Genomic DNA, 69,927 nt, shown 5'->3' with positions numbered 1-69,927 from the left:
ACCCAGCTGCTCATTGACTCCCCTGACTCAACAGGGCAAAGGGAGAAAATAAGATGGAATAGCTCATGGGTGAAGGTAAAGTCAAGGCGATCAGTTACCAAGTACTGTCACTGTAACATCCCTGCCACTCCTTCCTCCTCACACTTCCCCTCTGCTCCCCCCTTCTCCCCCCTGGAGACCTTGCGTCCTCTCTATGGCATCCCACCATATTTGAAATCAAGGCCATGTGTTGTTCATTTCTTTCTGCCTCTCTTTTCTCCTTTATACTCCCAGAATCACAGAAATGTTGACCTCTGAGATCATTTAGTCTAACTCCCCAGCTGAGGCAGGGTCAGCTAGAGCAGGTTGCTCAGCACCTTGTCCAGGTGGGTTTTGAATATCTCCATGGATGGAGACTCCACAACCTCTCTGGGCAACCTGTTCCAGTGTTTGACAACCCTGATACTCAGAAAATGTTTTCTTGATTTCAGATGGAATTTCATGTGTTTTTATCTGTGTCCATCACTCCTTGTCTTGTCACTGGGAACTACTGAGAAGAGTTTGGCTCCCTGGTCTTCAAACTCTCCCATCAGGTGTCTATACACATTAATAAGATCCCTCCAAGCCTTTTCTTCTCCAGACTCAACAGTTCCACATCTCCCAGCCTTTCCTCCTGTGAAAGATGCTCCAGTCCCTTAAAGCAGCTTTGTGGCCCTTGGCTGGACTTGCTTTAGTAGGTCAACCACTGTCTTGCACTGGGCAGCCCAGCACTGGACACAGCACTGCAGATGGGGCCTCACCAGTGCTGAGGAGAGGGGAAGGGTCACCTCCCTCCACCTGACAGCAATGCTTCTCCTAATGCAGCCCAGGAGGCTGTTGGCCTTGGCCGCGGGGGTGCACTGCTGGCTCCTGCTCAGCTGCTTCTCCTCTGGGACCCCAAGATCCTTCTCTGCAGAGCTGCTGTCTAGCTGGTTGGCCCCCAGCATGATGTCCAGAGTGTGGCAGGATCACAGGCTGTCTTCCCCCAGGGACATTCTCAGAAGCACCTTGTCCTTCGTGGAGATCAGCTCCACCTCTGGCACAGGCCCCACGGTGCTGCAGAGTCACCTGGGACAGCAAACCCCTCTCCTGCCGGGGCTGCACAGCCCTCGCCTCTTTCTCTCTGGCCTTGGGCACTGCAGCTTTTGCTCTCGGGGTGGCAACCTCATCCACCATTCTGTTGCCACCTGCCACCCACTCCAGCATGCCTCTGCTGGGAAGCAAAGCCTTCCCACACACGGGGTCCCATCTCTGGGGACCAGGTTTGCATGGGACAAGTCTGCCCTTGGCCCTGCTGCCCCATCGGAGGGGCTGCAGCCCAAATGGGCACCAAAGCCCACAGCCTGGGCTACAGACAGCAGGAGCCGCAGGTGCCATCACAGAGCTGTGACTTCAGTGGAACAAGAGCTGAGGTGGGGAAGGACAGCTCCCACGGCTTTTGTGGTAATGGAGATAGAACATCTTTAGGAGAGACCGATGGGGAAGATGAGGAGTGGGGGCTGCCTTGTGTGGTGTCAGGGCAGCTCAGATATATGGAGGGTCTCTATGGGACACATAACAGGTTAGATGGTGGCTTGTGTGTGGGTCAGCTTCTAAATGGGCCACCCAGTCTTCTCCTCACCTGGGCCTGGTAGAGGAAAGAGCTGGTCAGGGATGTGAAGACCAGTGTCAGCCTTGGCCATAGTGACCATGAAATTATGGTCTGCCAGATGCCCAGGGACATGGGAAGGAGAGTAGTAGAGAGCAGACCCTGCACATCAGGGAATGAGAATTTGGGCTAGTGAGGGCACTGGCAGGTGGGGTCCAATATGGCAGTGTCAGGGCCCTGAGAGCATCCATAGGCCTTCATGGCCCTGAGCAGCATCACCTGGGGCCTCCACCTGCATCTCTGCCCATGGGCCCAGGAGACCACTGAAGTCCAGGCCTGAGGTTCAGCCCCAGCTTCATCTAAGCTGTAGGTGTTCGGGTCTCCAGACACAGCCAGAGACACAGCCTTGCCTGGCCATGGACCTTGTTGGTTCGGACTTGCAGAGGCACTCCCCAGCTTGAGTCTTTATGGGGTGTCCAATGAAATGACACCATCGCCCTCCAGGTGCCAGACCCTGGCTGATGCACAGAGGCCAAGGACCTTTCTGCTGCCTTTCCTCCCATCACTTGGTCAGGTTTTGGGAGGAGAGGAGGGAAAAGCAGGTGAGGTTTCTGGGTGCCAAGGAATGAGATGGGGGAGCAGAGCCCTCACATGTGAAACGATCTAAAGGCTATGCTAGTTCACAAGTGTTCTCTTCAGCTCCTTTCTCGGAGGCCTTAAATCTTCAGCAGGAACCTGGAAATGCTGAGATCCCTCCACCTCCCTCTCTTTTAGCAATTAAGTTGATAGTACCCAAGTCAGAGGCTTTGTTTCAATTCTGTTTAGAGCCTAAAGCACTGTCTTGGCAGGGCTCCTCTTTACACACTCCAGGACACTGCTGACCACCTTTGCCACCAACTCACACTACTGGGTTTTGTTTTGCCTTCTGTTCCCCAGCACCACCAGGGCCTTTCGGCAGAGCTGCTCCCCAGCCAGGCAGGCCCCTTCCCCTGCCACTGCAGGCTGTCAGTCTATCCCAGGCGCAGGACCTGGCCTTTGTCCTTTGTCTATCTCATGAAGTTCCTGACAGGACAGTCCTCCCACCCGTCAGGTTTCCCCTGAAAGGCATCCCTAAGGCACAGGAATGATCCTCCCAAGTTGGTATCATTGAAAAATGTGGTGAGAGTTGCCTCCTCCTCTGGGCCGTGGATGCAGGTGTTAAACTGCACAGGGCTCTGGAAAGTCCCCGGTGCCGCCTCTCCAAACCCCAGTACGTCCCCTGGCCTCCAGGTAGAGCATGGCCCCTTCACCACTGCTCTCTCAGCCTCATCATCCAACTGGTGTTTTGCTCATCTGTTTGTCTCCCTCTCCAGACTGGAATGCCCTAACTTGGGTACAAGAATATTGAGGAAGACCACGCCAAAAGTCTTGCTGAAATGGAGGTCAACGACATCAACTGTTGTCCCCTCATGCACAAATGCAGCTACTTCATCATGAAGGCAACCCGGTTGGCGAGGCATGATTTACCCTTGGTAAGTCCATGGCCATGCTCTTCTCTTTTAGGTGCCCAGAAGTGTCACCCAGGAGCACTCATTCAATGGCTCACCCCCCACCAAAGTGAGCTTGTGCAGCCTGTGGTTCTCTGGGTTGCACTTTTGGCCACTTTCAAAGATGAGTGCAACTCTTGCTTGTCCTCACTCACAACAGACCTCTACCAATCCAATGACCTTTCAAAAGGGATATTCCAAAGAAATATTGGTCTTGCCCCGTAACTTCATTACCACTGTTCTTCCTGTTATACGGTGTATTCAGTTTCTCTAATCTTTCATATAATTTCACCTGTCCTCATACAATGACCATTTCTGATGTCGCCTTTGCACATGCAGACTCTCTAAACAAAGGCCCATTCCATTAGTCTCTACTTTTCTCCGGACGTTATTCTTTGTTCATTCAGATAACTCTCACCTACTCAGTTGCTGCTTTGAGCTTCAGGGAGTTAAAAGCTTGCCTGTCTTTCAGTAGTCTCATTGGCTCTTTAGCCAATTCTTTAATTATGGTTATATCTAACTTTTTTGTATCTATCTCAAACATTTCTCATAAGATTATCCCTTGTAGAAAGGCAACTTCATTAGAGACAGCTTGTACTTAGCATATGGTTGAGGAGTGTGTTTTATTGTTTATGAAACTTTATCATGCTTGGCTTTTCTCTGTTTGCAAATAGAAAATATTCTTATGTGGCCTGTGTGCAGCCAGTTCTCTGAGGAGAGCAGGTGGGAGATGGTGCCATGGAGCTGTAACACCCAGCTGCAGAGATCAGTGGAGAAGTCTGATGCAAGGAAGAGTGATGTAAGTCCCAGATGGCCAATGAGAGAAATGATGAGGTTTGGGAGGTGAGGAGCAAAGTTCTCCATACAGAGTCAGACCTCAAGGGACTGCTTCTCCTGCCTGTCCAGACCTCCTGAGGAGACACCCTGGATCACTATCACTTGGAGAAGGCTTCTATCACCTCTTCTCTAAACCAAAGGATAATAAAATACAAACTTTAAATTAAAAAATAACTTTCATTTGGTGCACTTTGAAATCTTCCTCTTTCACTACACTATGAAATGACTCCAATTAGCTGTACAAGCCTGGAAGACCTTAAGAAAACTACAGGAAGAGAAAGAGCTCCTTAAGGCTTTCTGTATTTTAATGACACCCATGGTGTATTTGGTGCTGAGTCCTTGAAGCTCCCATGATGAGAGGAGAAAGAACAAACCTCTCAAGAAGTCAAAGTCAGAAGCAAAACTCAAAGTACCTTGAAGTATTAATGGGTCCCACTGAGGACCATTACTGACAAAGCCTCCCCATGGCCTCGTTAGAGCAGATCATTGGAGGCCATGCTTGCAGGTAGGCAAAGGCACTGTGCAGGTGGCTGTAATGCTGAGAAAACCCTTGGTTTGTTTTAGGAAGCAGAAAGGCCAAGCCCTCACCCCCAGGCCCTGGGAAGGCAGATCCTGTCCCTCACGCGTGGCTCAGGGCTCTTCTTGGGGGCAGTTGGATGTGAGGGTGAGCAATGCCAAGGGTAGGAAAATTCTATGGTACCTCCTGGCCTCCCAAAGAAGGGGCAAGGAGGAAATGAAGTCCAGAGCCTCAAAAGAAAGTTTCTCCTGGTAGGCCTCAGTGGCAGATGCAACTACCTTAGCCAAGGGGACAAAGCCCTTGGTCCTGTTGAGCCTTTTGGTCTTGACAGAGCCTTCAGCCATCTCTGCTGCAGGCTGTCCTACACTGTCCCATGCCTGCATCTCTTGCCCTTCAGGCTGTAGACACCCATCTTGCTTTCCCACCTAGCTCTCACCCCAGCATTTCTAGACCTTCACACATGTCTCTCCACGCTCACTGGCTTTTCCTTCAAACACAAAGGCATGGGCTGATCCAGACTCCCTCTGGGTGACCTCTTACACCACAAGGCTACCCTTTGAGTCAGAGTTCTTTCTCCTCCTCTCCAGTCTGAACCTTCCAAGCTGCACTTTGTGGAGGTTTCCTTCTCTTCCCACTACCAAGAAAACTCCATCATCTTGGAAACCACTCTTCAAGTAGTTGCAGGGTACTACTGCGGTGCCCTGAGCCTCTACTTCACCAGGCTAAAGAAGCCCAGGTCTCTCAGCCTCTCCACAGAGGCCTCAAACCCCATCCTGGCAGATCTCCTCTGGAACCTCTCCAATTCCGCCCATTCCTCCACACTGGGGAACCCCACACCTAGGCACACTAGTCCAGATGTGGCTGCAGCAGTGCTGAGTCAAGGGTGATGATAACTCCCTCGTCTGGGTGGCCACGCTCCTCCTAATGCAGCCCCATATGCAGGTGGCCTTACTAACCTTGAGCATGTGCCACTGGCTCTGATGGCATCCCTTGGAACGCCAGGCCCTTCTCCGCAGGGTCACTGCTGAGCTGTTCAGGTCCCAGCCTGCCCTCGTCTATGGGTTTGCTCCTCACACCTGCCGCTTCCATGGTGTGTGATGAGAGGGACAGGCCGGAAAGGCAGGGGAGGGGGATGCAGCAGACAGGGGCAGTTGCAATGAACCTGTCCAAAGGCAGGGAGATGAATGTAGCTGGGACGGTGGGGGGTGTTCCTGGAGTGGCACACGGAAACGTCAGGGCTCGCGGAGGTGTCCACGCCTGAGCTGGCCTCACGCACTCCTCACACACACAGGGCTGTTCAGAGACAGGAGCCCTTCCCTTGCACACGCACAGGCAGAGCACTGCAGCACTCACAGTGTCCCCCCGGCCTCCTGCTGCCATTCCCAGCGGCTGGCAGGCACCTCAGCCCTGCGCTGTGCCGCCCTGCTCCGCACTCCTCTGAGATGCCCCACAGCACGAGGCGTGGACACAGGGACCTGTTCAAGGAAGCACATCCCGGGGCTGCATTCGGGTGGTTTCCCAGGGGACGTCACTCTCAACGTGAAGTCCCCTCAAGACACTGTCTGTCCCACAGACCTCCATGGCACCCCCAGGGATAGATGATGGCATTTGGGCTCACTCGGATTCGTATTACAACACGCACACGATGTGCATGCTTACATCTCGTCTGTACAATGCAAAGGTGGACTTCTGACCTCGTCATTCGGTGTCCTCCATGGAGGGACAACCAACCTCTCTGAGCTGGGGTGAGAGGCCAGTGCTGGAAGTGGAGGTTGTTACTGGCTGGTGGGTGACAATTGCCCTGGGGCAGCTTCCGCGGGGTGCCCAGCGCACACGGGCACAGCCCCTGCTCTGCTGGTCCTTTATGTCTCTGCCAGGAGCCTGGCTGTGCAAGGACACTGTGGTGTCCCCCCGCCCTGCACCCTCACACACTTTCCAGGTTCAACTGGTGGTTCCCTCCCTGGGACTCTTTCCAGCCCAGCCCAGCTCTCCCCCAGCTCTCCCCACCTCCCCGCTCTCACTCCAGCCCAGCCCAGCGGAGAAGCCCGCTCTGGGCAGGCCCTGCAGAAGGAAATGGAGGAAAGGGCGGGCAGTGACAGTGTCTCTCTAGCGGGCATGCTCAGGATGTCCTGACGCCAGGCAGCCCGCAGCCCCCGGGCCAGGCCCGCTCCCAGCACAGCACAGAGTCCTGGCCCTGGGGCTCCCCAGGCAGCTCCTGCTGCCCCAGTGACAGGACAGCCTGCCCCAAGCTGGCACCTGCAGCAAAGGCTTTCTCTTTCTGTGCCTCCCTGCTCTTCTCCCGGGACATCCCGTCTCCCCACAGAGCCTTTCCCCAGGTGAACACGTCTGCGCTGGCCTGGCCGGCCATTCCTGCACCCTCTCCCCAGGCTCCCCACAGCCCCCGAGCTGGGGGTGCTGCTCTGCAGAGCACGTGGGCTCTGGTGCCCAGGGCCACGGGGGGACTCTGTTGGGCTCTGCTGGTCAAGCTGGGAGCAGACCCAGCTGATGGTGGTCACAGCCGCTGACCGCCTCCCACACAAGCTCTTATGTGGCCATGGAGGGTGCCCAGAGGTACCCTGCCTTATTCCAACGCTCTGAGATGTGTTTGGGTGCCGCACTGGATCCAGCCTATGAAAGTGCACTGAGGGTAAAACGAATCACTCACCAGACTCCTTCTCCCGTGCCTGCTGTGGCCCCTGGGGTGGCAGAGCTTTCGTTTGCTGGTTCACCCCCAAATTTAGGATATTATCTCTGGGTGGCACCACGATGGACAGGCTCGTGTTCAGTGGCCTCCAGTCACTGCTGACTCCCTGGCACACGCTGTCCCTGCAGATCCCCGTGCTCTCCTGGCAGCTCCCAAGTCCCTCCAGAAAAACATTCACCTGCCATCAGCCCTGTCACATGCTGTAGAGCCCCAGGAAGGTTAATTGGAGACCATTCGCCGTCTGCATGGGCGCTGGCCATTAACAAGCCAAACCTGAACCAGCCCTAAGTCCCTAGAAGGCCATACTGGGACCTTCACCTGATCACACTGAGCCCATGGAGATACAAGCAAAGCAATGAGTCTCTTCAGAGTCTATTCCTTGGGCAGGTTCTTGAGAGAAACTTTGGAAGAAGACCTGAGCCTTCAGGCACTGTACCAAGGAGATCCCTTTCATGGCTGAACTGCTGTTCTGGAGGCCAGCTCTGTCACAGAAGTGCCCATTGCCTGTCCCTGCCTGCGGTCACAGGACTGCCACACCACAGGGCTGTGACCAAGCTGCCAGAGCACTCAGGCCTTACACCAACACAAGAGCTCAGGAGGAGAGTGTGGAAATGGAAAAAGAGCAGCTCCAGAAAGACCAGGCGCTGGTGCTCCCTGGCAGTGCTGCTGTGCCGGGACTCTTTTCCCCTCCACCTCTGCACACAGGAACTGCCCTGCAGCTCCAGAGAAGGTCTCACGGGAAGGATCTCAGAGAAACAAGTGGCTACAGGGCCCTTAATTTTGTTTAAATGCACGGAGAGCACGGTTCTTCATCTACAAAGTCTGTAACAGCTAGACAGTGAATTAGAACTACGACAAATAATAACGGTTTGTTGTGCACAACATTATCAAAAGAAAAACTAAAAACCCTACACGCCCCCCACCAAAATCTTCCAAAGGCAGGCTGGGGCTGTAATGAGTTACGTTATCAATGCTATGCAGATGAAAACGGGCAGTTTGTTGCTTCTGAAAAAAATCCAGTCATCATTTTCCTCAGTGCGTCCTTGAGCTCCTGGTTCCTCATGCTGTAGATGAGGGGGTTCACTGCTGGAGGCACCACCGAGTACAGAAATGACACCATCAGGTCCAGGTATGGGGAGGAGATGGAGGGGGGCTTCAGGTTGGCAAATATGCCAGTGCTGACAAAGAGGGAGACCACAGCCAGGTGAGGGAGACACGTGGAAAAGGCTTTGTGCCGTCCCTGCTCAGAGGGGATCCTCAGCACGGCCCTGAAGATCTCCACGTAGGACACCACAATGAAAACAAAACATCCAAATGCTAAACAGACACTAACCACAAGAAGCCCAACCTCCCTGAGGTAGGAGTGTGAGCAGGAGAGCTTGAGGATCTGGGGGATTTCACAGAAGAACTGGTCCACAGCATTGCCGTGGCAGAGGGGTAGTGACAATGTATTGGCCGTGTGCAGGAGAGCATAGAGAAACCCACTGGCCCAGGCAGCTGCTGCCATGTGGACACAAGCTCTGCTGCCCAGGAGGGTCCCATAGTGCAGGGCTTGGCAGATGGCAACGTAGCGGTCGTAGGCCATGACAGTGAGAAGACACACTTCTGCTGAGATAAAAAAGACGAAGAAAAAGAGCTGTGCAGCACATCCTGCGTAGGAGATGACCCTGGTGTCCCAGAGGGAATTGGCCATGGCTTTGGGGACAGTGGTGGAGATGGAGCCCAGGTCGAGGAGGGAGAGGTTGAGGAGGAAGAAGTACATGGGGGTGTGGAGGCGGTGGTCGCAGGCTATGGCGGTGATGATGAGGCCGTTGCCCAGGAGGGCAGCCAGGTAGATGCCCAGGAAGAGCCAGAAGTGCAAGAGCTGCAGCTCCCGCGTGTCTGCGAAGGCCAGGAGGAGGAAGTGGGTGATGGAGCTGCCGTTGGACATTTGGTCCCTCTGGGCATGGGGACCTGTCCAAGGAGGAAAACACAAGAAGTTAGGGGAGACTTCTCTGAGCAAAATCCAAGCCATTTCCCACAGCCCCTGCCCCTGCTGCACACCCCCCTTTGCATTTTCCAGGAATCCTTCCTCAGCTGCGGGGCTGGAGCTCTGGTGGGTGCTGGCTGAATGTGGCGTGAGGAGCAGGGCCTCTGCCTGCTGGCTGCCGAGGAGTCAGCCCTGCTCTGCAGCAGTGGGTTCCTGGGAAGGGTGGGGGCAGGGGCCAGTGCTGGCGTTTGACTTGGTCAGATGGAACCGCTCCTAACGCAGAAGGGCCTGTCAGCACCTGCACTCCCCGTGCTGAGGAACTGAGGTGGCAGAAGGCACTTGGAGAGGCTTGGGGTTTTTGACAGCTCCCCCATCTCCCCTGGGGAGTGTTCTTGGATGTCAGGAACCCTCAGCATTTCTGCTGCACTCAGGAGAACAGAGTGAGTCCTGCGAGGCAAGAGGATTGCCTGTGGCTCAGAGCGCAGTGAGGGGAGCTGGTCTGTCCCCTGGTCTTGCTCAGCAGCAGAGGACCAGCCCAAGGCACCACTTGCTTTGCCCCCTTGGGGCTCCCTCCACGTGTCCCTGCGCCTCCAGGGAACCTGCTGGGAACAGCCTGAAGCCATCACTGATGGTCCCTCTCTCACCTCTGCAGACACGCTTCTTGCCAGCAGGGGCATTTCTCCTATTAGAAAAAGATTTGGGCATGAGAAATTTGGGCATTTCTTGTCCCATTACAAAGGACACCAGGAAAGTTACACCGAAGGATCTAAGTTCTCCAAGCTGGGGGAGATGTTTTCACTTGAGTGAATTTAGTCATTGCATTCTGGGTTTGTAGTCCTAGGCCTCCAAAGACATTCAGCAATCTTTTGTCCTTGCCACGTCTCTGCTCTGAAACAAAGCCTTTGCACACACGGGGTCGAGGACACTTGGTACCAGGACCCCTTATGGCAAGTCAGAGCTTGCCTGGTTCCACAGCGTATGTGCTTCAGCCCTGATGTGCAGCAATGCCCTCAGCCAGGGCCACAGACACGGTGAGCTGGAGCCGTTCATGTCAGAGACCGAGCTGTGACACTGATGGAATGAACTGCCAAGGCATGGTGGCAGAGCTCAGTGCAGCTGCTCTTCAAGGACAGCATCCTCCAGGCACAGCAATAGTCCCGATCGAAACTGAGTCTAGACCTGTAAGGCAACTCAAGGGCACCATAAGGAGTGTTGACTCCTTGAGGAAGAGTTAAAGAAGAAACAAAGACACTGTGTGGCCACTGCTGAATTTCATAGGGATAGAGGTGAGATTCTCCATGTCCTCTCATCCTCCGTCTTCACCAGCAAGGTCTCCCAGGCCTCAGTGACTCGAGGTAGGAATCTGGAGAAGAACAGCCAGCAGTGGATGGGGATCACGTCGGGGTCACTTGGACTAATGCAATCTTTACCAGTCTCTGGGACAGGAGGGGTGGCATCCCAGGGAGCTGAGCGAGCAGGCTGGTGGCACAGTGAGGCCACTCTCCATCATCTCTGAAAGGTCACGGAGACTGGGAGAACTCCTTGACGCCTGGCAGCACCCAAATGTGGTGTGCACTTTCCAGAAATGGCCAATGCATGAGCAGTGGAACTAAAGGCTGTGCCCCAGAGCACGTCCACTCAGATCCCACCTCTGGGTGTCTGGAAGAGAAGGTGACTGCATTTACCCAGGGTAGATTGTGCCTGGCCGGCCTCTTTGCCTTCTGTGATGAAAGGACAGGATTGCTGGACTTTGGGAGAGCGGTGGTGGTCTTTTCCCTGGAAGTCAGCAAGGCATTCAGCAACATCCCCCACGATATTCTTGTTGCCAGGAGAGAATATTATGGTCTGCATGGGTGTATGGGTAAAAGATGGGTAAAAAAGAAGTTGGATGGTTGGGCTTGGAAGGACGCTAGATAAAGGGAGAAACTTTTCAATCATGAGGATAGTCAAACTCTGGAAGCTGTTTCCCAGGGAGCGTGCACCAGCTCTATCCTGGAATGTGATCAAGATGTGTTTGGATAAAGGCCTGAGTAATCTGGTCTGACCCTGCTTGGAGCAGGAGGTTGGTGGAGACACCTCCTGAGGTCCCTTCCAGCCTGAAGGATGCTGTCCTTCCTTCCCCTTCATGGTTTCAAATTAGAGGAAGCTCTCAGGTGCTCCCTGACCCCAGAAATAATTCACGTCAGGTGCAGGGCTGTTTTACAAGTACCCCCAAACAGCCCTGACATCTTTGGCATCCCTTTTCATTTGCCCCAACCCACGTTCTTCCTTTTTACTCTCCTAATACCCTTCCAAAAAGAACAGCCTACCTTGGTAATCCTTTCAGAGCAGGTTTCGCAATAGGTGTCAGCAGCCATGTACAGAGTCTGCCCATCAGCCAGGCATCAAAGCCACCATCACAGAAATGGAGACGAGGCACTTGACCAGCTCCTTCAAACCAGGAATCGGTATGCCATGCCACCTGAGATTCCCTGGAACCCTAAGCTTTAAGTGCAGAGAAGTGTGAGTCCTCGTCAGGTATCCTGGCTTGTCTCCTGACCCATGTGGTGCTTCAGGCTGTGGAGAGAACCAAACCCAACTCTGTGACTAGGTTAGTTCCATTTCACATGCTGACATGCAGGGCAGATGAAGGGAGCTCACAACTCCAGGCTCTCTGCAGCACAGGTAGGACTTTGGGAACTGGAAGTGCAGGTACTGGTGGTGTACCACTAATTCAAAAACACCCTTGAGAGCTGCTCTATTTCTCCTTGGCTCCAAAGCTCACCCTGCTCAGATTTTGAAAGGACTACTTCAAACCTCTGCAACCCAAATCTCTACAGCCTTCTCTCATCGAGGGTCTTGTACCCCAGGAAGAGGAAAACTTCCAATTCAGGCATCAACCCATTGCCCCGCCTGCCTGGAGAGCCGGAACAGTTGTGCCACACAACAGCCAGCCTCAGAGGGAAGCTGGAGGTAGTGTGAACTGAAGGGGTTTTGACTCAGATGGAAGCTCAAATCCCGAGCTGGCAGGACAACGTTGGCTGCAGTTAGACATATGATAATTGTCATGACTGTGAGCTCAGACCTCGTTGGCAGAGTTTCTCACACGCCTCAGTGAGGAGGGCAGGGTGTCGGGGAGGTGGGAGCACGCTTCTCTTTCCCTGATCCCAGGGCAGTGCCCAAACCATCCATCCCTTGGCCTCTGGCATCCCATTACATGCAAAGCTGGTGGGCCTTTTGTCCATAATCATGTTAAAATGCATCAATAATCCTTCAAGTGCTTGTGTGATTTCCCGAAGGGTCTCAGTATTTTAGAAAAATAAATACCAATTTCAAAAGGGTTAATCTGCCTGAATATAAACACCTGCAACATAGCAGTCTGCATCTGTGGGTGCCCTTCTGGGCAGTGCCCATCAGATCGGTGTTTGCACTCTAAGGCATGATACCCCGTGCCCAAGTATATATCGAAGTGGTTCAGATGAAGGGCGGTCTTGCACAAGTCACCCTTTTTCTCCCCAGGTGGCATGGACGCTGCTGGTTTGCCTCTCCAGAGAGTGGCAGAGGCTGGATCCCCTTCTCAGGACAGACTCCTTGCCAGAAAGGCACAGCCGCGGGGGGAACTCAGCAGGTTTTTATGGCATTTCACGCAGCATCCGTTTTGATCTCTTTGGTGCTTTTCTGTGACGGCTCTTTCTGCACAGACGATCAGAAACAGAAAACGGTTTCATAAGAGATGGTCAAAAAGGCCCTGTTGTGGACAAGAAAGCTCACCATGAGCTCTGGAGCGAGCGAGGAAGTTTATAATGAGCACCAGGAAGAACCAAGAAGCTCAAGGCCTCTTCTGAAGAGTGAGAGGCCCTGGGCAGCAGTGATTGGCCATGGGTAGGTCTGGGAGAGAGGGTCGGGGCATGTCCGGGAGAAGCAAGGGGATGTCTGATGGCTTTAGCAAATCCTTACAACCATGCCTGAGCCCAGCAATGGACAGCAGTTGATGTCTGCAGGTGGGGGAGGAAGAATCATAGAATCATAGAGTCATAGAATCATAGAATCACAGAGGTTGGAAAAGACCTCTAAGATCATCGTGTCCAACCGTCAACCCAACACACCATGTCCACTAAACCATGTCCCTAAGTGCCTCATCTACACGTCTTTTAAATACTTCCCCGGATGGTGACTCCACCACTTCCCTGGGCAGCCTGTTCCAAGGCCTGATCACTCTTTCAGTAAAGAAATTTCTCCTCATGTCCAATCTAAACCTTCCTTGGTGCAACTTGAGGCCATTTCCTCTCGTCCTATCGCTAGTTACTTGGGAGAAGAGACCAACCCCCACCTCGCTACAACCTCCTTTCAGGTAGTTGTAGAGCGCGATGAGGTCTCCCCTCAGCCTCCTCTTCTCCAGACTAAACAACCCCAGTTCCCTCAGCCGCTCCCCATCAGACTTGTGCTCCAGGCCCTTCACCAGCTTCATTGCCTTCCTCTGGACACCCTCCAGCACCTCCATGTCCTTCTTGTAGTGAGGGGCCCAAAACTGAACACAGGATTCGAGGTGCGGCCTCACCAGTGCCCGGTACAGAGCTCTAGCGCAGCAGGGCACGTCACTGAGGACAGGACGCAGGGCAGGATGCAGGACACGAGGTGCTGCCCTGGAGGTGTTTCCATGCGACCAAGGTGCCCAAGCCCTCTCTGAATTTTCCAGCCTCGAGACACTGCACTCAGTGGCTGGGCAATGAGACCCTCAGCAGATGTCACCTGATGATGCTGGACAGGGAGTCCTGCGGGGCTGTGAGCATCACTCCAGAAGGGCAGAGCTCTCCTGTAGGACCTTTGTGATGTCCGAGAGTACCTCATCGGCCCATGCGAATCACCATCCTTGTCCTCTCCTCTTCATCATACTCTGCAGAGCTGTGCTGGAAAGGAGAGGTCTACCTGGACTTCAGTAAAGCCTTTGACACTGTCTCCCACGGCATTCTCCTAGAGAAGCTGGCGGCTCACGGCCTAGACAGGTGCACTCTTCGCTGGGTAAAAAACTGGCTGGACGGCCGAGCCCAGAGAGTTGTGGTCAACGGAGTTAAATCCAGTTGGCGGCCGGTCACGAGCGGTGTTCCCCAGGGCTCAGTGCTGGGGCCGGTCCTGTTCAATATCTTTATCAACGACCTGGATGAGGGGATCGAGTGCTCCCTCAGTAAGTTTGCAGACGACACCAAGCTGGGCGGGAGTGTTGATCTGCTGGAGGGTGGGAAGGCTCTGGAGAGGGACCTGGACAGGCTGGATCGATGGGCTGAGGCCAATGTATGAGGTTCAACAAGGCCAAGTGCCGGGTCCTGCACTTGGGCCACAACAACCCCAGGCAACGCTACAGGCTTGGGGAAGAGTGGCTGGAAAGCTGCCCGGAGGAAAAGGACCTGGGGATGCTGATTGACAGCTGGCTGAACATGAGCCGGCAGTGTGCTCAGGTGGCCAAGAAGGCCAACGGCATCCTGGCCTGTATTAGGAATAGTGTGGCCAGCAGGGCAACGAAGCTGGTGAAGGGCCTGGAGCACAAGCCTTATGAGGAGCGGCTGAGGGAACTGGGGTTGTTTAGTCTGGAGAAGAGGAGGCTGAGGGGAGACCTCATCGCTCTACAACTACCTGAAAGGAGGTTGTAGCGAGGTGGGGGTTGGTCTCTTCTCCCAAATAACTAGCGATAGGACGAGAGGAAATGGCCTCAAGTTGCGCCAAGGGAGTTTTAGATTGGACATGAGGAGAAATTTCCAAAAAAAGAGTGATCAGGCCTTGGACCAGGCTGCCCAGGGAAGTGGTGGAGTCCCCATCCTGGAGGTATTTAAAAGACGTGGAGATGAGGCCCTTAGGGACATGGCTTAGTGGGCATGGGGGGGTTGGGTTGGGTTGGACTCCATGATCTTCGAGGTCTTTTCCAACCTTAACGATTCCCTGGTTCCTGCCCTGGACCACACCACCTTGAGGGCAGAGGCTCTGCTGGGTGGGAGACGAGACCCGGGCTCTTGCTCAGAGGAAGGGGTCTGCATTGGAGGGGATGACAGGGAGCTTCCCAAATTCTCCCTCCCATGCCAGTTCTGGTTGGAGCTCCGTATAGCTCTCTGCCCATGTCTCTGCTGCCTGGAGCTATCCCTGCCGGGAACTGTTTCTCTGCCCTCAAATGGTTCCCGGTCAGGGATCACAGCCCCCATCACCGACTCCCCTCTGCTCAGCTCTGACCTGAAGAAACCTCCCACTTCCAGGCACTCTCTAGAGGTTCTCCTCGTTTGCAGGCAGTAAGGAGCAGGTCAGACAAACCCCGATGAGGACAACAAAGGTGATGCTGGTGCTCTCTGGAGCCAGAGGAGTGGATGAAAGCAGTTTACTTGGCTCCTACCAGACCTACTGATCTCTTGGTGGAGCAGCTCAGGACTCTCAGTCTCCCTCTCCAAAGGCAGCAGCACCTTTTCCCTTTTTCCTGAAACAGCAGGAACCTGAAAGCAGAGACTGAGGAAAGCTCTTTACCTTTAAGGTATTCCCTGCCTTGGTCTTCCTCTGGAAGAGTCCCCTCTGAAATGCCCTGGGCAGCTCTGGGTGCACAGCCTGGCTTCACCCCTTCACGCTTGTCTAACAGGAGCCCCTGGCCTGGGAGTCCTCCTGCCAGATCTTGCAGGCTGGAGGCTGTGGTAGCTTTAGGAGACCCCTGCAGGAACCGCAGCTGCATTGCCCTGCACCAAGAGACTTACCGTGTCAGGGGCTGTCAAGCTTTCCTCCCTTCGAGCTCTCCTCTGTCCTCCCACTGCAGACTGCCTGGAACCTCTCTCTGCCCTACTCCTTCTCCCAGAGCCCTGCTGCGCTTTGCAGAGGAGTCGTTCCTGGGCAGAGCTGTCTCTCTGCAGCGCTGCCTGCTCCCCGTGAGCTCCCTCCATCCCAGGAGCCTGTCTCAGCCCAGGAGTAGAGGACCCGCCCAAGACGTCACTTCCTCTGCCCCCCACCCCGCCCTGCGCTCCCTCCAGGTGTCCCTGGGGCTCTCCAGGGACCTGCTTGGAAAGAGACTGAAGTCATCCCCAGTGTTGCCTGTCTCACCTCTGCAGAGACATGTCTTTCCAGCTGCGGCCTTTCTCCTCTCAGAGACACAGCTGGGTCTGAGGGTCACCTTCCTTGTCCCACCATTGGTCAGGACCCCTGGACACCGGCAGGGAGGGATCTCCTTTACCTCCTTTGCTGAGGGAAGGGAATCGGCTGAGTCAATGGAGGCATCTCACCCTGGGTCTGTAGTCCTGGGGCTGGAAGGGACCTCAGCTCCCTCCCACACCTGCCACAAACCCACAGGAGGTGAGATTCCTCCTGCTTCAGGGGTGGTGTCTGTTAGAAATAGGCACCTGCACTCTTTTCCATGGTGCCGTGGTCATCGATGGAGATCATAGAATCATAGAATCATAGAATGGTTTGGGTTGGAAGGGACCTTTAAAGGTCATCTAGTCCAACCCCCCTGCCGTGGGCAGGGACATCTTCAACTAGATCAGGTTGCTCAGAGCCCTGTCCAACCGGACCTTGAATATTTGCAGGGATGGGTCATCTACCACCTCTCTGGGCAATCTGGTCCAGTGATTCACCACGCTCAGTGTAAAAAAGTTCTTCCTTAGATCTAGTCTAAATCTCCCCTCTTTTAGTTTAAAACCATTCCCCCTTGTTCTGTCGCAACAGGCCCTGCTAAAAAGTTTGCTGCCATCTTTTTTATAAGCCCCCTTTAAGTACTGAAAGGCCGCAAGAAGGTTTCCCAAAGCCTTCTCTTCTCCAGGCTGAAGAACCCCAACTCTCTCAGCCTTTCTTCATGGAAGAGAGTTCACACACAAACACCTGGTGACATTTGGGGTGCCAGATGTTGTCCACAATAATGGAGCAGAACTGAGAGACTGGGAAACATCTGGGGGCATCATCCTGCAGCCTGGTGAGGATGCCAGCTGAAATGACGGCAGATGCCCACGTTTAGGACATCACCACCTGCCCCTACTCATGCTGTTCAGGGCCACCTATAGAGGTGTTCAGCTGGCCAAAGGGAGTTATGTGCCAGAGGGAGAGCGAAGTCTGTCTCTTTCTCCCCTCCCGTACCTGTATTTCCTAGCTGTCCATTGGCTGTAACAATAGGTGTCTCACACGTCCCCACGTAGCCAAACCTCCTTCAGGGCAGCTGCTCATTTCATGGCCAAACACAGGCCTGTAGTGCCATGTGAGACGCCAAGGCTCTCCACCAAAACTGCACGTGGCTGGCAGGGACAGCCCAGGCCCTGCAGGAAAGCCATGTCCACTCAGAGTGGGTGCGTGGCAGACACCCCAGGCGGCATCTCAGAGTAATTGGGTGCTTGTGTGAAAGTGGCTGATTCCCATCTCTCTCCAGTAGATGCAAGGCACTGCATGAATAAGCAGCACATTGCGCTGGGGTCTCCACTTGTGGGCCTACGTTCTCAGCTTCTTCTGGTTCTCCCTCCCCATCCTTCACTCACCCTCTTGATGATACGGTCTTCAAAGAGTCCAATGACTTCAGAGTGTGCCTGGATCGCGGGATGTCCACCCCCAAGGACAATTTCAGCAGCACCTTGTCCTTCCAGGAGATCAGTGCCTCTCTCCACCAAAGGCCCTCCAGGGCTGCAGAGACGCCGCAGCCAGCAATGCCCTCTCCTGCCAGGGCTGCCCAGCCCAGCTCTCTTTCTCTCTGACCTTGGGGACAGCAGGGATTGCTCTCTTTCTGGGCACCTCATGTCTTTCTTACAACGCCATCTGCCATCCGCTCCAGCATGTCTCACGTACACGGGCTCTTGGGTGCTTGGTATCCCTGTTCACCATGACAGCTCTGAGCTTGGCCCTAGAGCCACAACTCAGGGGCTGCAGCCCAGATGTGCAACACTGTCCTCTGACTGGGAACGGACAGGAGGAGCTGGACCCCGTGGTCTGTCACAAGCTGTGACCCTGGTGGAATAACTTCCGAGGCACAGTGGGACACCTCACACAACTTGCTGCAATGGATGGATAAAGGTTCTTCACGAGAGACGGGCTCGGAGCATCAGAAGAGGAATACGTTCTGTGGGAAGGAGTTGCTGGGATGTATGGAGCTCCTTGCTGGGAGAGTCACCAGGTTGGGTGAGCCCTTGTGGGTGAGGATCGGAGGAGAGGCCAGCTAGGGCGACATCGTGGTGGGAGATAAAGAACCTGCAATCAAGGGGAGGAGGTGGCCAAGCTCTTACTTAAGCAACGCAAGGAAATCTCCAGATGAGCGACCTGGGGCTCCTTCTGGGGACTTTCATTACCCTGACATTCATTGGAGGGGGAACACAGCACTGTGAAAATAGACCAATAGGTTTCTGGAGGATGTTGGAGCAATTTCTTAGGAAACCCACCAGAGGACCAACATGGATGATGCTCACCTGGGTCAGGTCCTTGCAAACCATGAAGAGCTGGTCAGGGAGGTGAAAACCAGTGTCATCCTTGGCTGTAGTGACCATGAAATAGGGGGGTCCAGCTCTTGAGCAGACTGAGGAAGGAGAGGATCAGGGTGCAGGTGTCAGACCTCAGAGGGGAAGACTTTGGCCTATTCAGGGGGCTTCTAGTGGGCACAGCGAAGGGCAGCACAACTCAGTACAGCTTGTCTTTAACGACAGAATCGCCCACGAAGAGCAGGGGTGAGTACATAGCTCACAAGACCAGCTTGGGTGAAGAGGGAACTCATGAGGAAGCTCCATAGGTAATGGAAGCCTCCAGGAGGTGGATGCAGAGACCCACTTCAGATGGAGGGCTTTAGAAATAGGAACGGCTTTAGGAAACCCGTAGCTTCCCTAGAGATGACCCTTGCAAGGGAGTCCAAGGGGACCACAATGAGCTGCTACTACTTCAGTGACAGTTAAAGGATAAACACAGAAAACGCGGGGCCGCCTCTGACTTCAGGGAGAGTAGATGCAGAGAGCTCTGACATCCTCTGTGTCCTCTTTCTCTCAGTCTTTCCCAGCAAGGTCTTCAAGGCCTTTGGACCTCGCGGCAGAACCCAAGGACAACAACCAGCAGTGGATGGGGGATGGAGTCAGGGGTTACTTGGGCAAACTGAGCCCTTCACAGTCGAGGGCACCAGAGGGGCTGCCTCCGCGGGTGAGGAGAGAGCAGGCCGATGTCACAGTGGCATCACTCATCATCACCTTTGAAAGGTTAAGGAGGTCAGGGGAACTTCCTGAAGACTGACAAAAAGCAAATGTTGCGAGCATCTTTCAAAAAGGCCCAAAAGATGAGCTGGGGAGCTAAAGGCTGCTTAGCCTCCCTTTGGTTGAGGAGTGCGTCCCTTTGAGTGTCCTCTTGGATCACAAGTTAGGACGTTGCATTCTGCATGGTTGAATAAGTTGATGGGTAAAGAAATGATTGGCTGGTTGGGCCTGGAGGGACGTGGTGACCTGGAAACTGAGCACACAGAAAAAGAAAAGAAATATAAAAAAATAAAGCAAAATAATTGTATTATTGCACTTTACAGATTTTAGAACTCCTTATGCCCTTATCCTCCCTCTTTCCAAATATTTGTCCTGTGGTGGGGCAGGAGGGCTGGTTTGTTTTGGGGTTGGTTTGTTTTTTGTTTTTTTTTTTTTTTAAGAACAATTTTGGACATCAGGGTGGCTTGAGTTACAGGAGCGCAGAGGCCTGGTGTCGCCCTCCATCCGCAGTCTCAGTTGGAGGGTCCTTGTCTCCCACAGCCCCCTGTGGTCACTACCAGTCCCAGGTGAGTGTGTCAGGCACACCAGGACCTCCTCAATTGGCACTGGAGGCTTCTGGTCAAGATCGGAGCTCGGCTTGCAAAGATGAGGACATTTTCTCAACATTTACGTAGTACGGGAACATTTTCACTTTTGAATACTTTTAATGGAGAGAGAGTGTTTTCCTGTGTTGCCATCAAGAAGTTTTCCAGGATGTGTACTGCTCTCAGGAGAAGAAACCTTGATCTTCCCAGCACTTGCTTGACCACTGCTCTGCCCAGTACAGAATGTACGGAATCTCACTAATCTTTTTGGTATTGCCACATGTCCTGATTACACTGACCATTTCTCAAGTCATCTCCTCAGCGGACTGTCTGCACCTTTGCATTTTCGAGTGTCCATCCCCTTTTCCCCCTCCGATTACTCTCCATTCACTCAGACCCCTCCCAAATACCCAGGTGGGGATTGGGGGTGGGGGTGGGATGAAGAGCGTCTCTAGAGCGTCTGACAGAAAGGGTCTTGCTTTTCCTACGTACTCATACCTCCTCATGAGACACTCTGGATCAGTATGAATTGGAGATTTTTTATATTGTTTATTCTGTAAGCAGGAAAATAAAGAAAACTGGAAAAAGCATAAACCTTTATAAACCGTTATTTCTTTTTGAAATCTTCTCATTTAGACTATACTCCTGAAATCTCTCTAACGAACTACACAAGAATAGAGGAATTAAAGAAAACTGCGGAGAGCCCTGGCACGTTCGGGTCTTTGCATTTCAGTGAGCCCTCTGGTGCCAAGTTCCTGAACTGCAGATCCTGAAAGAAGATTGAACAAGCCGCTGAAGAAGTATTTAAAACCTGATTAAACTCTCCAAGGTTCTGAGGGTGTCAGTGGGCCCCCTGAGGACCATCACAGATGAAGCCATGAAGGGAAGCACGGGTGGAGGTACCCCTCCCTGGGGGCTGCCTTAAACTGGAAAGAGGTAAGCACTGGTTACAGGTGACAAAGGCAATGTGCAGGCAGCTCATTGCTGACAGGCCAGCTCTGATCCCGGGGAAGGGAGATTCTTTTCCTCCTGCGTTGCTCAGGGCTCGTCACGGAGCAGTGTGATGTGGGGGGGTGCGATGCCGAGTGCAGGACAACCCTAGGACTGCCTGAACTCCATGGAGGGATGAGGAGGCCACAAGGGCATGGGGCTGTAAGGAAATGGTGTCCCCTCATGGTTCTTGGTGGCAGTGACGATATCCATAGCTGAGAGGACAGAGATCTTGGTTGTGTTGGGGAAGTTCCAGCCCCACCAAGGCTCCCAGTCATCCCCACCACAGGCTCTCCCATGCTGTCCCATGCCTGCAGCAGTTCTCCTGCAGACTTTGGCCACCCCCCATTGCTTCCCCACCTCACTCTGAACCTAGGATCTCCCAGGCTTTACCAACGGCTTTTTGTCCTCCCTGCCTTTTCCTTCTAACACAAAGCTCTGGTTTGCTGGGGCTTTGCCAAACCTGTGAATCCCCAAGCAACACATCCAGCTTCTTTCAAAGCTAATGCTCCTCAATCACCTAAGATGTCCCAGCACCATACTTACTCATCATCGAATCATAGAATGGTTTGGGTTGGAAGGTGTCCTGGTTTTGGCTGGGATAGAGTTAATTTTCTTCCTAGCAGTTGGTAAATAGTGCTATGGTTTGGATTTAGTCTGAGAATAACGTTGACAACACACTGATGTTTGAGTTGTTGCTGAGTAGTGTTTACCCTGGTCAAGGACTTTTCAGCTTTCCACTCTCTGCCAGGTGCACAAGAAGCTGGAGGGGGCATAGCCAGGACAGCTGACCCAACCGGCCAACGGGGTATTCCATACCATATGACGTCATGCTCAGCATATAAGGCTGGGGAAAGAAGAAGAAAGAGGGGGATGTTTGGAGCGATGACGTTTGTCTTCCCCAGTAACCGCTATGCGTGATGGAGCCCTGCCTTCCTGGAGGTGGCTGCACACCTGCCTGCCGATGGGAAGTAGTGAATGAATTCCTTGTTTTGCTTTGCTTGTGCGCACAGCTTTTGCTTTACCTTTTGAACTGTCTTTATCTCAAACCGTGAGTTCTCCCACTTTTACCCTTCCGATTCTCTCCCCCATCCCACCAGGGTGAGTGAGCGAGCGGCTGTGTGGTGCTTAGTTGCTGGTTGGGTTTAAACCATGACAGAAGGGACCTTTAAATGTCATCTAGTCCAACCCCCCTGCAAGGAGCAGGGACATCTTCAACTAGATCAGGTCAGAGCCTGGTCCAACCTGACCTTGAATGTTTCCAGGGATGGGGCATCTACCACCTCTCTGGGCAACCTGTGCCAGTGTTTCACCACCCTCGGCATAAATAAGTTCTTCCTTGAATCTAGTCTGAATCTCCCCTCTTTTAGTACAAAACCGTTCCCCCTTGTCCTACCGCAACAGGCCCTGCTAAAAAGTCTGTCCCCATCTTTCTTACAAGCCCCCTTTAAGTACTGAAAGGCTGCAAGAAGGTCTCCCTGGAGCCTTCTCTTCTCTGGGCTGAACATTCCCAACTCCTTCAGCCTGTCCTCACAGCAGAGGCGTTCCAGCCCTCGGATTATTTCCGTGACCTCCTCTGGACCTGCTCCAACAGGTCCATGTCTGTCCTGTCCACAGTGGCAATGTGCAGCACAGCATGGAGAAACCCACTGCCCCAGGCAGCTGCTGCCAGGTGGACACAAGCTCCGCTGCCCAGGAGGGTCCCACAGAGCAGGGGTTTGCAGATGGCAACATAGTGGTCGTAGGCCATGACAATGACGAGACAATACTCTGCTGACATCAAGAAAAGAAAGAAAAAGACCGGGGCAGCACATCCTGCATAAGAGATGTCCCTGGTGTCCCAGAGTGAATTGGCCAAGGAGCTGGGAGCTCTGCTGGGGGCTCTGCAGGAGTCAGTCCTGCCCTCCAGCAATAGGCAAATAGGAAACAGGAGAGATCCCAGATTAAAACCACTCAGGGCATCAAAGAGCTTTGCAGCATTGTTGCTCCCAACTCACCTGACTGCAGAGCAGAGCTGGGGGGGGTTGTTGGGTTTGTTCTGTTCTAGTTGCCCCACCACACCTGAGGAGTGTTTTTAAGGCAGAAATTGTTGGCATTTCTGCTGCACTCCACGTGAAACATTGCGGGTGCTGAGAGGCAAAGGGACTGTCCCTTAGTGCCGAGCGAGGACGGCCAGTCTGCCCACCAGTCCTGGGCTCAGCTGCCCGGTGCTGGCAGCTCCTTCAGCTGGAGGACGATTGCACTCAGATGTGTCCCTGGGGGTGATGTGGAGCTGTGAGCAGTCCTGTATCACACAGCACCCTCCTGGCAGCAGAAGGACCCTGCCCTGCCCTGCCAGGGGTCACTCCTTCTACCCACAGCTTCCCCCACGCCCCCTAATTACCTGGTAGGCCAACCCGGGAAGAGGCGTTGGGTATGGGTTGTCACTTCCTTTCCACCTCAGTAACTGAGGGGACAGGGGCAGGCACAGGGCTTGGCCGGGTCAATCCCAGAAGCTGAAAGGCCAGCAGCAGGCACGCGGCTTGGGAGATCATGGTGAGGTCACTTCTGCTTAGTGGGCTGATAGGCCACAAGGAGGCTGGTGGGTTGGGATGTTATTATGTTATCAATTGTGTCTGAGGAGCTCATTGGCCAGCAGGAGGCACATGGCCATGAAGGGGAGTGTGAGGCCCCCTTAGTCTCCAATCTCCTTGAGTGATTGGCCATCAGCAGGCACAGGGCTGGGGTGTTGGCTCTGACATTCCCTTCTGCTGAGAACCTGAGAGCCAGCAGCAGGCACGTGACTTGGTGGCTGTTTTGTACCTGGAGGTTCTGGTTTGTTATGTCCCCACTAAGAAAGGCACGCAGACGCTGTGAGGTGGTGTTTAAAATGCCATTTGTTAGAGAAACACCATAAACAAAGAGCAGATCATGGAGGCAATATTAGGTTCCTTCAGATGCCAGAGCCTTTGGCAGTGGGGCAGAAAGTTGTGCAGCTTCCATCTGTGGAATCTGCTCCTGTGATCTCTTTCTGTGTTTTCTAACAGGGAAACAAACTCTAGTCGTCATTTCCCCTGCCCTAAGCAGTGATGTTCACATGCAAATTTGTTGCTGCAGTGTTTGGTAAAGGTAAGGACATGCAGTTGCCCTCATCACCAGTACCAGGTGGAGCTTCCTGCAGATTCCTCTGTTGCAGTCAAGTTTCTCCTGTGACCCAGGGATATGCTCAGCACAACACAGCCTGAAGACCAAGCTGTGCGTGGAGCACAGCACGGCGCGGCACATGCAGGCCAGGGTCTTTTCAGGTTTACTGTTAGGGGGATCACTAACTCCTCCATGTACAATGCTCTTATGGTCGGGATCACCGAACCGCCTGAGGAAGGTTAGGAAGAGGGTGAGGGCTCCTTTAGAAGCTGGAGGAAGGGACACAAAGGACTTGGTAGTCACTGGGGACTTTGAAGGCCGTGGACCTCTGCTAGAAGGCCTCAGTCAGAGGGAAGGTGGAAGGTGATCCCTGATCTGCCATGGGGGGATGCTCTCCTGGACTTGTTTCTCACAAGAAGCTGGTGGAAGATGTGGAGGGCAGCTTTGGCTGCAGTGGGAGTGAGGTGGGGATGTAGAAACCCTTGAGGGAAGTCAGCAAGACAACTTGTAGCAGGGCTGAGTGGAGAGGAAGGATCACCTCCAGCCACCTGCTGGCAGTGCTCTGCCTAATGCAGGCCAGGGTGCCGTTGTCTGCCTTTGCTGCCAAGGTGCAAAGGCAGGAGAGGAGAAGGCTTTGGGGAGACCTAATGACAGCCTTCCCATACCTTTGTGGCCGGAAGAAAATGGAATGGAATGGAACAGAATGGAATGGAAAGGAATGGAAAGGAATAGAAAAGAATAGGATAGAACAGAACAGAACAGAATTTCTTCTTAGAAAGAAGAAATGGAAAACCTGGGCCTCGCTAGAGGAATGGGGATGAGCTGGAGTGGCCCCAGAGGACACCTGCCAGGATGTGGTTTGTGGCCTCTGTGGAGGGACTGAGGGATCTGGGGTTCTTTAGCCTGGTGAAGTGGAGGCTCAAGGCTCTCTAGTAGTAGCCTGCAATGTCTTGACAGGTGGTTTCCGAGATAATGGAGCTTTTCTTGGTAGTTGGAAGACATGGCAACCTCCAGAAAGTGCAGCTTGGAAAGTTCAGACTTGACATGAGGAAGAAGAAATCTCACTCAAAGGGTAGCCTTGTGGTGTAAGAGGTTACCCAGAGGGAGTCTGGATCAGCCCAAGGCTTTGTGTTTCAAGGAAAAGCCAGCGATGGGTGCAGAGACATGAGTGAAGGTCTAGAAATGCTGGGGTGAGAGCTAGGTGGGAAAGCAAGATGGGTGTCTACAGCCTGAAGGGCAAGAGGTGCAGGCATGGGACAGTGTAGGACAGCCTGCAGTACAGATGGCCTAGGCCTCTGGCAATTCTGAAAGGCCCATCAAAACCGAGGTCTTTGTCCCCTTGGCTAAGGCAGTTGCCTCTGCCACCAAGGCCTACAAGAAGGAACTTTCTTTTGAGGCTCTACATTTCTTCCTTGCCCCTGCTTGGGGAGGCCAGGAAGTGTGGTACAATTGTTCTACCCTTGGCATTGCTCACCCCCACATCCAACTGACCCCAAGAAGAGCCCTGAGCCACGCATGAGGGACAGGATCTGCCTTCCCAGGGCTTGGGGGTGAGGGCTTGGCCTTTCTGCTTCACAAAATAAACCAAGGGTTTTCTCAGCATTACAGCCACCTGCACAGTGCCTTTGCCTACCTGCAATCATGGCCTCCAATGATCTGCTCTAACGAGGCCACGGGGAGGCTTTGTCAGTAATGGCCCTCGGTGGGACCCATTAATACTTCAAGGTACTGTGAGTTTTACTTCTGACTTTGACTTCTTGAGAGGTTTGTTCTTTCTCCTCTCATCATGGGAGCTTCAAGGACTCAGCACCAAAACCACCATGGGTCTCATTAAAATACAGAAAGCCTTAAGGAGCTCTTTCTCTTCTTGTAGTTTTCTTTAGGTCTTCCAGGCTTGTACAGGTAATTGGAGTCATTTCATAGTGTAGTTAAAGAGGAAGATTTCAAAGTGCACCTAATAAAAATATTTTTTTAATTAAAGTTTCTATTTTATTACTTTTCAGTTTAGAGAAGAGGTGATAGAAGCATTCTCCAAGTGGTAGTGATCCAGGGTGTCTCCTCAGGAGGTCTGGACAGGTAGGAGAAGCAGTCCCTTGAGGTCTGACTCTGTGCGCAGAACTTTGCTCCTCACCTCCCCAACCCCACCATTTTTCTTATTGGCCATCTGGGACTTTCATCACTCTTCCTTGCATCAGACTTCACTGAATTCTGGAGCTGAATGTTACAGCTCCATTGCACCATTCCCCACCTGCTTCCCTTAGAGACCTGGCTGCACAGAGACCACATAAGAAGTTTTCCTATTTGCAAGCAAAGAAAAGCCAAGCATGATAAAGTTTCATAAAGAATAAAACACACTCCTCAACCATATGCTAAGTACAAGCTGTCTCTAATGAAGTTGCCTTTCTACAAGGGATAATCTTATGAGGAATGTTTGAGATAGATACAAAAATGTTAGATATAACCATAATTAAAGAATTGGCTAAAGAGACGATGAAACTACTGAAAGACAGGCAAGCTTTTAACTCCCTTAGTAGGTGAGAGTTATCTGAATGAACAAAGGAGAAAATTCGCAAATAATGGAACGGGCCTTTGTCTAGAGGGTCTGCATCTGCAAAGGTGACATCAGAAATGGTCATTGTATGAGGACAGGTGAAATTATATGAAAGATTAGAGAAACTGAATACACCGTATAACAGGAAGAACAGTGGTAATGAAGTTACGGGGCAAGATCGATATTTCTTTGGAACATCCCTTTTGAAAGGTCATTGGATTGGTAGAGGTCTCTTGTGAGTGAGGACAAGCAAGAGTTGCACTCATCTTTGAAAGTGGCCAAAAGTGCAACCCAGGGAACCACAGGCTGCACAAGCTCACTTTGGTGGGGGGTGAGCCATTGCATGAGTGCTCTTGGGTGACATTTGTGGGCACCTAAAAGAGAAGAGCATGGCCATGGACTTACCAAGGGTAAATCTTGCCTCGCCAACCGGGTTGCCTTCATGATGAAGTAGCTGCATTTGTGCATGAGGGGACAACAGTTGATGTCATTGACCTCCACTTCAGCAAGACTTTTGGCGTGGTCTCCCTCAATATTCTTGTACCCAAGTTAGGCCATTCCAGTCTGGAGAGGGAGACAAACAGATGAGCAAAACACCAGTTGGATGATGAGGCTGAGAGAGCAGTGGGGAAGGGGCCATGCTCTACCTGGAGGCCAGGGGACGTACTGGGGTTTGGTGAGGCGGCACCGGGGACTTTCCAGAGCCCTGTGCAGTTTAACACCTGTATCCACGACCCGGAGGAGGCAACTCTCACCACATTTTTCAATGATACCAACTTGGGAGGACCATTCCTGTGCCTTAGGGACGCCTTTCAGGGGAAACCTGACAGGCAGGAGAACTGTCCTCTCAGGAACTTCATGAGATAAACAAAAAACAAAGGCCAGATCCTGCGCCTGGGATAGACTGACAGCCTGCAGTGGCAGGGGAAGGGGACTGCCTGGCTGGGGAGCAGCTCTGCAGAAAAGGCCCTGGTGGTGCTGGGGATAGAAGGCAAAACAAAACCCAGTAGTGTGAGCTGGTGGCAAAGGTGGCCAGCAGTGTCCTGGAGTGTGTAAAGAGGAGCCTTGCCAAGACAGTGCTTTAGGCTCTAAACAGAATTTAAACAAAGCCTCTGACTTGGGTTCTATCAAGTTAATTAATAAAAGAGAGGGAGGTGGAGGGACCTCAGCATTTCCAGGTTCCTGCTGAAGATTTAAGGCCTCCGAGAAAGGAGCTGAAGAGAACACTTGTGAACTAGCATAGCCTTTAGATCGTTTCACATGTGAGGGCTCTGCTCCCCCATCTCAATCCTTGGCACCCAGAAACCTCCCCTGCTTTTCCCCCCTCTCCTCCCAAAACCTGACCAAGTGATGGGAGGAAAGGCAGCAGAAAGGCCCCAGGCCTCTGTGAATCAGCCGGGGTCTGGCACCTGGAGGGCGATGGTGTCATTTCATTGGACACCCCATAAAGACTCAAGATGGGGAGTGCCTCTGCAAGTCCCAATCAACAAGGTCCATGGCCAGGCAAGGCTGTGTCTCTGGCTGTGTCTGGAGACCCAAACACCTACAGCTTAGATGGAGCTGGGGCTGAACCTCAAGCCTGGGCTTCAGTGGTCTCCTGGGCCCATGGGCAGAGATGCAGGTGGAGGCCCCAGGTGATGCTGCTCAGGGCCATGAAGGCCTATGGATGCTCTCAGGGCCCTGACCAGTGTCATATTGGACCCACCTGCCACTGCCCTCACTAGGCCAAATTCTCACTCCCTGATGTGCAGGGTCTGCTCTCTACTACTCTCCTTCCCCATGTCCTTGGGCATCTGGGAGGCCACAATTTCATGGTCACTATGGCCAAGGCTGACACTGGTCTTCACATCCCTGAGCAGCTCTTTCCTCTACCAGGTCCAGGTGAGCAGAAGACTGGGTTGCCCATTCAGAAGCTGACCCACACACAAGCCGCCACCTGACCTGTTACGGGTCCCATAGAGACCTTCCATATATCTGAGCTGCCCTGACACCACACAAGGCAGCCCCCACTCCTCATCTTCCCCATCGGTCTCTCCTAAAGATGTTCTATCTCCATTACCACAAAAGCCGTGGGAGCTGTCCTTCCCCACCCCAGCTCTTGTTCCACTGAAGTCACAGCTCTGTGATGGCACCCACGGCTCCTGCTCTCTGTGGCCCAGGCTGGGGGCTTTGGTGCCCATTTGGGCTGCAGCCCCTCCGATGGGGCACCAGGGCCAAGGGCAGACTTGTCCCATGCAAACCTGGTACCCAGAGATGGGACCCCGTGTGTGGAAAGGCTTTGCTTCCCAGCAGAGGCATGCTGGAGTGGGTGGCAGGTGGCAACAGAATGGTGGATGAGGTTACCACCCCGAGAGCAAAAGCTGCAGTGCCCAAGGCCAGAGAGAAAGAGGCGAGGGCTGTGCAGCCCCGTCAGGAGAGGGGTTTGCTGTCCCAGGTGACTCTGCAGCACCGTGGGGCCTGTGCCAGAGGTGGGGCTGATCTCCACGAAGGACAAGGTGCTGCTGAGAATGTCCCTGGGGAGGACAGCTTCTGATCCTGCCACCCTCTGGACATCATGCTGGGGGCCAACCAGCTGGACAGCAGCTCTGCAGAGAAGGACCTTGGGGTCCCAGAGGAGAAGCAGCCGAGCAGGAGCCAGCAGTGCACCCCCGCGGCCAAGGCCAACAGCCTCCTGGGCTGCATTAGGAGAAGCATTGCTGGCAGGTGGAGGGAGGTGACCCTTCCCCTCTCCTCAGCACTGGTGAGGCCCCATCTGCAGTGCTGTGTCCAGTGCTGGGCTGCCCAGTGCAAGACAGTTGTTGACCTACTAAAGCAAGTCCAGCCAAGGGCCACAAAGCTGCTTTAAGGGACTGCAGCAAAGGTCCCTCCTCAGGGCTGGGGTGTCCAACCAGAGATGGAAATGGCTGGTGTGTGGGACTTCTCTGGGATGGTTTTCCCAGGGGAGTGTCGCCCGGGTGTCCAGGCACCTTTGGCGCCTTGCTTCCTTCTCCATGACGCCTGACTCTGCACTGTGAGCACCCTGCTGTGGGCCCCCACCCTGCACACTCACACAGCTGAGCTCTACACTGCTGCTTTCCTCTCCCGGGCACTTCCCAGGCCAGCCCAGCCCCTCCCCACCTCTCCCCACCACCCCTGCCCTCTCCCCAGCCCAGCCCAGCAGAGCAGCCCAGCCTGGGCTGGTCCCACGGCAGTGCCCACCGCAGGGTGCTGCAGAGCTCTGGGCACTCACCCCACGGCCCCAGCCCCTCTGAGGGGCACAGCAGCTGCTGGGGGGCACACAGGGAGCTCAGCCTCCCCATCACCACCAGGGATGGTGCTGGCCCCAAGGCCACGAGGAAATGGAGGCTACTCACTCGCTGCCTCTCCTGAATTCATATTGCAGGTGATGCCCAGCCCTCACTGAATTTGCCCCCTCCTCTCTCCCACCAGCCCCACTCCCCACGACAGCACAACAGTCCTGGCCCTGGGCCTCCTCCGGCAGCTCCTGCATCTCTCCAGTCTCCCCTCCCTCTGCCTGCTGGCTCCCCACTCACTCCCATGGCACTGCAGAGTCCTTGTCCATGGATACGTAGATCTGGTGCTTTCCTTTTGGGGGACTTCACCTTGGAGGGTGTTTCACCTTCTGAGTCTCCATTCATTGCAACCCCAGGGCATCCTCTCCTGACCCCTCCAAATTTATTTCCAGAAACTCTGGTATGTGCCATTAATCTTGTCATCCATGAAGAAATGTGAGAAGATAATGGGAGGTCATGGACCATCTCCCCTGCCATTGGACACCAAGAGGAGAGCTCTTAAATCCAGACCGTTTGGTCCAGTGGAACCCAATAGTACCGTGAGCTTAACCCCAAAACACTGAGAATAAAAAGGAGAACAGACTTTTAAAAATATCAATTCCTTGGATATTTATTTGGAAGCAACTTTGGAGGAAGAGCCCAGCCTTCAGGTGCTGCACCTGGGAGATCCCCTTTTATTGAAGAGCTGCTATCGGGCATGCCACATCTGACACAGTGTTGGGCAAGAGTCACAGGATCAAGCCGCAAGACAAGTAGTATAACCCCAGAAAATTATATATAAGCAGGATTATCACAAGAGAAAAAAGCAGAGCCATGGCCTAAGATAAACTCTGGGGAATGTGCAGAGAAGGGGAGGCAGGTTATTGTCGGTGAAACAGCGTCCACTGGGCCAGTTTCCATAGGGCATCCTTGAGCTCCTGGTTCCTCATGCTGTAGATGAGGGGGTTCACTGCTGGAGGCACCACCGAGTACAGCACTGCCACCACCAGATCCAGGGATGTGGAGGAGATGGAGGGGGGCTTCAGGTAGGCAAATATGCCAGTGCTGACAAAGAGGGAGACCACAGTCAGGTGAGGGAGGCACGTGGAAAAGGCTTTGTGCCGTCCCTGCTCAGAGGGGATCCTCAGCACGGCCCTGAAGATCTCCACATAGGACACCACAATGAAAACAAAACACCCAAATCCTAAACAGACACTAACCACAAGAAGCCCAACCTCCCTGAGGTAGGAGTGTGAGCAGGAGAGCTTGAGGATCTGGGGGATTTCACAGAAGAACTGGTCCACAGCATTGCCATGGCAGAGGGGTAGTGACAATGTATTGGCCGTGTGCAGGAGAGCATTGAGAAACCCACTGGCCCAGGCAGCTGCTGCCATGTGGACACAAGCTCTGCAGCCCCGGAGGGTCCCGTAGTGCAGGGGTTGGCAGATGGCAACGTAGCGGTCGTAGGCCATGACAGTGAGAAGACAATACTCTGCTGTGATGAAAAAGGCTAACAGAAAGAGCTGTGCAGCACATCCTGCATAGGAGATGTCCCTGGTGTCCCAGAGGGAATTGGCCATGGCTTTGGGAACAGTGGTGGAGATGGAGCCCAGGTCGAGGAGGGAGAGGTTGAGGAGGAAGAAGTACATGGGGGTGTGCAGGCGGTGGTCGCAGGCTATGGCGGTGATGATGAGGCCGTTGCCCAGGAGGGCAGCCAGGTAGATGCCCAGGAAGAGCCAGAAGTGCAAGAGCTGCAGCTCCCGCGTGTCTGCGAAGGCCAGGAGGAGGAACTGGGTGATGGAGCTGCCGTTGGACATTTGCTGTTTCTTGGCATAGGGGTACTGTTCAAAACTGGAATAGACAAGGAAAAAGGATGAAAGACTTCTCCAGTCACAGCCACTCCTTTTTTCATAGAAATCCACCCCCCACCCCAAAATTGAAACGCATTTCCTTCTCTGGTTTGTGCTGGTTGAGTGTGCTGTGAGGAGCAGGACCTCTGTCCACGGCCAAGGAGCCAGCTTTTCTCTGCTGCAGTGGGTACCTGGCAGCTGGTTTGAGACAGCTCCGATGTTCCCAAGGGATGTCAGATGTCATCCGCCCTTAATGGAAAAGATCAGTATCTGCACTCATGACTCTCAAGAGCATGGGCTGCAGAAGAGAGGCTTAGGGTGACCTTATAAGAATTTTGTCTCTGTTTTTTATTTTCCACCATCACATCTGCTGAGTGTTCTTTTTAGGGGTAGAAATGCTCATTTCTATGACTGAAAATGTGAAGAGTCTTGAGACAGGAGAGGCAAAAGGGCTCAGCTCTCTGTGGCTTAGTGCAGTCAGGTGAGCTGCAGTGTCCATCAGTCTGTTACCCAGCTGCCCTGCTCTTTCCCTTGTGCTGCCTCAAAGATGACTTCACACACAAATTACTCATTAAAAGAAACCAAACCAAACCACTGGGCTCTGATGAAAGCAGGGGAGCACTGTTGCAGAGGGCAGATCTGCACACTCTTCTCTTCCCCACCCCAGAGGTGGAGTTGTGATGGAGAAGGACACCGTCCCTCACAAGAGAAGCAAAGGACCCTGAGCGGAGAGTACTGACCTCCAAGGGAAAGCTCAGCCCTCCCTGGGATCCTACAGGAGAGCTGTGCCTTTCTGGAGGGGAGCTCGCAAGCCCAGCAGGACAGGCAAAGCGGAGGGTCAGGGGTCCTGAAGAAGGGATGTCCTAAAGGGAGAGTCAGCTCATTGCCCAGCAGACAATGCCCAGAAGACATCCACAGTGAAGGACCGAATGAGAGCTGCCTTAACGGAGCCTACGCCGGTGCTTGTTTGCAGCTTCCTCCCACCCCCTGCCCAGGTCTCTGCTGCCTGGAGCTGTCCCTGCCGAGAGCTGGTTCCCTGTCCCCACCTCTCCTCCCTGTCGGTGCTCACAGACCCCATCCCACCCGCTGTGTGCTCAGCTCTGCCCTGCAGACCCCTCCTGGCAGCAGGGCACTGCGCAATGTCTTCTCTGTCCATGCAGGCTCTGATGGGATCATCAGACCAACCCTGATGAGCCTGGAGAAGTTGTACTGCTGCTGTCTGTAAGCCACGGTGTGTTGATTTCTCATACTCCCTGCTTTATTCACATCCAAGAGTAACAGATTTGGAAATTCAGTGCCTCCTCTTGACATGAGACATTAATTTCTATGTCCCATTGCCCACCCAGGCAACCCAGAGTAGAAGATAGAAAGAACAGGATACTTGCTTTTCAGGTAGCCCCTGCCTTGCTGTGCTTCTTCAAAAGTCTTCTGGGAAAGTCCTGTAGTGATCTGAAGATGTGAGCAGGGCTGACCCAGGCAGCAGCCTCTCGACAGCAGAAGGACCCTGCCCTGCTGGGGCTCGCTCCTTCCACCCACAGCTTCTCCCCACAGCGCCGTGGGGAGCTCCCCGGGCAGGCTGAGTGCTGAGCCTGGCAGGCGGCAGAGTCCCTGCCCCAGCACACAGCCCCTGGGGTGCAGGGACCCTGCTCGCAAGGACAGCCCTGGGCACCCCTGCCTGCACACCCCTGCAGTCCCCCCCAGCAGAAGGCAGCCCTCATGCCCTCTCCCTCTGACCGTGCAGCAGGGAAGCCCTGCTCTGCACCATGTCCTCCTCCTCCACACCAGAGAAGGTGGGAGAGACCTCCTGAAATGTCCCACAGGCTGTGGCACGTGCCAGCTTTTGGAGATCTCTCCAGGCACTGCAGCTTCTTTGCCCTGCACCCGGAGACTTACCGTGTCAAGGGCTGTGAAGGTTTCTCCTCCCGTTCATTCTCAGCATCCTCCCAGCCCAGACTGCCTCTAACCTCTCTCTGCCTCGCTCCTCTCCCCTCGGTGCCTGCAGGCAGTGCCCCCAGCCCTGCTCCTGGGCAGAGCTGTCTCTCTGCAGCGCTGCCCGCTTGCCAGGAGCTCCCTCCATCCCAGGAGCCCAGCCCAGCTCAGCAGCAGAGGACCAGCCCAAGGCACCACTTGCTCTGCCCCCTCGGGGCTCCCTCCACGTGTCCCTGCGCCTCCAGGGAACCTGCTGGGAGCAGCCTGAAGCCATCACTGATGGTCCCTCCCTCAGCTGCGGAGAGACACTTCTTTCCAGCAGGGGCATTTCTCCCATCTGAAGAAGAGTCAGCTCCAGGAATCACCTTTTCATTGGCCCATCTGTACACAGGACACCCGGACAGGGACAGGGAAGGATCTCATTTTGCACTGCCGAGGGAAGGGATTCAGCCCCCATTCCATGCTTGTGGCCCTGGGGCTAGAAGTGGGCTCAGCTGCCCCCCACGCACAGCACAAGCCCACAGGAGGTGGGATTCCTCTGGCCTCAGCTCAGGTGTGCACACGGCAGACACCTGCATGTCAGCTCCTTCTCTCAGCTCCCTGCTAATTAATGGAGATGGAGGCCAGGGCTGACGTGGTCACATGCAAAGACCTGGGGACATTTGGAGTGCCAGAGGTGGTCCAAGATACCTGGAGCTAGCTGCAAGCTCTAGTGGAGCAATGCTGAGAGACAGGGCAGCATCTGGGGGCATCTTCTTGGAGGCTGGAGGTGAATCTCTTTGGCCAGTGGAAATGGCATCAGATGCCCACATTTAGGATGGTGGAGCCTGTCTCTCTTCTTTATGTTCTGGGCAGCCTACGCAGGGATTCATCTGATAGCACAGGGAGAGCTCAGTTCCTCTCTGTCTTTCCCATCCGCCAGGTTGACTAGATCTCCATTGACTCTAATGGCCGTGGTGTCCTGAACATTCTCCCATTGCCCAATCAACTTCAGGGCAGTTATTCCATGTAAGGCCAGTTACAGGCCTGTAATGGTAGGTGAGGTGCCAAGGCTCTCACACACAGCGACATGCAGTTGGCAGGGACAGCGATGGTCCTACACAGGAAAGCCATCCCCATGCAGAGCGAGGGTGTGACAGACACCCAGGCAGCATTGCGACAGATCCAGTGCCTTTGGGCCAGAAACTGATTGCCACCCCTGCAGCGTGGCAAGGTCCGTCCCTTCTCTCTCCAGTAGAGGTAGGGCACTCCATGAATGGGAAGCCCATCACACCAGGGTCACCACGCGTGTGCCTACACCTTCAGACTTCTGGTTTTTCTCTCCTCCAACCTTCACTCACCCCCTGGAGAACACAGTCAAGGACCAGACCAACAGTTGTCACAGTGGCTGGTCAGGAGCACCTTGTCATTCCTGGAGATCAGCTTCACCTCCACCAAAGGCCCTCGGGGACAGCAGAGACCCCACCGACAGCAAACCCATGTCTTGCCAGGGCTGCCCTTCCCAGCCCTGGTCCTCTCTGCCCTTGGGGACAGCAGGGTTTGCTCACTCTCTTGGCACCCACGTTCAGCTTTCTGTTTCCACCTGCTCTCCACCCCGGCATGTCTCTGCTGTGAAGCAAAGCCTTTGCACACACGGGGGCTGGGACACTTGGTCCCAGGTTTGCCTAAGACAAGTGAGAGCTTGGCGTGGGGCTGCACCTGCAGTGCTACAGCCCAAATGTGCACTGATGGCCTCAGCCAGGGGCACAGCCAGGACGAGCTGGAGCCAATGGGCCAGCAAATGTAATGCAAACCTGGATCTGACACTTGCAAGCAGGTGAGAGCTGGCCAGTGAACTGAAGGTCAGTGTAAGCCTTGGTTGTCCTGACACTGAAACAGTGGGGTCCCAGCTCCCGAGGGAAGTCAGGAAGGAGAATTGAAGGCTGTAGATGCCGGACATCAGAGGAGCAGACTTTGGCCTCTTCTGGGGAGTTCTGATGGGGTCTCGTGGTCAGCAGCATTGAAGGGCAGCAGAGCTCAGTGCAGCTGGTCTTCAAGGACAGCATCCTCCAAGCACAGAAATGGTCTCTCTCAAAACTCAGTTGAAACTTGGATGTAAATTCAAGGGCACCATAATGAGCTGTTACTATTTCAGGGACAGTTCAAGAAGAAGCAAAGATAATATGGGATCACTCCTAAATCTAGTAAGAGTAGGTATGGATAGATCTGAGATATTTGATGTGCTCTTATCACCAGCAAGGTCTCCCAGGCCTTTGTGCCTCAAGGCAGGACTCCAGAGGAAAACAGCCTTCAGTGGACAGGAATCAAAGCAGTAGCTACTTGAGCAAACTCAAATGTTACCATTGAAAAGGGACCGGATGTAGAAATCTGTATTTACATCGAGGGAGAGAAAGTGTCATCAGCTTGCTGGTCCATGTCCATGGCCTGTGAAAAATAATGAGAATTTACAGACCAGTGTCAAAGCTGTCAAGATGAAGCCTTCTTAAACACTTATTACACCGAGGTCGTTTCTGCATATGTTTCAACTTCTGCCTAACATCTTCCTTCAGGGGTTGATGCACTTGCCCACACCGAGGTGGCCACTGCCTCTGAGATTCCCAGGGGTAGCTGAAGACCCCACATGGTACTGGGAAATGTTACCCAAGGCTGACAGGAGCCTTTCTGGAGCAGGAGCTGGTGGACAGGCAGGGTAGGCCAAAGCATCTCAGTTGAGACAACTCCTTTCTCTCCCTTGAGTAGGAAGGGAAGCCTGGACAATTGCCCCCAAGGTGTCCAGCACTGGAGGAGAATGAGAAATGAGTGGGTCTAGGTGCTGCAGAGTCTACTTGAAGATGCTCCTGTAACCCCGCTATGTTGGGACTAGTGCAGATTTGGCTATTCAAAAGAGAGCATTCCATGCACTTTGCCTCTTTGCTTCCCTCTGTGCATTAAGGGAGCTCATGACTTCAGCGTGTGACTCGCTCTGAGTGAGTGTGGAGAAACAGAGTCTGGGGCAGGGAGTGCTTTGGGGGTTCTTGGGATCTGTGCTTGACACAAACGTGTTTTCTGTTGGTCTAAGGCCATGCACTGTGGAAAGTGGACTTCAGAGGAGGTAAGGTGGACTTAATATACAGCAGAGGAGTGTGGTTTATTTTTTATTGAACCATGCCTTCATTTGGTTTTGTTTGCTGGAATTAAGAAACGTCCTTCTGTGTCTGCGTGCAGCTCGTTCTCCAAGCAAAGCGGGTGGGAGTTGGTGCCAATGGGCTGAAACACGCAGCTACGGACTGTAGTGGAGAAAGCTCAGGTTTGAACAAAGGTGCTGTAAGTCCCAGGGGCTGATGGGAGAAATGGTGGGGTTGGAGGTAGGGACAAAGACTGCCAGTCTGACATACAGGGCCTTGACTTCCCTACATCTTCAGCCTCCGTGAGGAGATGCTGAGGATCAATATCAGTTGGAGTTTTCTGGTATCACGGAATGTGTAAGCAGAAAAAGAAGAAGGGGAAAAAGAAGAAATGGTTTCTTACTGATATTTAGTATTGAAAACTTTGCACTTTGACTACACTCCTGAAACCTCTCACATTAACCACATAAGAACAGAGGAGTGAAGGAAAGTTATGCCCAGAGACTTGGCTGGGTAGGGCATTTTGCATGTTAATGAGCCCTCTGGTGCCAAGGTCCTGAACTGCAGATACTGAAAGAAGACTGAACTGGCCTCTGGAGAAGGAAAAGCCAGCAGCACGTCTCCAAGTTTCTGCAGGTGTTATTTAGTCCCCCTGCGGGCCATCACTGAAGAGATCATGAAGGGAATGAGATGACAAGGCGACTGTCTCTGGGGGCCGGTGAAGCAGGAACGCAGAGGCACTGCTTACAGGTTGAAGATCAGATGTGCAGGCAACTGTGAAAGGCCTTGATGTGTTTCATCAAGCAGATGCTCAAGCGCTGACCCCCATGCCCTAGGAATGGGGATCCGTTCCCTCCTGTGATGCTCAGGGCTCTTCCAGGGAGCAGGGAGATGTGGGGGGTGCGATGCCGAGGGCAGGGCTGCAGTAGGACTCCTCCCAGGCTGTGTGGAGGGTGGGTGAGGAGGCAAGGAAGTGCTGGGGCTGTAAGGAACTGGTGTCCTCTCAGGGGCTACAGTGGAAGAGACAGCAGCCATAGTCGAAAGGACAAGGATTTCAGTTCCGTTGGGGGGTCCCAGCCCCCACAAAGGGGCCATCCCCTCCACAGGCTGTCCTACACTGTTCTGTGCCTGTGCCTCTTTCTCTGCAGATTTTAACCACCAGCCCTGATTGCCCACCTCACTCTCATCCCATCATGTCCCAAGCTTTACTGATGACTTTCTGTCCTCATTGACTAGTTCGTCAAAAATAAAGCTGTGGTTTTCTGAGGTTCTGCAACGGCTGTGAGTTCTCCACAAACTGTCCAGCTCCTTCCAAAGCCCTGCTAATGCTCCTGAAACAACCAAGATGTGATGGGACATCAGGCCAGGAGGTTTGGCATTCCCCAGGCTCATGGATGTTTGCCTGAGGTCCTTCCAATTGTGGGCAGTGAAGGAAGAAAAGAGATCAAGGTCAGCTCATTGGACACTATTGAGCACATTCCCCTCAGCAGTGGGCATTCCCCTTCTGCCAGGCTGAGCCGTGCACACAGGATGGAAATGTCTCTATCATCCCTGTTTGTACAAGAAGGGCCTTTCTTCCTGCCATATTCCCAGGACAATCCTCCTCTGGGAGCTGGCGGAGGAGCTTGCCGAGCCGCTCTCCATCATTTACCAGCAGTCCTGGTTAACTGGGGAAGTCCCGGACGACTGAAGGCTCGCCAATGTGACGCCGATCTATAAGAAGGGCCGGAAGGAGCATCCGGGGAACTACAGGCCGGTCAGCCTGACCTCGGTGCTGGGGAAGATCATGGAGCGGTTGGTTTTGAGGGTGCTCACGAGCCATGTCCGGGACAACCAGGGGATCAGGCGCAGCCAGCACGGGTTCATGGAAGGCAGGTCCTGTTTGACCAACCTGATCTCCTTCTATGACCAGGTGACCCGCCTAGTGGATGAGGGAAAGGCAGTGGATGTGGTCTACTTGGACTTCAGTAAGGCCTTTGACACTGTCTCCCACAGCATTCTCCTAGAGAAGCTGGCGGCTCACGGCCTAGACAGGTCCACTCTTCGCTGGGTAAAAAACTGGCTGGACGGCCGAGCCCAGAGAGTTGTGGTCAACGGAGTTAAATCTAGTTGGCGGCCGGTCACGAGCGGTGTTCCCCAGGGCTCAGTACTGGGGCCGGTCCTGTTCAATATCTTTATCAATGATCTGGACGAGGGGATCGAGTGCTCCCTCAGTAAGTTTGCAGACGACACCAAGTTGGGCGGGAGTGTTGATCTGCTGGAGGGTGGGAAGGCTCTGCAGAGGGACCTGGACAGGCTGGATCGATGAGCCGAGGCCAACTGTATGAGGTTCAACAAGGCCAAGTGCCGGGTCCTGCACTTGGGCCACAACAACCCCAGGCAACGCTACAGGCTTGGGGAAGAGTGGCTGGAAAGCTGCCCGAAGGAAAAGGACCTGGGGGTGCTGATTGACAGCTGGCTGAACATGAGCCGGCAGTGTGCTCAGGTGGCCAAGAAGGCCAACGGCACCCTGGCCTGTATTAGGAATAGTGCGGCCAGCAGGAGTAGGGAGGTGATCGTGCCCCTGTACTCGGCACTGGTGAGGCCGCACCTCGAATACTGTGTTCAGATTTGGGCCCCTCACTACAAGAAGGACATGGAGGTGCTGGAGCGTGTCCAGAGGAGGGCAACGAAGCTGGTGAAGGGCCTGGAGCACAAGCCTTATGAGGAGCGGCTGAGGGAACTGGAGTTGTTTAGCCTGGAGAAGAGGAGGCTGAGGGGAGACCTCATCGCGCTCTACAACTACCTGAAAGGAGGTTGTAGCGAGGTGGGTGTTGGTCTCTTCTGCCAAGTAACAGCGATAGGACGAGAGGAAATGGCCTCAAGTTGCACCAAGGGAGGTTTAGATTGGACATTAGGAGAAATTTCTTTACTGAAAGAGTGGTCAGGCCTTGGAACAGGCTGCCCAGGGAAGTGGTGGAGTCACCATCCCTGGAGGTATTTAAAAGACGTGTAGATGAGGCCCTTAGGGACATGGTGTAGTGGACATGGTGTGTTGGGTTGACGGTTGGACTCGATGATCTTAAGGTCTTTTCCAACCTGTATGATTCTATGATTCTAAGTTTCAAAGACCCACAGGGATAAAGCCTTAAGCAATCTGGTGTGATCTTGCTTTGAGTAGAATGTTGGTCTATAGACATCTTGCAAGGTCACTTCCAGACTGAATGAAAGTTTCACTCCTTCCCCTTCATGTCGTCAACATTACGGAAAGCACTCGAGTTCCCTCTGAGTGTGGAGATAATTCACACTGGGTGCAGGGCTGCATCACAGGAACCCCACACAGCCCTGATGACATCCTTTTCCTCACCTTTCATTCCCTGCTTCCCTTTTCCCCACTCTACAGTTCTTCACTATTTTCCCCCTCACACCCTCCCAAAACAAGAGCCTCCCCTGTTGTCCTGGCTCTGGCTGGGCTGGAGTTAATTTTCTCCATAGCAGCCGTGTGGTGCTGTGCTGTGGATTTAGGACCAAACCAGTGTTGATAACACAGCGGTGTTGTAGCTATTGGTGAGCAGGAGGAAATGAGAGGGCATCATCACTGGTTCGCCAGTCCAGACACAGCTGAATTTTGTCCTAATACGTCCGATTTAATTCAGGTTAATTTTGCTACCAAGCATGATTTTTCAAAAAGTTCAAATATTGTGTGCTTCTCTTTTTAAGGACTAAAGCATCATCAAACATAAATCGCTCTACTGTAGCCTTGGGAGGTTTGTGGGAGCGTGATATAATCAATCTGCCAGGCCTCCCCATATTTATATTTCAGCCATCGTCCTCCATACCAGAGAGGCTTTACTCGCTTGGCTTGCTTGATTGCAGCGCATGTTTCACATTCATGAATAACCTGTGCAATAGTGTCCATGGTCAAGTCCACCCCTCGATCACGAGCCCATCTATATGTTGTGTCTCTTTCTTGATGGCCTGAGATGTCATGGGCCCACTAGGCTATAAATAATTCACCCTCATGTTGCCAGTCTGTGGTGGTGCATTCCTCCCCCCACACCTTTTTTCCCTGGGTCACTCTGTACCTCAGGAACTCCCGATAAACTTTGGCCTTTGTGTAATGAGTTGGGCGGTGAAGCATCTCTTGACTGTTCCCAGAACTCTTGCATGGCTGAAGTGGTGGAACGGCCCTGACCGTACCAGAACTCCTGTTACCTAAGCAAGGTGGGGGTCAAAACTGGGGACAATTCGTCATTCCCTGATGCCCCTATCTGAGTCTTAACTCAAGTGGAACGGCATCATTGTTGCCGAAATCCTGAGAACTTTCACGGATGACTAAAGCCGTGCAAACCTATAAACAGTGGTCCTAAGTGAGACCCTTTGAGCTCTCCAGGACCGCAGCAGGCTGCGCCCAGAGTCTCCCTCCGAGTTGGACGCCTCGCAGGTTTTGCAAACTCTCGAGTTTGTGATATTCGGAGGACCACCGGGACCTGGGCTGAAACACTCCTCGGCCGAGACAGTCCTCGGGGCTCAACCCTTCATCCGTTGAGAAATGCCAAGACATTTAACATGAGTATTTCACTGACTCGAGGGGAATGTTTAACAGGTACCTTTATCTAGGTTTAGACCTTTATAAATTTATTCAGTTTTGGGCCCTTCTATGTGAATTGATCTAGAGCTTTTCTCTGTGTGTGTGTTTGTGTGTATTGATTTAGATAACCAGTAATAAGCATAATTTGTAATCAAGTCACTTTAGCAGAAGTAGTGATTACCTCACTTTGTAACTGTTAAATTAGTCAATGATTCAGTGCTGTCAAAACCTTCTGATCTACCTTAAAACTGTAAATGAACTTCAAATTGCTCTAAACACATATAACCCCTTAGGCATAAACCGTTGACCAAGTCTGAGACTAGGGGTAGGTCCAGCCGCACCTAGACTCCTCTCTGAGAAGGAGTTTAGAAAGCAAGGGGGTCTACTCTGAACCTCGTGACTCAACGGGAGGGTCTCCTTATCGCTTTTGTATGAGACACAAACCGTTGTCCAAGTCTGAGACTAAGATTGGATCCAGCCGGGTCTTCTCTGAACCTCGTGACTCAACGGGAGGGTCTCCTTACCCTTTTTTCCTCGGTCTTTCTATAAATCACTCCAACTCAATTCTGACAGGATTTTCCCTGTGTATGCTTAATCCATGTAATAAGTAATAGAGTGAACCTTGCCAGCGAATTCTGTTAAGTCGCGCTTTTCTAAATTTCTGTTAAAATCTCTTTTGCTGATATCTTTGCCAGTGATTCTTCAAGTGGCCGCAAAACCTCTCATTTGCGACAAACAGGAAAACAAACTCTAGCTGTCCTTTCTCCTGCCCTAAGAAGTGCTGTTCACATGCAAATTTGTTGCTGCAGTGTTTGGTAAAGGTAAGGACATGCAGTTGGCCTCATCACCAGTACCAGGTGGAGCTTCCTGCAGATTCCTCTGTTGCAGTCAAGTTTCTCCTGTGACCCAGGGATATGCTCAGCACAACACAGCCTGAAGACCAAGCTGTACGTGGAGCCCACCACAGCGCAGCACATGCAGGCCAGGGTCTTTTCAGGTTTACTGTTAGGGGGATCACTAACTCCTCCATGTACAATGCTCTTATGGTCGGCATCACCGAACCGCCTGAGGAAGATTAGGAAGAGGATGAGGTCTGCTTTAGAAGCTGGAGGAAGGGACACAAAGGACTTGGTAGTCACTGGGGACTTTGAAGGCCGTGGACCTCTGCTAGAAGGCCTCAGTCAGAGGGAAGGTGGAAGGTGATCCCTGATCTGCCATGGGGGGATGCTCTCCTGGACTTGTTTCTCACAAGAAGCTGGTGGAAGATGTGGAGGGCAGCTTTGGCTGCAGTGGGAGTGAGGTGGGGATGTAGAAACCCTTGAGGGAAGTCAGCAAGACAACTTGTAGCAGGGCTGAGTGGAGAGGAAGGATCACCTCCACCCACCTGTTGGCAGTGCTCTGCCTAATGCAGGCCAGGGTGCCGTTGTCTGCCTTTGCTGCAAAGGTGCAAAGGCAGGAGAGGAGAAGGCTTTGGGGAGACCTAATGACAGCCTTCCCATATCTTCTGGGAGAGAAGAAAATGGAATGGAATGGAATAGAATAGAATGGAATAGAATAGAATAGAATAGAATAGAATAGAATAGAATAGAATAGAATAGAATAGAATAGAATTTTTTCTTAGATAGAAGAAATGGAAAACCAGGGCCTCCCTGGTCTGGAGGAATAGGGACGAATTGGAATGGCCCCAGAGGACATCTGCCAGGATGTGGTTTGGGGCCTCTGTGGAGAGGCTGAGAGACCTGGGGTTCTTTAGCCTGGTGAAGTAGAGGCTCAGGGCTCTCTAGTAGTGGCCGTCAACTACTTGAAGGGTGGTTTCCGAGATGATGGAGCTTTTCTTGGCAGTGCAAAGGGAAGGCAACCTTGGTAGTGGGAAGAGAAGGAAACCTCCACAAAGCACAGCTTGGAATGTTCAGACTGGATGTGAGGAAAAAGAACTCTCACTCAAAGGGTAGCCTTGTGGTGTAAGAGGTCACCCAGAGGGAGTCTGGATCAGCCCATGCCTTTGTGTTTCAAGGAAAAGCCAGTGAGCGTGGAGAGACATGAGTGAAGGTCTAGAAATGCTGGGGTGAGAGCTAGGTGGGAAAGCAAGATGGGTGTCTACAGCCTGAAGGGCAAGAGGTGCAGGCATGGGACAGTGTAGGACAGCCTGCAGCAGAGATGGCTGAGGGCTCTGGCAAGTCTGAAAGGCCCATCAAAAGCGAGGTCTGTGTCCCCTTGGCTAAGGCAGTTGCCTCTGCCACCAAGGCCTACAGGGAGGAACTTTCTTTTGAGGCTCTGGACTTCATTTCTTCCTCCTTGCCCCTTCTTTGGGAGGCCGGGAGGTACCATAGAATTTTCCTACCCTTGGCATGGCTCACCCTCACATCCAACTGCCCCCAAGAAGAGCCCTGAGCCACGCGTGAGGGACAGGGTCTGCCTTCCCAGGGCCTGGGGGTGAGGGCTTGGCCTTTCTGCTTCCTAAAACAAACCAAGGGTTTTCTCAGCATTACAGCCACCTGCACAGTGCCTTTGCCTACCTGCAAGCATGGCCTCCAATGATCTGCTCTAACGAGGCCATGGGGAGGCTTTGTCAGTAATGGCCCTCGGTGGGACCCATTAATACTTCAAGGTACTTTGAGTTTTACTTCTGACTTTGACTTCTTGAGAGGTTTGTTCTTTCTCCTCTCATCATGGGAGCTTCAAGGACTCAGCACCAAATACACCATGGGTCTCATTAAAATACAGAAAGCCTTAAGGAGCTCTTTCTCTTCCTGTAGTTTTCTTTAGGTCTTCCAAGCTTGTACAGCTAATTGGAGTAATTTCAAAGTGTAGTTAAAGAGGAAGGTTTCAAAGTGCACCTAAAAAAAATATTTTTTAATTTAAATTTACTCTTCAGTTTAGAGAAGAAGTGATGGAAACATTCTCCAAGAGCTAGTGATCCAGGGTGTCTCCTCAGGAGGTCTGGACAGGCAGGAGAAGCAGTCCCTTGAGGTGTGACTCTGTATGCAGAACTTTGCTCCTCACCTCCCAAACCTCACCATTTCTCTCATTGGCCATCTGGGACTTACATCACTCTTCCTTGCATCAGACTTCTCCACTGATCTCTGCAGCTGGGTGTTACAGCTCCATGGCACCATCTCCCACCTGCTCTCCTCAGAGAACTGGCTGCACACAGGCCACGTAAGAATATTTTCTATTTGCAAGCAAAGAAAAGCCAAGCTTGATAAAGTTTCATAAAGAATAAAACACACTCCTCAACCATATGCTAAGTACAAGCTGTCTCTAATGAAGTTGCCTTTCTACAAGGGATAATCTTATGAGAAATGTTTGAGATAGATACAAAAAAGTTAGATACAACCATAATTAAAGAATTGGCTAAAGAGCCAATGAGACTACTGAAGGACAGGCAAGCTTTTAAGTCCCTGAGTAGGTGAGAGTTATCTGAATGAACAAATGAGAAAATTCGCAAATAATGGAATGGGCCTTTGTCTAGAGAGTCTGCATCTGCAAAGGCGACATCAGAAATGGTCATTGTATGAGGACAGGTGAAATTATATGAAAGATTAGAGAAACTGAATACACCGTATAACAGGCAGAACAGTGGTAATGAAGTTACAGGGCAAGACCAATATTTCTTTGGAATATCCCTTTTGAAAGGTCATTGGATTGGTAGAGGTCTCTTGTGAGTGAGGACAAGCAAGAGTTGCACTCATCTTTGAAAGTGGCCAAAAGTGCAACCCAGGGAACCACAGGCTGCACAAGCTCACTTTGGTGGGGGGTGAGCCATTGAATGAGTGCTCCTGGGTGACACTTCTGGGCACCTGAAAGAGAAGAGCATGGCCATGGACTTACCAAGGGTAAATCATGCCTCGCCAACCGGGTTGCCTTCATGATGAAGTAGCTGCATTTGTGCATGAGGGGACAACAGTTGATGTCGTTGACCTCCACTTCAGCAAGACTTTTGGCGTGGTCTCCCTCAATATTCTTGTACCCAAGTCAGGCCATTCCAGTCTGGAGAGGGAGACAAACAGATGGGTAACCCACCAGTTGGATGATGAGGCTGAGAGAGCAGGGTGAAGGGGCCATGCTCTACCTGGAGGCCAGGGGACGTACTGGGGTTTGGTGAGGTGGCACAGGGGACTTTCCAGAGCCCTGTGCAGTTTAACACCTGTATCCACTGTCCTCTCAGGAACTTCATGAGATAGACAAAGGAAAAAGGCCAGGTCCTGCACCTGCGATAGACTGACAGCCTGCAGTGGCAGAGGGAGCAGCTCTGCAGAAAAGGCCCTGGTGGTGCTGGGGACAGAAGGCAAAACAAAACCCAGTAGTGTGAGCTGGTGACAAAGGTGGCCGGCAGTGTCCTGGAGTGTGTAAGAGGAGCCTTGCCAAGACAGTGCTTTAGGCTCTAAACAGAATTTAAACAAAGCCTCTGACTTGGGTTCTATCAACTTAATTGCTAAAAGAGAGGGAGGTGGAGGGATCTCAGCATTTCCAGGTTCCTGCTGAAGATTTAAGGCCTCCGAGAAAGGAGCTGAAGAGAACACTTGTGAACTAGCATAGCCTTTAGATCGATTCACATGTGAGGACTCTGCTCCCCCATCTCAATCCTTGGCACCCAGAAACCTCACCTGCTTTTCCGTCCTCTCCTCCCAAAACCTGACCAAGTGATGGGAGGAAAGGCAGCAGAAAGGCCCTAGGCCTCTGTGAATGAGCCGGGGTCTGGCACCTGGAGGGCGATGGTGTCATTTCATTGGACACCCCATAAAGACTCAAGCTGGGGAGTGCCTCTGCAAGTCCCAATCAACAAGGTCCATGGCCAGGCAAGGCTGTGTCTCTGGCTGTGTCTGGAGACCCGAACACCTACAGCTTAGATGAAGCTGGGGCTGAACCTCAGGCCTGGGCTTCAGTGGTCTCCTGGGCCCATGGGCAGAGATGCAGTGGAGGCCCAAGTGAGGCTGCTCTAGGGCCCTGACAGTGCCTCCATGGGTTCGCACCTGCCAGTGTCCTCAGTAGGTCAAGTTCTCATGCCCTGATGTGCAGGATCTGCTCTCTGCTTCTCTCCTTCCCCACCTCCCTGGGGATCCGAGAGATCGCAATTTCATGGTCACTACAGCCAAGGCAGACACTGGTCCTCACATCCCTGAGCAGCTCTTCCTCCTTTGGGAGTACCAGCTCCAGGTGAACATCAGACTGGGTGGCCCGTTTGGCAGCTGTGCTAAGAACTTTTCCAGAACCTCCACAAGAAGCCTCCTGGACTGTTTGCATCCTGCTGTCTCACTTGACCAGTGAACACCAGGGAGACCGAGTCCCCCATAAGAGCCAGGGTCTGGGATCCACAGATTTCCTCAGGTCATTTAAACAAGACTTAGTTCATTCCTCACCCTGACTCTATGACCTGTAGCTCTGTCCTGGGTTTGGCTGGGATGCAGTTAATTCTCTCCATAGCAGACCGTATGGTGATCTGCTTTGGGTTTGTTACTAAACGGCACTGGTAACACACCAGGGTTTTGGCTACTGCTGAGCAGTCCCTGCAGAGCCTGAAGGTTTTCTCCTTCTCACACTCTGCCCCCTCTGCAAGTAGGCTGGGGGTACGCAAGAGGTTGGCAGAGGCACAGCTGGGAAAGCTGACCCCAACGGACCAAAGCAATATTCTGTACCAAATGATGTCATGCTCAACAAAAGAACCGCAAGGAAAGACGGAGGAAGGGGGGACATTTGTGGTCATGGCATTTGTCTTCCCAAGTAACTGACACACATGATGCTTTCCTGGCAGTGGCTGAACATCTGCTGGCCGATGGGAAGTGTGAATGAATTCCCCATTTTGCTTTTCCTGCACACACAGCTTTTGTTTCACCTATTAAACCATCTTTGTCTTGACTCCTGAGTTTTCTCGCTTCTGCACTTCCGATTCTCTCCCCTGTCCCCCTGGGGTTGTAGTGGGGGAGTGAGCAAGTGATTCTGGGTGTTTTGTTGCTGGCCAGACACAAACCAGAAGTAACTCCTACCGCAGTGTCATCTTTTCTGGCCTCTCGTCTGACCCCCACACAAGCTCTCACCTCTCCTGTTCCCTGTGCCGTAGAGGAGCTCCATGGACCTGCACTGCCCTGACGTCACACAAGGCAGCCCCCACTTCTCGTCTTCCCTGTTTGTCTCTCCTCAAAATATTGTATCTCCACCCACCACAAAAGCCATGGGAGCTGTCCTTCCCCACCTCAGCTCTTGTTACACTGAAGTCACAGCTCTGTGATGGCACACACGGCTCCTGCTCTCTGTGGCCCAGGCTGGGGGCTTTGGTGCCCATTTGGGCTGCAGCCCCTCCGATGGGGCACCAGGGCCAAGGGCAGACTTGTCCCATGCAAAGCTGGTCCCCAGAGATGGGCCCCCGTGTGTGGGAAGGCTTTGCTTCCCAGCAGAGGCATGCTGGAGTGGGTGGCAGGTGGCAACAGAATGGTGGATGAGGTTGCCACCCCGAGAGCAAAAGCTGCAGTGCCCAAGGCCAGAGAGAAAGAGGCGAGGGCTGTGCAGCCCCGTCAGGAGAGGGGTTTGCTGTCCCAGGTGACTCTGCAGCACCGTGGGGCCTGTGCCAGAGGTGGAGCTGATCTCCACGAAGGACAAGGTGCTGCTGAGAATGTCCCTGGGGGAGGACAGCCTGTGATCCAGCCACACCTGCACATCATGCTGGGGGCTGAGCGGTGTGCTGGTTTTGGCTGGGATAGAGTTAATTTTCTCCACAGTAGCCAGTATGGGGCTGTGGTTTGGATTTGTGCTGAAGACAGTGTTGATAACCCAGGGCTGTTTTTGTTCTGCTGAGCAGGGCTTACACAGGGTCAAGGCCTTTTCTGCTCCTCACCCCACCCCACCAGCGAGTAGGCTGGGGGTGCACAGAAGTTGGGAGGGGACACAGCTGGGACAGCTGACCCCACGTGACTAAAGGGATGTTCCATATGATATGACGTCATGTTCAGCAATTAAAAGCTGGGGGGAAGAAGAAGAAAGGGAGGGATGTTCGGAATGGTGGCGTTTCTCTTGCCAAGATGGCTGAATATCTGCCTGCCGATGGGAAGGAGTGAATGGAACTGAATGGGAAGGTCAGCCTCCCCATCAGCCCCAGGGATGCTGCTGGCCCCAAGGCCACGAGGAAATGGAGGCTACTCACTCGCTGGCTCTCCTGATTTCATATTGCAGGTGATGCCCAACCCTGACTGAATTTGCCCCCTCCTCTGCTCCCACCTGCCCCACTCCCCACGACAGCACGACAGTCCTGGCCCTGGACCTCCTCCGGCACCTCCTGCATCTCTCCAGTCTCCCCTCCCTCTGCCTGCTGGGTCCCCACTCACTCCCATGGCACTGCAGAGTCCTTGTCCATGGATACGTCGATTTGGTGCTTTACTTTTGGGGGACTTCACCTTGGAGGGTGTTTCACCTTCTGAGTCTCCATTCATTCCAAGCCCAGGGCCCGGGGTGGGTCCCCATCCTCTCCTCTCATCACCCCTCCAAATTCATTTCCAGAGACTCTGGTATGTGCCATCAGTCTTGTCATCCATGAAGAAATGTGAGAAGATAATGGGAGCTCATGGACCATCTCCCCTGCCATTGGACACCAAGAGGAGAGCTCTTAAATCCAGACCGTTTGGTCCAGTGGAACCCAATGGTACCGTGAGCTTAATCCCAAAACACTGAGAATAAAAAGGAGAACAGACTTTTTAAAATATCAATTCCTTGGATATTTATTTGGAAGCAACTCTCGGGGAAGAGCCCAGCCTTCAGGCACTGAACCTGGGAGATCCCCTTTTATTGAAGAGCTGCTATTGGGCATGCCACATCTGACACAGTGTTGGGCAAGAGTCACAGGATCAAGCCGCAAGACAAGGAGTATAAACCCAGAAAATTATATATAAGCAGGATTATCACAAGAGAAAAAATCAGACTCGTGGCCTCAGATAAACTCTGGGGAATGTGCAGAGAAGGGGAGGCAGGTTATTGTCGGTGAAACAGCGTCCACTGGGCCAGTTTCCATAGGGCATCCTTGAGCTCCTGGTTCCTCATGCTGTAGATGAGGGGGTTCACTGCTGGAGGCACCACTGAGTACAGCACTGCCACCACCAGGTCCAGGGATGGGGAGGAGATGGAGGGGGGCTTTAGGTATGCAAATATGCCAGTGCTGATAAAGAGGGAGACCACAGCCAGGTGAGGGAGGCACGTGGAAAAGGCTTTGTGCCGTCCCTGCTCAGAGGGGATCCTCAGCACGGCCCTGAAGATCTGCACATAGGACACCACAATGAAAACAAAACACCCAAATCCTAAACAGGCACTAACCACAAGAAGCCCAACCTCCCTGAGGTAGGAGTGTGAGCAGGAGAGCTTGAGGATCTGGGGGATTTCACAGAAGAACTGGTCCACAGCATTGCCGTGGCAGAGGGGTAGTGAAAATGTATTGGCCGTGTGCAGGAGAGCAGTGAGAAACCCACTGGCCCAGGCAGCTGCTGCCATGTGGACACAAGCTCTGCTGCCCAGGAGGGTCCCGTACTGCAGGGGTGGCAGATGGCAACGTAGCGGTCGTAGGCCATGACAGTGAGAAGACAATACTCTGCTGAAATGAAAAAGACAAACAGAAAGAGCTGTGCAGCACATCCTGCGTAGGAGATGTCCCTGGTGTCCCAGAGGGAATTGGCCATGGCTTTGGGGAGAGTGGTGGAGATGGAGCCCAGGTCGAGGAGGGAGAGGTTGAGGAGGAAGAAGTACATGGGGGTGTGCAGGCGGTGGTCGCAGGCTATGGCGGTGATGATGAGGCCGTTGCCCAGCAGGGCAGCCAGGTAGATGCCCAGGAAGAGCCAGAAGTGCAAGAGCTGCAGCTCCCGCGTGTCTGCGAAGGCCAGGAGGAGGAACTGGGTGATGGAGCTGCCGTTGGACATTTGCTGTTTCTTGGCATAGGGGTACTGTTCAAAACTGGAAAAGACAAGGAAAAAGTATGACAGACTTCTCCAAGCAAAGCCACTCCTTTTTTCATAGAAATCCACCCCCCCTAAAAATGAAATGCATTTCCTTCTCTGGTTTGTGCTGGCTGAGTGTGCTGTGAGGAGCAGGACCTCTGTCCACGGCCAAGGAGCCAGCTTTTCTCTGCTGCAGTGGGTACCTGGCAGCTGGTTTGTGACAGCTCCAATTTTCCCAAGGGATGTCAGATGTCATCCGCCCTTAATGGAAAAGATCAGTATCTGCACTCATGACTCTCAAGAGCGTGGGCTGCAGAAGAGAGGCTTAGCGTGTCCTTATAAGAATTTTGTCTCTGTTTTTTATTTTCCACCATCACATCTGATGAGTGTTCTTTTTAGGGGTAGAAATGCTCATTTCTATGACTGAAAATGTGAAGAGTCTTGAGACAGGACAGGCAAAAGGGCTCAGCTCTCTGTGGCTTAGTGCAGTCAGGTGAGCTGCAGTGTCCATCAGTCTGTTACCCAGCTGCCCTGCTCTTTCCCTTGTGCTGCCTCAAAGATGACTTCACACACAAATTACTCATTAAAAGAAACCAAACCAAACCACTGGGCTCTGATGAAAGCAGGGGAGCACTGTTGCAGAGGGCAGGTCTGCACACTCTTCTCTTCCCCACCCCAGAGGTGGAGTTGTGATGGAGAAGGACACCGTCCCTCACAAGAGAAGCAAAGGACTCTGAGCGGAGAGTACTGACCTCCAAGGGAAAGCTCAGCCCTCCCTGGGATCCTACAGGAGAGCTGTGCCTTTCTGGAGGGCAGCTCGCAAGCCCAGCAGGACAGGCAAAGCAGAGGGTCAGGGGTCCTGAAGATGGGATGTCCTAAAGGGAGAGTCAGCTCATTGCCCAGCAGACAATGCCCAGAAGACATCCACAGTGAAGGACCGAATGAGAGCTGCCTTAACGGAGCCTACGCCGGTGCTTGTTTGCAGCTTCCTCCCACCCCCTGCCCAGGTCTCTGCTGCCTGGAGCTGTCCCTGCCGAGAGCTGGTTCCCTGTCCCCACCTCTCCTCCCTGTCGGTGCTCACAGACCCCATCCCACCCGCTGTGTGCTCAGCTCTGCTTGCAGACCCCTCCTGGCAGCAGGGCACTGCACAATGTCCATGCAGGCTCTGATGGGATCATCAGACCAACCCTGATGAGCCTGGAGAAGTTGTACTGATGCTGTCTGTAAGCCGCGGTGTGTTGATTTCTCATACTCCCTGCTTTATTCACTTCCAAGAGTAACAGATTTGGAAATTCAGTGCCTCCTCTTGACATGAGACATTAATTTCTATGTCCCATTGCCCACCCAGGCAACCCAGAGTACAAGGTAGAAAGAACAGGATACTTGCTTTTCAGGTAGCCCCTGCTTTGCTGTGCTTCTTCAAAAGTCTTCTGGGAAAGTCCTGTAGTGATCTGAAGATGTGAGCAGGGCTGACCCAGGCAGCAGCCTCTGGACAGCAGAAGGACCCTGCCCTGCTGGGGCTCGCTCCTTCCACCCACAGCTTCTCCCCACAGCGCCGTGGGGAGCTCCCCAGGCAGGCTGAGTGCTGAGCCTGGCAGGCGGCAGAGTCCCTGCCCCAGCACACAGCCCCTGGGGTGCAGGGACCCTGCTCGCAAGGACAGCCCTGGGCACCCCTGCCTGCACACCCCTGCAGTCCCCCCCAGCAGAAGGCAGCCCTCATGCCCTGTCCCTCTGACCGTGCAGCAGGGAAGCCCTGCTCTGCACCATGTCCTCCTCCTCCACACCAGAGAAGGTGGGAGAGACCTCCTGAAATGCCCCACAGGCTGTGGCATGTGCCAGCTTTTGGAGAGCTCTCCAGGCACTGCAGCTTCTTTGCCCTGCGCCCGGAGACTTACCGTGTCAAGGGCTGTGAAGGTTTCTCCTCCCGTTCATTCTCAGCATCCTCCCAGCCCAGGCTGCCTCTAACCTCTCTCTGCCTCGCTCCTCTCCCCTCGGTGCCTGCAGGCAGTGCCCCCAGCCCTGCTCCTGGGCAGAGCTGTCTCTCTGCAGCGCTGCCCGCTTGCCAGGAGCTCCCTCCATCCCAGGAGCCCAGCCCAGCTCAGCAGCAGAGGACCAGCCCAAGGCACCACTTGCTCTGCCCCCTCGGGGCTCCCTCCACGTGTCCCTGCGCCTCCAGGGAACCTGCTGGGAACAGCCTGAAGCCATCACTGATGGTCCCTCCCTCAGCTGCGGAGAGACACTTCTTTCCAGCAGGGGCATTTCTCCCATCTGAAGAAGAGTCAGCTCCAGGAATCACCTTTTCATTGGCCCATCTGTAGACAGGACACCCGGACAGGGACAGGGAAGGACCTCATTTAGCAGTGCCCAGGGAAGGGATTCAGCCCCCATTCCATGCTTGTGGCCCTGGGGCTAGAAGTGGGCTCAGCTGCCCCCCACGCACAGCACAAGCCCACAGGAGGTGGGATTCCTCTGGCCTCAGCTCAGGTGTGCACACAGCAGACACCTGCATGTCAGCTCCTTCTCTCAGCTCCCTGCTAATTAATGGAGATGGAGGCCAGGGCTGACGTGGTCACATGCAAAGACCTGGGGACATTTGGAGTGCCAGAGGTGGTCCAAGATACCTGGAGCTAGCTGCAAGCTCTAGTGGAGCAATGCTGAGAGACAGGGCAGCATCTGGGGGCACCTTCTTGGAGGCTGGAGGTGAATCTCTTTGGCCAGTGGAAATGGCATCAGATGCCCACATTTAGGATGATGGAGCCTGTCTCTCTTCTTTATGTTCTGGGCAGCCTACGCAGGGATTCATCTGATGGAGTCATGTACCACAGGGAGAGCTCAGTTCCTCTCTGTCTTTCCCATCCGCCAGGTTGACTAGATCTCCATTGACTCTAATGGCCGTGGTGTCCTGAACATTCTCCCATTGCCCAATCCACTTCAGGGCAGTTATTCCATGTAAGGCCAGTTACAGGCCTGTAATGGTAGGTGAGGTGCCAAGGCTCTCACACACAGCGACATGCAGTTGGCAGGGACAGCGATGCTCCTACACAGGAAAGCCATCCCCATGCAGAGCGAGGGTGTGACAGACACCCAGGCAGCATTGCGACAGATCCAGGGCCTTTGGGCCAGAAACTGATTGCCACCCCTGCAGCGTGGCAAGGTCCGTCCCTTCTCTCTCCAGTAGAGGTAGGGCACTCCATGGATAGGAAGCCCATCACACCAGGGTCACCACGCGTGTGCCTACACCTTCAGACTTCTGGTTTTTCTCTCCACCAACCTTCACTCACCCCCTGGAGAACACAGTCAAGGACCAGACCAACAGTTGTCACAGTGGGCCTGTCAGGAGCACCTTGTCATTCCTGGAGATCAGCTTCACCTCCACCAAAGGCCCTCGGGGACAGCAGAGACCCCACCGATAGCAAACCCATGTCATGCCAGGGCTGCCCTTCCCAGCCCTGGTCCTCTCTGCCCTTGGGGACAGCAGGGTTTGCTCACTCTCTTGGCACCCAGGTTCAGCTTTCTGTTTCCACCTGCTCTCCACCCCGGCATGTCTCTGCTGTGAAGCAAAGCCTCTGCACACACGGGGGCTTGGACACTTGGTCCCAGGTTTGCCCAAGACAAGTGAGAGCTTGGCCTGGGGCTGCACCTGCAGTGCTACAGCCCAAATGTGCACTGATGGCCTCAGCCAGGGGCACAGCCAGGACGAGCTGGAGCCTGTGCTTTTTGACATGCATGGAGGAAGTGCCATGGCATGGTGGGACAAGTGACACAGCTTGGGGTGCTGCAATGGCTGGGTAGAGGCTTTTCAGGAGACACAGGCTGGAAGGGTCACGAGTGGGGTTCCCTCAAAGTGAAGAAGTTGTTTGGATGTGTGGAACTTGAATGGCCTTGGCATTTTCTGGAAGGGGAACACAGCAGGATGCAAACAGTCCTGGCGGTTTATGTCTGGGGAACCACTTCTCAGCACAGCTGCCAGATGGGTCAACAAGGGCAATCCAAACCCGGATTTGAGACTCACAAGCAGTACAGAGCTGGTCAGGGATGTGAAGGTCGATGTAAGCCTTGGCTGTTGTGACCATGAAATAGTGGGGTCCCAGCTCCCGAGGGGCGTGCGGAAGGAGAGTTAAAGACTGCACATGGTGGACATGGAGGAGAAGACTTTGGCCTGTTCTGGGGAGTTTTCGTGGGGATCCAATGGTCAGCAGCACCGAAGGGCAGCAGAGCTCAGTGCAGCTGGTCTTCAAGGACAGCATCCTCCAAGCTTGGCGATGGTCCATATCAAAACTCAGTTGAAACTTGAATGGGATTTCAAGGGCACCACGATGAGCTGTGACTACTTCAGGGACAGGTCAAGAAGAATATGTGTGGCCACTGCTCCATTGAGTAAAGCAGGTGTGGATGGAGCTGAGATACTCGATGTCCTCTGTGCCTCAGTCTTCACCAGCAAGGTCTCCCAGGCCTCTGTGCCTCGAGGCAGGACTCTGGAGGGGAACAGTCAGGGCTGGATAGGAATCAAGTCCTGGCTTGCTTGAGCAACCTCAAATGTTACCAGTCCATGAGAATGGTGGGGCTGCATCCAAGGGTGCTGAGAGAGCAAGATGATGTCAGAGTGAGGCCAGTCTCCATCATCTTTGACAGGTCATGGAGACTGGGGGGACTCCCTGACGACTGGCAAAAGCAAAAGTTGCATGCCTGTTTCAAAAGGTGCCAGAGGATGAACTGGGGAGGGAAAGGCTGGTTAGCTTCGCTTTGGGTGAATAACATGTCCCAGAGGTTGTTCTGGATTGCATTTCTGGGGCGGACGAGCCCCTCCAAGTGACACAGCTTCGGGACTCCCTGGATGTCTTGCAGCTCTGCAGAATAATTTCTTCATTCAAAGCCTTGGGAGGAAATGTATTTTTGGAAATGGCTGTAGAAATCTGTATTTCCATAGAGGGAGAGAAAGGGTCGTCGTCTTGCTTGTCCATGGCCATGGCCATGGCCTATGACAAAAACCATGAGAATTTATAGACCAACCTCAAAGTTCTGAAAATGAAGACTTCTCAACAGTCATTACACAGACCTCTTCTCTGGACATGTTTCAACTTTTGCCTAACATCTTCTTTCAGGGATTGATGCAGCTGCCAGCACAGAGGTGGCCACTGCCTCCAAGATACATGGGGGTAGCTGAAGGCCTTCCTTAGGACAGGGAAATGTGACCCAGGTCCTACAGGAGCCTTTCTGAAGCAGGAGCTGGTGGCCAGGCAGAGAAGGCCAAGGCACCTCAGTTGAGACACCTCATTTCTCTCTCTTGACTAGAAAGGGACCTCTCAGCAGTTGCACTCGAGGTGTCCAACATTAGAGATCACTCTCATCCCTCTCTTCACCTGCAGTGAAGTCATATGTAATTTACCTGCAGGCAATGAAAACTGAGTGGGTCTAGATGCTGCAGAGTCTACTTGAAGATGCTCCTGTAACCATTACAGGTTCAGGTTTATGCCGATTTCCATGTTCAGAAGAAAGCTTTTCATTCGCTTTGCCTCTTTGCTTCTCCCTGTGGCTCGAGGGAGTTTGTGACTCCAGTGTGTGACTGACGGGGTGCAAAGAGCAAATATGGGCAGAGTCAGGGGCAGGGAGTGCTTTGAGGTGTCTTGGGATGTGTGCTGGAGACAATAATGTGTTTTCCACTGGTGTATGGTCATCCACAGTGGGAAGTGGACTTCGGTGGAGGTAACATGGACTTGATATACAGCTGAGGAATGTCTTTTGGGTTTTTAATGAGCTGTGCTTGACTTTGGTTCTGCTTGTTGGCAATTAAGAAGCACCTTTCTGTGCCTGTGTGCAGCTCGTTCTCCAAGTAAAGCGGGTGGGAATTGGTGCCAATGGGCTGAAACACGCAGCTACTGACTGTAGTGGAGAAAGATCTGATTTGAACAAGGCTGCTCTAAATCTCAGGTGGCTGATGGGAGAAATGGGGGGGGTTGGGGTAGGGACAAACACTTCCCATGGAGTGTCTGACATAAAGGGCCTTGGCTTCCCTGTATGTCCATACTCAATTAGGAGATGCTCAGGACCAGTATCAATTGGGGACTGCTGATATCCCTTCATGTGGAAGCAGAAAAAGGCAGAAAAGTTGAAAAAGAAGAAGTCCTTTCTTATTGTGATTTTGTATAAAAATCTTTTTACTTTGACTACTCTTCTGAAATCTCTCTAATTAACCACACAAGAACTGAGGAATTAAGGAAAATTGTGCCCAGAGACTTGGCTTGTTAGGGAATTTTGCATGTTCAGGAGCCCTCTTGTGCCAAGCTCCTGAACTGCAGATACTGAAAGTAGATTGAACAAGGCTCTGGAGATCTAAAATCAGCACCAAGCCTCCAAGTTTCTGAGGGTGTTAGCGGGCCCCACTGAGGGCCATCACTGAAGAGACCATGGAGGGAACGACCAGACAAGGTGACTGTCCCTGGGGGCTGGTGAAGCAGGAACTCAGAGGCCCTGGATACAGGTAGAAAAATGAACGTGTAAGTGGCTGTGAAAGGCCTTGATGTGTTTCCTTAAGGAGGATGGCCAAGGCCTGAGCCCAGTGCCCTAGGAACGGGGATTCTTCCCTCATGGGTGTCTCAGGGCGTTTTCTGGGGGCAGTGAGATGCGAGGGTTTGCGATGCTGAGTGCAGGTCAGTGGTAGGACTCCTCCCAGGCTCTACCAAGGGTGAGGAGGCAAGAAAGCACAGGGACTGTATGGAACTGGTGTCCTCCCGTGGGCCTCAGCGGAAGAGACAGCAGCCATAGCCAAGAGGACATGGACCTCAGTTCTGTTGGGGGTCCCAGCCCTACCAAAGTCCTCAGCCATGCCCACCACAGACTCTTTTACACTGTCCTATGGCTGTGCCAGTGACCCTGCAGATTTCAACCACCCTCCTGATCCCCTGACTCCCTCTAACCCCGTGATGTCCCAAACTTTCCCGATTACTCTCTGTCCTCACTGACTATTTCTTCAAACACAAAGCTGTGGTTTTCCGAGGATTTGCCAATGTCTGTGAGTTCCCCACAACCCATCCGGCTACTTCCAAAGCCCTATTGTTCCTCTAGCACCCAAGACGACCTACCCCAGACTTGCTTGGATCCATGATTTCTCTTCATATCCCAGCACGGAAATGCACATCCTCTTGCTTCTGCGTCCTTCAAAGTCAACACTCAACCTTCTCCACCTCAGCATGACAGCCCCCCCACACCCAGCTGCTATTTCAGGCCTTGGTCCTGCCTTTAACACACTCACTGCCACACACGCACCGCTATCGCCCTGCACGCCCACGTGTCTCACAAAGCCTTCCCTCTTCCCCTGCAGTGATGGGACCTCACACCAGGAGGTCTGTGTATCCTCCACACTCATGGATGTTTCCTGAGGTCCATCAAAGTTTGGGGAGTGAAGGAGGAAAAGAGAGCAAGGTCAGCTCCTGAGGCATGACCGAGGATGGCCACCCCCAGCAGCAGGCGTTCCCCGTCTCTAGGCTGAGGCATGCACACAACATCATAGAAATGTCTCTGTCACCCCTGATTTGCACAAGAGGGCCTTCCCTCCTGACCCCTTCCCAGGACAAACCTCCTCCTCTTCCCCATCCACAGACACCCACTGCTTTCCATTTGGGGCTCAGATGTGGTTTCACAATTTGCTAAAGCCATCAGGCATCACTTTGCTTCTCACTGACATCCCCCACCCTCTCTCCCAGACCTACCCAGGGCCAATCCCTGCTGCTCGGGGCCACTCATCTTCAGAAGAGGCCTTGAGCTTCCTGGTGCTTATTAACTACCTTCCTGTCTCCATCTAGAGCTCATGGCAAACTTTTTTGTCTATAGCAGGGCCTTTATGACCATCACTTCTGAAACGGTTGTCTTCTTACGATCTTCTCTGCAGAAAGAACAGTCACGGAAAAGCATCAAACACACCAAAAGGGGTGCCAAGCGAAGTGCCAGTAAGAACCAGTGAGCAACAGCCAGGGCTGTGGCTTCCTGGCAAGGAGTCTGTCCTGAGAAGGGGATCCAGCCTCTGCCACCTGGGGACACTGAAGGTGACTCTTGCAAGATCACCCTTCATCTGAACCGCCCTGGGTATGTCACTGAGGGTGCAGTGTCATGACTTACATGGCAAATACTGACTCAGTTGGCACTGCCCGGTGTTGCTACCACAGATACAGGGTGTTCTGTTCCAGACATTTATGTTGAGGCAGAATAATGTTTATTTTTGGTAAATAATGATACTCTTGGGGAAATAGAAGAAAAAAAAAAACGCACCTGAAGAATTATTGTAAGATTATTGACAGAAGGCCCAGCAGATTTGATTCTCAAGAAATGGGACGCCAGAGCCCAAGGGAAGGATGCTTTCGACTCTTTCATTGCATTTGGGAAACTGAAACGTGCTGCCCTCTCCCCAACTCCCTGTCCTCAGCGACCTGTGTGAGAAACTCTGCCAACTAGGTCTGAACTCACAGTTGTGTCAAGTAGTTTATGTCTAACTTCAGCCAATGTTGTCCCAACAGCTCAGGATCTGAGCTTCCATTTGAGTCCAAATAATTTCAGGTCACACTACCTCCAGCTTCCCTCTGAGGGTGGCTGTTGTGTGACACAACTCTCCTGGATCTCCAGCACCTTTACCTGCATTTCCAGTCTCTGAAGTGCTAACTCTGCAGCAGGGATCGAGGAAGCTCTGAGCTCCCGTCACCTGCCCTGCATGTCCGCATGTAACATGAACCTCACCTCCTCAAAGAGTTGGTGTGGATTCTCTGCAGAGCCTAAAGCACCACACAGGCCAGGGGACAGGCCAGGCATCAGAAGAGGACTCACTCTTCTCCGCACATAAAGCTCAGGTGTTCCCAGGAACGTCAGGGGGCATGGCATGCCGATTCCTGGTTTCCAGGAGCTGGTCAAGTGCCCCGTTTCTATTTCTGTAATGGTGGCTTCGACGCCTGGCTCATGTGCAGACTCTGCACATGGATGCTGACACTTATTGAGCAACGTGCTCAAACCTCAGAGCTGGCCCTTCTTGGAACCAAAGGGAGGACTAGGGACCTCCTGAGCACGCACAGTTGCTCCCGGAATCGTCCCCTGTGTCTCTGCTGTAGCTCCCCTCACCTCCAGCTGAACCCCTTCTCCTGGGGCACACTGCAAGGCACACGCTCATGGAAGGTTTGTGGGAAAGGGTCTGCTGGGGTCTGCGGTCCAGCCTGCCAGCAAAGGATGGGGAATAACCCACCCTAGAGTCTGGCTGGCTGCGACTTTGTGGAGCTGCAATCTGAAAACCTCCAAAGACGGAGATCAAAGATCCTCTCTCAGTGTCTACCTGCAGTGCAGCACCGCCCTCCTAGGCAGTTTTCCCTAATGCCCAGGGTGAAGCTCCCAGGAGGACGTTGGTGGCCGTTGCCTCTTCCATACCATCTGCCACGTCTCCAGGTGGGTGCCACCTGCTTCTAGACTGCCCTGTGCCTCCCCTTCAGCAGACTAACGAGGCACGGCTCCCCCAGCCTCTCCACACAGCTCATGTGCTTTAGGCTCCTAACCCCATCATGACAGACTTCCTCTGGGACTTTCCAGTCTCCACATCCTCCTTTCAAAATGGGAAACCCACTGACTCATGTGACATCCATCGTAACTCCATGCCCTTCTCCCCAGGACTCTCCTCAGCCACTCAGGTCCCAGCCTGTCCTGATGCACGGGGTTATTCTGCCCCCAGTGCAGACCTTGACCCCTTTGCCTTGTAGAACTCCAGGAGGTTTCTGTTGCCCAAATCCACAAGTGTGTCAAGGTCCCTCCAGAGTGAAACTCCAACACATCAGCAGTTAAGGTTTGTGGGCAGTGCCTCAAGCAAGATAAGAATATGGGGAATTGCAGGACACTACAGGGAAAGAAAGAAAATGATGTGCTGAATGGAATTGCTACCCAAGGTGGAAAATACCACAGAAACTATCTCAGAAATGCCATCAGAGGTCACAAAACAAGAACTGCATGGCCAATGGGGAAAGAATTAAGAGGGTAGGATGTTCTTTTTGGAGGGCATTACAACAGTAACAGAGGAGATCTTGGGTAGGGGGAAATAAAAACAGAAGCAAAGGATGTGGTCAGGGCTGTTTGGGGGCACCTGTGAAGCAGCCCTGTGCCTGATATGCATTACTGCTCTGGTCAGGGAGAACCTGAGAGCTTTCCCTAATTTGAAACCATGAAGAGGAGGGAAGGACAGCATCATTGAGGCTGGAATGGACCTCGGGAGGTGTCTGCACCAACCTCCTGCTCAAAGCAGGGTCAGACCAGATGACTCAGGGCTTTATCCAAACATGTCGTGGTCACTTTCTGGGATAGAGCCGATGCACACTGCCTGGGAAACAGCTTCCAGCATTTGACTATCCTCATGTTGGAAAACTTTCTGCCTGTATGCAGCCTGACCCTCTCTTGTTTCAGCCCATTGCCTCTTGGCCTTGTGTCTTCTATCACGGACATGAGCCTGACTGAGCCTTCCTGAAACAGTGCAACGCTGCTGCATGTTCCCCCCAAGATCTTCCTTCCTCCAGGCTGGACAAGCCCAGCTCCCTCAGCCTCTCCTCACAGGCACAGTGCTCCAGCCCTGACCATCTTGGAGGCCCTTTGCTAAACCTGTTGCAGTCTGGAAATCTGGACACGGTAACCTGCATCATCCCTTCCCTCCATCTCCTGGCCGTGCTCCTGGTCGTCCAGCCCAGGGCCCTGCTGTCCTCCCTTGTGCCAGGGCACACGGCTGCCTCCTGTCCAGCTCCCTGCCCACCAAGACCTTTCCCACAGGGCTGCTCCCAGCCAGGCAGCCCCCAGCCTGTGCCATTGCCAGGGTGAGTCCCCTGCCGGGGCAGACACTGGCATCTGTCCTTGTGGGACTTCATGAGGTTCCTGCCAATACGTGCTCTCCTCCTCCTGCAGCCCCTTCACCGAGCAGAGGCCTGGGAGACCTTTTTAGCAAAGACTCGGGCACTGAAGGCATGGAGCGCCTCAGCCTCGTCTGGGTCTGCTGCTATGACCCCTCCCTCATCACTCACCAGCGTGTTCCTTGTTCAGCCTTTTACTGCAAAGCCAGGGATTGAAGGTCTCCATTTTGCTCTTGGTGTTGCCTGCAGCCCCCATCAGCTCCAGGTGAGCTCTGGCTTTCCTAAACACATCCCCGCATGCTCAGGTCATGTTCCTGAATCCCCCCTGCACAGCCTGTCCTTGCTTCCACCTCCTGATGGCTGTGCTGGAGCTCCCACCTGTGCCTGAGCCAGTGCAGCCCCACTGCCCAGCACGTGCCCCCACATCCCCCTCAGCAGACACAGCACAGCACAGGGTACGTTTGGGGTGGGGAAACGCTCCCCACCACAAGTCCCCGTGCCAGACCTCAGGGTCCATCCCCACCAGCCCTCCTTCTTTTGCAGCCCACCAGTGCCCAGCCCCAGCCGTGGCCCACGCAAGGCTTTGCAGAGAGCCCCACTCTGGGCTCTGCCAAGGTCTGGGCAAGAAGAGAGCCTGGGGCAGGGCTGGCTCTTCCCCCAACCCAGGTACCAAGACCAACAGGAGGGAGGAGGTGGCCACAGAGCAAAAACACCCCTCAACTGGGATGAGTGACCAGTGCTGGAAATGGCCAAGGGAAGAGGCTGGGATGGGGATGTGATAAATGCCCTGGGGCACCTTCTCGCTCTGTCCATGCCACCAAGGGCACAGAGCAGCCTCCTCTCTCCTGCACCCGCCTGTCTCAGTTCCCTGCCAGGAGACCGGGCTCTACACCACACACCCACTGGAGCATGTCCCTGCCCTGCATGGTCACACAGCTCAGCTAACATCGGTGTTGTCCTCTCCCGGGCACTTTCCAGCCCAGCCCAGACCTTTCCCAGCTCTTCCCATCTCCCCTGCCCTCTCCCCAGCCCAGCCCCGCAGAGCAGCCCAGCCTGGGCTGGTCCCACGGCAGTGCCCACCGCAGGGTGCTGCAGAGCTCTGGGCACTCACCCCACGGCCCCAGCCCCTCTGAGGGGCACAGCAGCTGCTGGGGGGCACACAGGGAGCTCAGCCTCCCCATCAGCCCCAGGGATGGAGGCTCCCCATGCCATGAGGAAATGGAGGTCAGTGAAACCGAAGAGCTCCTGGTCTTGGGTGCAGGAGATCCTCACCCCAGGCTGCCTCTGGAGCTCAGTGCCAGCCCCTCTCCCCAGGCCAGCACCAGAGTCCTGGGCAGGGGACAGAGCAGCCTGCCCCGAGTGGGTGCCTGCAGAAAGACCTTTCTCTTTCTCAGGGATTCCTCCCTGCAGGCACAGAAATGCTCCCTTGCTCTTCTCCCTGGATGTCCCTTGCCCCACGTGAGCATGTCCATGCTGGCCTGGCCAGCCTGTCTTAGTTCCCACCCCGTGCTCTCCACAGGGCCCTGAACTGGCAGTGCTGCTCTGGAAAGACCAGGTCCTGCTGTCGTCCATGGCCATGGCTCCAGGGAAGCAGCAGCCCCATGTGAAGGTGGCAGCAAGGATGTGTCCACTGAGGCAGCGAGGGGCAGCCCCGAGGTCCACAAGTGTCTGCTCCTCCATGTGGCAGGGGGGCCCGTGACTCCTGTACCCCTCCTGTGTGCTGGGGCTGCACCCCCATCTCCAGAGGAGATGGAAGAGATGGGAACAGAGACAAAACATTTTCTGCTGCAGTCTTTTTTCCCAGCTCCTTTACATACACAGGGAGCCTGGCTCCATATGTACCTGAGCTCTTTCGGGTACGAAAACACTGATGGGGATGGGTAAGAATAACATTATTTAAGTGGAAGTAATATATGAAGTATAAGAAACAAAGAATAAAAGAGGACACATGATCCAAAGAACATCTGAGCTTTTCCTGAGGATGATGGACACCTTATTGACGCTGCAGTAGTTTGTCTTCAAATAGTTTCAACAGGGCGTCCTTGAGCTCCTTGTTCCTCATGCTGTAGATGAGGGGGTTCAGTGCTTGAGACACCACAGTGTACAGCACTGCCACCACCAGATCCAGGGATGGGGAGGAGATGGAGGGGGGCTTCAGGTGGGCAAACATGATGGTGCTGACAAAGAGGGAGACGACGGCCAGGTGAGGGAGGCAAGTGGAAAAGGCTTTGTGCCGTCCCTGCTCAGAGGGGATCCTCAACACAGCCCTGAAAATCTGCACGTAGGACAGTACAATGAAAAAAAAACATCCCAAAAATATGAAAGCACTAAATGTGACGAGACCAACCTCCCTGAGGTAGGAGTGTGAGCAGGAGAGCTTGAGGATCTGGGGGATTTCACAGAAGAACTGGTCCACAGCATTGCCGTGGCAGAGGGGTAGTGACAATGTATTGGCCGTGTACAGGAGAGCATTGAGAAACCCACTGGCCCAGGCAGCTGCTGCCATGTGGACACAAGCTCTGCTGCCCAGGAGGGTCCCATAGTGCAGGGGTTGGCAGATGGCAACGTAGCGGTCGTAGGCCATCACAGTGAGAAGAGAATACTCTGCACCAAACAAGAAGAATACAAAGAAGACCTGTGCAGCACATCCTGCATAGGAGATGTCCCTGGTGTCCCAGAGGGAATTGGCCATGGCTTTGGGAACAGTGGTGGAGATGGAGCCCAGGTCGAGGAGGGAGAGGTTGAGGAGGAAGAAGTACATGGGGGTGTGCAGGCGGTGGTCGCAGGCTATGGCGGTGATGATGAGGCCGTTGCCCAGGAGGGCAGCCAGGTAGATGCCCAAGAAGAGCCAGAAGTGCAAGAGCTGCAGCTCCCGCGTGTCTGCGAAGGCCAGGAGGAGGAAGTGGGTGATGGAGCTGCCGTTGGACATTTGGTCCCTCTGTGCATGGGGACCTGTTGGAGGAGGAAAACACAAGAAGTTAGGGGAGGCTTCTCTGAGCAAAATCCAAGCCATTTCCCACAGCCCCTGCCCCTGCTGCACACCCCCTCTTTGCATTTTCCAGGAATCCTTCCTCAGCTGCGGGGCTGGAGCTCTGGTGGGTGCTGGCTGAATGTGGTGTGAGGAGCAGGGCCTCTGCCCGCTGGCTGCCGAGGAGTCAGCCCTGCTCTGCAGCAGTGGGTTCCTGGGAAGGGTGGGGGCAGGGGCCAGTGCTGGCGTTTGACTTGGTCAGATGGAACCGCTCCTAACGCAGAAGGGCCTGTCAGCACCTGCACTCCCCGTGCTGAGGAACTGGGGTGGCAGAAGGCACTTGGAGAGGCTTGGGGTTTTTGACAGCTCCCCCATCTCCCCTGGGGAGTGTTCTTGGATGTCAGGAACCCTCAGCATTTCTGCTGCACTCCAGGAGAACAGAGTGAGTCCTGCGAGGCAAGAGGATTGCCTGTGGCTCAGAGCGCAGTGAGGGGACCTGGTCTGTCCCCCGGTCTTGTTCCCAGCTGCCTTGGGCTTGCACCTTCCTGAGATGGAGGGCGATCACATTCTTATGTTCTGTTATGCAGCCAGACACTGCTGAGAGCAGAGGGATCCAGTGCAGAGCACGAAATGTCTCACCCTTTCTCAAGGTCTCAGCACCCCACTTCTAGCCCAGGACACTCGTGGCTCATTTCACCAACCCCACAGCATCGCCTCAGCCAGAGAGTCTCTGCGTTTCTCCGTGGGGCTTTCAGAGAACACAAGGGTGCTATGGGACAGCTTTGCATGCTGGAAGGCAGCTCACAGCTTGGAAGGACACCCCAAGGAGATAGCCAAGTGTCCGAATGTTGGCAGCTCAGGAAGAGACAATTGACTCACTCCCCAGCCCCACAGGCTGCGTTGCCCACAGCCCCTCGGGTTAGAGGAAAGCTGGGACACTTGTTCCCATCGACATGCCCGCACGAAAGGACGAACAAGATCAGGGTGTGACTCTGCAGCTGAAATTCCCATCCCCAGGCAGTCTGGCAGCAAGAACAAGATAACTTTAAAACAGGCACAGGGAGAAAGAAGGAAAAAGACAGTGAGGGTCTGGCTGAGCGAGGCAAGCGCCGAGGCAGCCGGGCACTCAGGACAGCGTTCCCCTCACCCAGCTGTGCAGCCACCTCCCAGACAGTGATAATGCAGGACAGTTGCCCTCAGCCCCATTGCTGGTCAGTGGGAACTGGGGACGTGGCAGGAGGGATGCCCTTGGCCTCTTCTGCTGGTCTGCTGGACAGAGAGGTGACTCCCAGCCTAGACCCCATGGCCGGGAGGGCCGAGGGCTGTGCTGGGTGGCAGAGATGAAGGGGGTTGCTGAGGGAAGGCATCTGCACTGCAGGGGTGGCCGGGAGGTGCCCACATCTCCTCTGCAACAGGGCTTCCATTAGCAGGTCCTTCCTTTGCTGCCCATCTCTCCTGCCTGGAGCTGTCCCTGCCAGGAGCTCTTGCTCTGGCCCCATGGCTCTTCCCTGCCACTGCTCACAGACCCCATCTCAGCCCCTGGGTGCCCAGCACTGCCCTGCAGCCTCTCCGTGTGCGCAGGGGCTAAAAAGCAGGTCCCACAAACCCCGATGAGACTGGAAAGGGGATGCTGGTGCTATCTGTAGCCCCCAGAGCTAGAAACTGAACACACAGACGCAGGAAAGCTCCTTATCCAAACAGACTTCCCTCCTTTGACCTTCCGATTCAAAAATGCCCTTGGAAATGTCCCACTGCCCACACAGCCAACCAAGAGGAGAAACCTCCAAAGACAGACACCCTCCCTTTCAGGGAACTCCATCTTGAAAAGTCCCCTTGGAAATGCCCGGGGCTGAGCTGGAGCTGTGAGCAGGGCTGACCCAGGCAGCACCCTCTGGACAGCAGAAGGACCCTGCCCTGCTGGGGCTCGCTCCTTCCACCCACAGCTTCTCCCCACAGCGCCGTGGGGAGCTCCCCGGGCAGGCTGAGTGCTGACCCTGGCAGGCGGCAGAGTCCCTGCCCCAGCACACAGCCCCTGGGGTGCAGGGACCCTGCTCGCAAGGACAGCCCTGGGCACCCCTGCCTGCACACCCCTGCAGTCCCCCCCAGCAGAAGGCAGCCCTCATGCCCTGTCCCTCTGACCGTGCAGCAGGGAAGCCCTGCTCTGCACCATGTCCTCCTCCTCCACACCACAGAAGGTGGGAGAGACCTCCGGAAATGTCCCACAGGCTGTGGCATGTGCCAGCTTTTGGAGATCTCTCCAGGCACTGCAGCTTCTTTGCCCTGCACCTGGAGACTTACCGTGTCAAGGGCTGTGAAGGTTTCTCCTCCCGTTCATTCTCAGCATCCTCCCAGCCCACACTGCCTCTAACCTCTCTCTGCCTCGCTCCTCTCCCCTCGGTGCCTGCAGGCAGTGCCCCCAGCCCTGCTCCTGGGCAGAGCTGTCTCTCTGCAGCGCTGCCCACTTGCCATGAGCTCCCTCCATCCCAGGAGCCCAGCCCAGCTCAGCAGCAGAGGACCAGCCCAAGGCACCACTTGCTCTGCCCCCTCGGGGCTCCCTCCACGTGTCCCTGCGCCTCCAGGGAACCTGCTGGGAAAGAGACTCATGGAATAACTCGTGGTCCCTGTCTCATTTCTGCAGAGACGCTTCTTTCCAGCACTGTAATTTCTCCTATCAGACAGAGCTGGGCATGAGAATCTCCTTTTCTCTACTTCTGCCATGAGAAGGAAACCTGGACAGGGACAGATCTCCTTCAGCTCTGCTGAGGGAAGGGAGTCAGCTGAGCCAATCGAGGCATCTGGTCCAGGGTCTGTAGTCCTGGGGCTGGTAGGGGACTCAGCTCTCACCTCTGGCTGCCACAGCCCCACAGGAGGTGGGATTCCTCTGGCCTCAGGGCAGGTGGGCACAAAAGAGGCCCCTGCTGCCTGGGAGCTGCTTGTCTCAGCTCCCCTGGTCATTCCTGGAGATGGAGGCCAGGAGTGAGCTGCTGAGACTCAACCACCTGGTGACATCTGAGGTGTCAGAGGTGGTCCAAGATACGTGCAGGTAACTGCAAGCTCTCATGGAGCAGTTCATAGAGACAGGGCAGCATCTGGAGGCCCCGTCTTTGAGCTTAGTGGGGAATTCCTTTGGCCAACAGCAGATGCCCACATTTAGGACAACTGAACTTTTCCCTCCTCCTTATGTCCAAGGCAGCCTCTTGAGGTAGTCAGGGGACCAGATGTAGTCACTGCCATAGCCATCAGCCATCTTCTCCATCAGCTGTGTATACTAGATCGCCAGTGACTGCAATGGCAGATGTCTCATGGACATCCCCACATTGCCTGACCTAATTCAGGGCAGCTACTCAAGGGCCAAACACAGGCCTGTGGTGCCACAAGAGGTGCCAGGGCTCTCCAGCATAAGTGCATGTGGCTGGCAGGGACAGCACAGGCCCTACGGGAAAGGCATCCGCGTCCAGAGTGGGTGCGAGACAGACACTCCCCATGGCATGTCTGATTGAATCGGGGTCTGCTGGCCAGCGCCTGAATCCCACCACTGCAATGAGGCAGGCTCTGACCCATCTCCATCCAGTCGATGCAGGGCAGGTCATGACCAGGAAGCCCATCACACCGGCATCTCCACTCATTTGCCCACTCCCAAACTCTGCCGGTTCTTCTTAAAGCCGTCCTTTATTCACCCACTTGACGATACAACCAAGGAACCCTCCAAGGATTTTCACAGTGTTCCTGGATCACAGCATGTCCACACCCAAAGACTTTTTCAGCAGCTTCTGTCCTTCCTGGAGATCAGCTTCACCTCCAGCACAGGCCCTCCCGGGGCTGCAGAGACACCACAGGCAGCAAAGCCCTCTCCTGCCTGGGCTGCAGAGCCCAGCCCAGCTTTCCTCTGGCCTTGGGGACAGAAGCCTTTCCTCCTTCTCTGCCTTCCCATTGCCATCTGCCGTCCCCTCCAGCAGGTCTCGGGTCTCAAGCAAAGCATTTGCACACGTTGGGTCTTGGGCATTTGGTACCGGCTTTGCCTGTGACAAGTGTGAGCTTGGCCCCAGGGCTACAGCTGAGGTGCTGCAGCCCAAACGTGCATCCATGCCCTCAGCCTGGGCACAGACCGGAGGAGCTGGAGTCCCACGTGCCACGAGAGACTTTTGACATTGATGGACTCGATGGCGAGGGGTGGTGGGACAGCTCCCCGGGATGCTGCCGTGGTGCAGAGGGGCTTTTCAGGAGAGGCAGGCCGGGAAGATGGGGAGGGGGATGCCCTCCATCTGAGGCAGCTTGTCGTCTGTGTGGAGCTCCTCTATGGGACATGAAACAGGCTGGGTGAGCCCTTGTGGGTGAGGGTCAGAGGAGAGGCCTGTCAGTGGGACATCCTGGTGGGAGACCAAGCACCTGCAATCAGGGTAAGGAAGGGGACTAAGCCTTATCTAAGCAAGCCAGGGAAGTCTCCAGATCCACGACCCCAGGTCTGACTGGGGACTTGAATGACCCTGGCCCTCACTGGCAGGGGAGCACAGCAGGATGCGTACTGTCCAGCAGGTTTCTGGGTGTCTTGGGACAACTTCTTTGCCCAGGTGCAAGGTAGGCCAACACAGGTGCTGCTCACCTGAATCCAGTCCTTGCAAAAGAGGGAGGGCTGATCAGGGATGTGAAAACGAGTGTGAGCCTGGGCTGCAGTGACCATGAAATGGTGGGGTCTCGGCTCCCCAGGGGAGTGAGGAAGGACTGCAGCAGAGGACAGATGCTGGGTCTCTAGACGAGAAGGTTTTAGCCTCTTGAGGGGACTTTTGGTGGCAATCCCATAGGCAGCAGCACTCAAGAGCAGCAGAGCTCAGGACAGCTGGTCTTTCAGGACACCACCTTCAAGCACAAGAACTGTCCACACCAACACACAGGCAAACAACCAGATACCTCAGGATGGAAAATTGGCTAAAATGGGACCTCATCAAGAAGCACCACGGAAAAAAGAAAGCATCCCAGAGGTGGATGCAGGGACTCAAGGAGGAATTTAGAAATAGGGATGGCTTTAGGGAAGCTAAAGCTTCCCAAGTGTCGACACTTGCGAGGGGTTCAAGGGCACCAAGAGGAGCTGCCGCTGCTTCAGGAACAGCTAAAGAAGAAACCAAGAGAATGAGTGGCCAAGTGTAGACGGATCTGAGATTCTTTATGTCCTTCTTGCCTTAGTCTCCTCCCGCAAGGTCTCCCAGGCCTTTGTGCCTTGGTCCTGGAGGAGAACAACCATGGGTGAATTTGGATTAAGTCAGGAGTTACTTGAGCAAACTCAATCCTTATTGGTCTATGGGACTGGAGGGGCGGCATCCAAGGGAGCTGCGAGGGCAGGCCGATGGCACAGTGAGGCCACTCTCCATCGTCTTTGAAAGGACCTGGAGACTGGGGGAACTCCCTGGCAACTGGCAGCACCCAAATGCTGCATGCACTTTCTGGAAAAGGCCCAAAGGGTGAGCAGGCCAACTAAAGGCTGTCCCCGGAGCACGTGCACTTGGGTTCCATTTCTGGGTGTCTGGAAGAGAAGGTGGCTGGATTTACCCAGGGTAGATGGTGCCTGGCCGGCCTCTTTGCTTTCTCTGATGAAAGGACAGGATTGCTGTACGCGAGGAGAGAAGTGGTTGTCTTTTACCTGGAAGTCAGCAAGTATTTCAGCATCATTCCCCACAATATTCTTGCATCCAAATTAGGTCATTATGGTCTACATGGGTGAATAAGTAGATGGGTGAAAAACTTGTTGGTCGTTCAGGCTTGGATGGCTGTGGTCAATGCGTACCACTCTGCCTGGAGGTCTCCAGCTAGCAGGGTCCTGCAGGGGTCTGTCCTGCAATCTGCCCTCTTTAATGCATCTTTAATGATCCAGACAAGGTGAGAGGGTGCTTTTCCATAACATTTGTAGATGACAGCACTGTGAGGAGAGCAG

At 53.8% G+C, this 69,927-nt stretch overlaps 2 protein-coding genes and 1 pseudogene across 2 annotated transcripts; all 3 read right to left on the bottom strand.

Annotated features, from left to right (window-relative positions):
* Nucleotides 1-30,702: 30,702 nt before the first annotated feature.
* LOC142076156 (olfactory receptor 14A16-like) lies at nt 30,703-31,638 on the bottom strand. Its single transcript, XM_075138534.1, has one exon. The coding sequence runs from the start codon at nt 31,636-31,638 to the stop codon at nt 30,703-30,705; it is 936 nt and encodes a 311-aa protein (XP_074994635.1).
* A 17,592-nt stretch (nt 31,639-49,230) lies between these two features.
* Nucleotides 49,231-50,165, bottom strand: LOC142076155 (olfactory receptor 14A16-like; annotated as a pseudogene).
* A 12,864-nt stretch (nt 50,166-63,029) lies between these two features.
* Nucleotides 63,030-63,965, bottom strand: LOC142076225 (olfactory receptor 14J1-like). Its single transcript, XM_075138604.1, has one exon. The coding sequence runs from the start codon at nt 63,963-63,965 to the stop codon at nt 63,030-63,032; it is 936 nt and encodes a 311-aa protein (XP_074994705.1).
* Nucleotides 63,966-69,927: the final 5,962 nt, after the last annotated feature.

The sequence above is a fragment of the Calonectris borealis genome, unplaced genomic scaffold, assembly GCF_964195595.1.
Source record: "Calonectris borealis unplaced genomic scaffold, bCalBor7.hap1.2 HAP1_SCAFFOLD_35, whole genome shotgun sequence".
Taxonomy (NCBI): domain Eukaryota; kingdom Metazoa; phylum Chordata; class Aves; order Procellariiformes; family Procellariidae; genus Calonectris; species Calonectris borealis.
Note: the sequence above shows the minus strand (reverse complement) of the source record. Positions and strands in the feature narration are given on the sequence as shown.

What these genes read in the sequence shown, in the direction of transcription:
- LOC142076156 (XM_075138534.1), bottom strand. Translation starts at nt 31,638, where the DNA reads ATGTCCAACGGCAGCTCCATCACCCAGTTCCTCCTCCTGGCCTTCGCA.
- LOC142076225 (XM_075138604.1), bottom strand. Translation starts at nt 63,965, where the DNA reads ATGTCCAACGGCAGCTCCATCACCCACTTCCTCCTCCTGGCCTTCGCA.